General features: G+C 36.2%; 3 protein-coding genes across 3 annotated transcripts; 1 reads left to right on the top strand and 2 right to left on the bottom strand.

Moving 5' to 3' along the window:
• Positions 1–29,499: 29,499 nt before the first annotated feature.
• Positions 29,500–30,272, bottom strand: LOC132273433 (embryogenesis-like protein). Its single transcript, XM_059774388.1, has one exon. The coding sequence runs from the start codon at positions 30,183–30,185 to the stop codon at positions 29,697–29,699; it is 489 nt and encodes a 162-aa protein (XP_059630371.1). The 5' UTR covers positions 30,186–30,272; the 3' UTR covers positions 29,500–29,696.
• A 1,141-nt stretch (positions 30,273–31,413) lies between these two features.
• Positions 31,414–32,098, top strand: LOC132273434 (uncharacterized). Its single transcript, XM_059774389.1, has one exon. It carries the CDS (start codon positions 31,588–31,590, stop codon positions 31,975–31,977), a length of 390 nt encoding a protein of 129 aa, XP_059630372.1. The 5' UTR covers positions 31,414–31,587; the 3' UTR covers positions 31,978–32,098.
• A 252-nt stretch (positions 32,099–32,350) lies between these two features.
• LOC132273432 (DEAD-box ATP-dependent RNA helicase 39) lies at positions 32,351–56,029 on the bottom strand. The gene is made up of 9 exons (XM_059774387.1): positions 55,383–56,029; positions 54,209–54,304; positions 53,935–54,123; positions 53,645–53,785; positions 35,475–35,615; positions 34,090–34,232; positions 33,434–33,563; positions 33,274–33,322; positions 32,351–32,914 (listed from the first exon to the last, which is right to left on the bottom strand). The coding sequence occupies exons 1-9, from the start codon at positions 55,938–55,940 to the stop codon at positions 32,439–32,441; spliced, it is 1,923 nt and encodes a 640-aa protein (XP_059630370.1). The 5' UTR covers positions 55,941–56,029; the 3' UTR covers positions 32,351–32,438.
• Between the last annotated feature and the right edge of the window lie 16,060 nt (positions 56,030–72,089).

The following is a 72,089-nucleotide window of genomic DNA, read 5'->3' as shown; positions in this document are numbered from 1 at the left end:
TTATATTTAGAGTTTTATAGAAACTCTTTAAATATATCTTTGTCTGGTATGATATAGTTTTATTGAAATTAAAATAGGTAATTTGGGATAGATTTTTATAGAAATTATTTTATTTTCTCTAAATATATCCTTATCTAATTAGATTTAATTTTATTAATAAACTCATAATAAAAGCTAATTTGTGGAAGAGTTTTAGTAAAATTATTTCATTTTATATACCAATTAATAAATATTTTTAATTTTAATAAATTTTTTATTTATTAAAAAACTCATAATAAATAGATAAATAAATTTCCTTTTATTAAAAAACTCATAATAAATAGATAAATAGGTAATTTGTGTTAGAGTTTTATAGAAACTCTTTTATAACCTCTTTTTATATCAATTAATAAATAATTTTTTATATGAATAATACTTGTCAAATTAGATTTTTTTTTATTTATTGAAAAGCTCATAATAAATAGATAAATAGGTAATTTGTGTTACACTTTTATAGAAACTCTTTAAATATATCTCTGTCTAGTGTGATAGAGTTTTATTAAAAATAAAATAGGTAATTTGTGATAAAGTTTTATAGAAATTATTTTATTTTCACTAAATATATCCTTCTCTAATTAGATTTAATTTTATTAAGAAAATCATAATAAAAGCTAATTTGTGGGAGAGTTTTAGAAAAATTACTTTATTTTTTATATCAATCAATAAATATTTTTTATTTTAATAATTCTTGTCTAATTAGATTTTCATTTTTTAAAAAATTCATAATAATAAATAGATAAATAGGTTAATTTAAATTTTATTAGTTAGATTTTAGTTTTATAGAGTTTTTTATTTTTATTTTTTATAAAAATTATTTTCATATCATCAATTAATAAATATTTTTTTTATATAAATAAATAAATATTTTAATACTGAAATTCTTTTAATAATTGTATAGATAAAAAAAAAATTTATATCTCAATTAATAAATATATTTTTATATAAATAAATAAATACTAAAACTATTTGGCAGAGTTTCTGTATTTTACTCTGAAATTCTGGATTTCTAAAATTCTCAATTTCTGTACCCCTTCCTCCTTTTTCCATGCCTCTATTTATAGGCTTCTTGGATTAATAGGATGGTGGCATGTGTCCTCTCCTTATAATGACATAATCATAACTGGGCCGAATCGGTTATATTATAATAATTATCCATAAAAAATAATTATTCTTTTTATATCAATTAATAAATAATAAATAAATATTAAAATACTGAAACACTGAAACACTTTGTACATTTAATAATAATATAGATATATATAAGTGTATTTAATGAAAATATTACCAATGAATACTTGGGTACTTACACATGTCAATTATTTATCTTTCCTATGCTACTCCTTAATTAGTATATTATTTTATAATATTCGCGTTTTTTTTTTTTTATTTGTCTTTTGCTTTGAACAATCTATATTTACTAATTTTTTTATTATTATTTGAACAGGTAAAATGTGCCCTGTAAATTGAAATTTTGACTCTGTATGTAGAAAAGGAAAATAGAGGAATAATACTGCCGCATATAATTTTGAAGAACCATTAGAAGCCATGAAGTACTCATAAGAATCTTACTATCGCATTTTATTTCTCTTATATACAAATTGATAGCTAATGTAAAATATAAATTTGTAATTTAGCAAATTTCGTTGTGAAAAGGAGTGCGATCGAGTTGTTATATTTTCATTTGATTTGTCAAGATTCAAGATTGGAAGCGAAATTGAAGAAGTGATTGTGTTTATACTTCAATTCACTCTGTGATAATGAGAACAACGCATTAAGAAGGTAAGTGAGTTTGTGAGGACACTTGCATAATTTCAAAATTAGGCTTTTATGGAATTTTTTTTTTTTTTAAGTATCAGTGCTATGCGTGTTTTCCATTTTACCTAACTTGAACCGGTTCAACTTTCTCTAAACCGGTTCAACTTTTAAAGGCTTCTTAATGAAGTTCAAGTCTGGCCAACTTGAACCGATTCAAACTTTCTCTGAATCGGTTCAACTTTCAAAGTTATTTTTCAAGATTCACTTCTGGCCAACTTGAATTGGTTTAAGAATCTTTGAACTGGTACAACTTCCGCAGACCGTTTTGGTAACTCTGTTTCTTAATATGTTTTGGCTTTCTATTTTGGATAGACTTTTACTATAATGATCATGCACGAAATTGGCTTGTTTTTCAAGTTCAATTAGGTTTTTAAAAGTCTATAAAAATATATTTTCTCACTTAGGGTTTCACGGTTTTTTTGCATATAAAATTCTATTTTAATTTAGAGCCATTTTGTGAGATTTTTCAGCATTTTTCATTGAGTGCATACACACTATACATTCGAGTGATTTAGGGTGTTAATCTTATTCTTATTGGAGTACAAGTTTAAAAATATCATCAATATCGATCAAAGAAAGCGTAATTCATTCCTGCTACATCATTTTCTGATTTGAAGGGCGATTTGAATGGGTCAAGGCATTCGCAAAGTATTGTTAATCTACCAACAATCCTTCTACAAGATTTAAGGAGTAAGTCTAAAGTCGAGAGCTGTTGGACGGGAGAGTCGCAAAGCTAAGGGCGTTCAGCGAGTTGGGTCTTAGTAGAATAAAGGGGTGTGAGCATGGGTCAAAGTTCGGTATATTTTGTTTCAAACATAGTAGATCGTTTACACTCAAGACAACGCAAAAATCCGAGATTTTCTAATTGGTTTCCTCGCTAAAATCCGGTGTCACTCTAACTTTACTTGCATTTATTTTTGCTTTATATGTTTGATTAATTTACTTTTATTTCGATAAATTTAGTTTAAGCAAAAATCGGATAAAAGAACAAGTTGAACTTATTTACCCCCTCTAGGTTGCTTATTTATATTATATTCCACAACCATTCCGCATTGTGCAACTCACAATTGGTATCAGAGCCAACCTCTACACATTGAGTTGTTCTTTGTGGAATTTTCTTTTTATTTTAAAAAAACTATTATTATTTTTTTTTTTCAAAAATTTGATATGGATAGCGTTATTAAGGAAGGTGGATTTATTCAACGTATTCATTTGTTTGATGGTGACAACTATGCTTTTTGGAAACCTAATATGATAGCTTTTATTACTACTCAAGTAAATATGTTTGGGGTGCAGTTGAAAAAGGCTATAAAAAACCTACGGTCACAAAGGAAGGTGTTACCACTGAAAATGAAGAGTCTGAGTGGACTCAAGCTGAGAATAATGCTTACAGGGGAAACACTAAAGTCTTCTTTCTTTATTCAAAGCTGTTGTCCAATCTAAGTTAGCTCGTATTGTTCACTATAAAACTACAAAGGAAGCATGAGACATACTTCAACTTACCTATGAGGGTACAGATTAAGTCAAATCTTCAAAGATTGAGATGTTTGTGTTTCAATTTGAAAATTTTAAGATGGAAAAAGATGAAACATTTTCTGAGTTTTACATGAAACTCAACCATATTGTGTTTGGCCTTCGAAACCTAAGAAAGGAAGTGACAAATAAGAAAATTAACAAGAAAATCCTTAGGTCTTTGCCTGAAAGGTTCAAAATTAAAATTAAAACACTGCAAGCAACTCAAAACATCGGTACCATGCAAGTTGATAAGGTTATATATCATATTAAGAATTATGAGATGAAGTAATATGGAAATTCCCCAAAACCTAAAGAATTAGCCCTAAAAGCTTTAAAGTCTGAATCTTCCAAGTCTGAGATTAAGTATGATAGCGAGTCTGATAAAGTGATTGCTTTCATCACTAGGAGGTTTAGACATTTTATCGAGTCTGAAAAGATGAATGCACTTAAGAAAGTGGGAGCGACAAGGTTTAGAAATAGAGAGTCTTTATCTAGGGCAAGTAAGAGACAAGATAAAAGGAGAGAAGAAATGTCTAAAGAAACTGAAATTACATGTTGGATATGTGGGGGTATAGGTCATACATCAATAGTTTGTCCAAGCCCTAAAAATATCTTTGTTGCTAGGAAAGAGTCCAAAGATAAAAAAAGGGAAAATCAATGAAAGTTTCAGTTTTTGGGGATAATGATGCTTCTTTTTCTAATAATGATTCTTATTATGATAATGATAATTCTCTTACTTTTGTTGCTGGTACGAAATATTGATTGGGATAGAAATGAATACTACCTGGCAATCGATGAGATTTGGATAGACAATGAAAATTATTCAATAAGGATAATTAATGATCTCCCTATACATGTTGAAGAAGTAAAAGGGAGTTAGTACTTGATTCCAACACTACTACCAATATGTCTTCTATAAATAAGATGCCCGAGAAGTCAAAAGGTATGATAAAAAAAGATCCAACACTCCTTAATTTCTTCTTCTACCATTCTACGATCTAGTACTAACTTGATCGTCGGAGACTCTCCAACCGGTACAACACCGATGCCGTTACTTTTTATTTTCTTGCAGATATGATGTCGTTCCTGATTGTAGTTAGAAATTGTATCATCAGTTGGCGCCGTCTGTGGGAACCTCGACAATGGTTATTCAATTGCAATTTAGAACTCAAGTGGGAGGTCATCATCTCCAGCATGACCAGTCAGACGACGATCACCAATCACATCATGATGGCAATCACCAGTCACACTATGACAGCGGTCACTAATCACTCCAAGATGGTGGTCACCACAACCAATCCCATCGTAGGGGAGACCGGTCATTCGCTACCCAGTCCCATGCTAGGGGAGATTGGTTAGTGCATGTATCCCATCACGAGAACACGCCTAGGCGTGTTCTATATAATGGGGAATGTGTTGTAGCGTTGGAACAACAGGTCTATAACTGTAGTTAGGGTATGAATCAATTGGTCCAACAAAATGTGACAATTATGCAACACCTAGCTATCCCTATTGCACGTGTTGAGGGCAATGATGAAGGTGATCGACCAGAACATAGCCAAGCGGGAGATCGACAGAGGGAGTTGCGTACACCTGCGCATCGTTCCTGATATCAGAAGGATGTGTCTTATGTTGGGGAGTGCACCGAGGCCACCTATATAGACCAACAAATTCAAGACTTGAAGCTGAAAGTAAAAGGCATGGCCCAAGCTCTACAAGCAAAAGGTTCCGCTATAGTCGCTGATCTCGTGTACAAGACTAACTTACCTTTTAGTTCTCAGATCATAGCCTTCCCATTGCCTAAAAAGTTCAAAATCCTACACCTCGAGAGTTTTGATGGGACTCGAGATCCTTTGGATTATTTAAAGACTTTCAAGTCACTCATGAATCTCCAAGCAGTACCATAGGAAATCATGTGCAGGGCTTTCCCCACTACACTCAAAAGGCCAGCCCAAGTTTGGTTCAATAAGTTGAAGCCATGGCCTATCCACAATTTTGATAAGGTTGGTAAGCTATTCATTGGGCACTTTATTACAGGACGAAGGCACAAGAAACCACCCACCTATTTGCTGAATGTCAAACAGGACAAAGGGGAATCGTTGCGAGATTTCATCAGCCGGTTCAATATAGAGATGTTAAAGGTTGATGAAGTAGACGACAAAGTAGCCCTTACGGCCTTTATGGGAGGACTATAATCCTCTAAATTCTTATTGTCTTTGTCGAAAGATCCGTTGGGCAGTATGGCCAAATTGTTAGTTAAGGCATAAAAACATATGAATGCAGAAGATGATTTAAATGCTCATAAGGGCAAAGGAAGCGATGACAAAAAGAGTATGGCCACCACTTTAAAAGATGAAAGGGAGACAAAGTTTAAGAAGGCTCTCTATAAACTACCTAGACAATCTAGGGGTCAAGACAACTACGCCAACTTCACTCTGCTGAATGCTCCTATCAGTCAAATCCTTCTGTAAATTCAAGACGATCCCAACGTAAGATACCCCAAAAAGTTAAAGTCAGATCTAGCAAAGAAGCCGAGGGACAAGTATTGAAGGTTCTACAGAGATAGTGATATCACGAATAAGTTCTTTGACCTGAAGAATCAGATTGAAAGTCTGATTCGTCGAGGGCATTTACGCAGATACATGGCCGATCGTAAGAAGAGTCGAGCTCGGCCCGGAGAGGCTATGCTAGAAAAAGGTAGGAGATCTATAGCAGTAAACGAGGCCGGGATTCATGAATCCCCGACCAAATTCCCTCGGGTGGAAGAATAAGTCATCACATTTTTTTAGGAAGACGCCAGGGTAATCCAACGACCCCATGACGATCCCCTGGTTGGGATGGTGGTGGTAACTAATTACATAATCCATCGTGTGCTAATTAACAATGGTAGTTTCGCTGGTCTGTTATTTCTTAATGCTTTTAACGAGATGAATATTGGCAGGGAAAGATTGAGGTCAACAAAGTCACCACTTGTCGGCTTTTCTAGTGAAAAGGTTTTCCTTTTGGGGTAGTCATGCTCCTATTAATATTAGGGTACAGTCTGAGATAAGTTACTGTAATGATAGTCTTTTTGGTGGTAGATTGCCCGTCCACGTATAACATCATCCTTGGGAAAACAACCATGAATGCCATGAAAGCTATCATTTCCACTTCTCATCTAATTATGCGCTTTCCTACCAAACACAACATTGGAGAATTAAGGGGCAATCAAGCGATATCAAGGGAATGTTATGTTGCTGCCCTGAAAACAAAAAGGATACTGGAGGCATTGACCATAGAAGGTCTGGAAGACATGGCTGAAGAGGAGTCCACCCAGCATGCAGAGCTGGTAGAAGATCTTATTGAGGTTAATCTAAAGGCCGGGAAAAAAGTAAGTGTAAGATTGTTCCTCGACCCACCTGTCAGGGACGCACTTATTTAGTTTCTTACAAGAAACTATGAAGTCTTTGCATGGACGCATGAGGACATGCTTGGCATTGACCCAACTATTGTGCAATATCAGCTCAACACGGATCCATTATTTATACCCAACCGACAGAAGAGATGAATGTTTGCTCTTGAAAAGAACTTAGCCATATCGGAGGAAATAGAGAAACTCCTAAAGGCCGATTTCATTCGAGAAGTGCACTATCCCGATTGGCTCTTAAATATGGTCTTGGTGAAAAAAACAAATGGAAAGTGAAGATTATTTATTGATTTTACGGATCTAAACAAGGCATGCACAAAGGATAATTTCCCATTATCGAGGATCGACATGTTGGTAGAAGGAATTGCAAGGCATGAGCTGTTAAGTTTCATGGATGCTTACTCTGGATATAACCAGATCCCCATGTTTACCCTGGACAGTGAGAAAACCTCTTTCATCACCGACAGAGCCTTATACCACTATAAGGTGATGCCATTCGGGTTGAAGAACGTCGGGGCAACCTACCAAAGACTAGTTAATACAATGTTTAAGAAATAGTTAGGGAAAAATTTGGAGGTGTATATAGATGATATGTTGGAGAAAAGTTTGAGAGCAAATGATCATTTGGCTGACATACATGAGGCTTTTGACATTCTTAGGGAACACAAGATGCGTTTGAATCCCAGCAAGTGTGCTTTCGAGGTATCCTCAAGGAAATTCTTGGGGTATATGGTGAATAAAAGAGGGATTGAGGCAAATCCAGAGAAAATTCAGGCAATCCTAGATATGATGTCTGCAAGATCTACCAAAAAAGTCTAGAGACTTGTAAGGAAAGTGGTGGCCTTGAATAGGTTAATCTCTCGCTCCATTCCCTTATTTTGAATACTCAGAAAGGAATTTGAGTGGACACCAGAGTGTGAGCAGACATTTATGGGGCTGAAACAATACCTTAGTTCACCACCATTGTTATCTCGGGCAGTCCTAGGAGAAGAATTGTTCATTTACCTGGCGGTCTCATCTGCAGTGGTAAGCTTGGCTCTAATCTGAGAGGAAAGCGGAGTTCAAAGACTGGTATACTATATAAGTCGTGTACTTCGGGGAGTCGAAAAAAGATACCCAATGATAGAGAAATTGGCATTCGCCTTGGTCATGTCGGCTAGAAAGCTCAGACCTTATTTTTAGGTGTACACTATAGTCGTACTTACGGACCAACCATTCAGGTAGGTACTATACAAACCATGTCGGCTAGAAAGCCCAGACCTTATTTTCAGGCGCACATTATAGTCGTACTCATGGACCAACCACTTAGGCAGGTACTATACAAACCATAGACGTTCTGACGACTTATGAAGTGGTTGGTGGAGCTTGGAGAGTTTGACATCCAATACTAGCCAAGAATAACAATAAAAGGTGAAGCACTAATAGACTTTGTAGTCGAGTTTTCCTCTCATTTTGAAGAAAATGAGACCCCAGCTTTAGCCACCCAGACTAATGTCGGGGAGCAGGTGCGTCCAGAGAATACATAGGTACTTTACACTGACGGATCATCCAACGCCTAAGCTTGTGGTGCAGGATTAATGATTATCTCGCCCGAGGGAGAAAACTTAAAGTACACACTTCAATTTGGGTTCAGAGCCACCAGTAATGAAGTAGAGTACGAAGCGCTAATAACTAAGTTGAAAATTGCGCAAGCCTTCAGAGCTCAGCAATTGAAGGTGTACATGGATTCCCGACTGGTTGTAGGACAAGCTCGGGACGAGTACGAAGCTAAGGGGGGTAAGATGAAATCTTACCTGCAAAATGTAAAAGGATTTAATTAGATACTTTGAGAAGTTTGTAATCCAACACATACCACGGAGCAAGAATGAAAATGTAGATGCCTTATAATGATATGCTACTTCGATAGACCTGGAAAACACCAAGGCTATCCCATTGGAATATTTGGAAGAGCCCAGCATATCCCAAGACCGTAAAAAAGTAAACCAGCTGGCACCAGGATTAGAATGGGTAGATTTAATTGTTAGGTAAATCAAGGATGAAGAGTTACCACCAGACTAGATGGAGGCCTGGAAAGTGAGAATTTGGGCACCCAGGTACACAATCATTGATGGAGTTCTCTATAAAAAAAGGTTTCTCTTTACCTTTCTTGCGTTGCGTCTCGATGGATGAAGCTTCCTACATCATAAAGGAGATACACGAGGGCACCTGCAGAAAACACGTAGGGGGCATATCACTAGCCTATTAAGCCATCTGACATGGCTATTATTAGCCGACGATGCAGAGGATGCTATGGACTTCGTACGAAAGTATGATAAATGTCAACGATTTGCCAACATCTCTAGACATCCCCCAAAGGAGCTTGTCCCGATGTCAAGTCCATGGCCTTTTGCCCAATAGGGAATGGACTTAGATCGGTCTTTTACCGACAGCAAAATGGCAAACTAAATATGCTGTTGTGGCAGTTGACTACTTCACCAAATGGGAGGAAGCCCAACTACTGAAAATTAATAACGTCTAACAATATCAAGGATTTTACTTGGAAATTAATAGTATGCAGGATTGGAGTCCCTTATGTCATTATGTCCGACAATGGGAAATAGTTCAACAGTGTTGTATTTAAGGATTTTTGCTTTGGGTTAGGGATAAAAAATCATTTTTCCTCACCCAGACATCCACAGGCAAATGGATAAGCCGAAGTCGTGAACAGGATAATACTCATCTTGATTAAGAAACGCCTTGAGAAGTTGAAAGGGTTGTGTCTAGAGGAATTGCCAAGTGTATTATGGGCTTATAAGACCATCGCAAATACCCCAATAGGCGAAACACCTTTTCTCCTAACCTTTGGGAGTGAGGCTGTGGTCCCGGTGGAGACCAAGGTAGCAAGTTATAAAGTAAACAACTATAACCTAGCCCAGAATGAAAGAGAATTGGCAGCGAATTTGGACTTAATCGAATAAAGAAGGGAACAAGCCCAAGTCAGGGTAACAGCGTACCAAAAAGTAATGTCATGATACTATAATTCTTGTGCCAAAATGAGGGAGTTCTAGTCAGGAGACCTTGACCTACGGAGAATCACCTTAGGTACTAAAAAACTCAATGAATTGAAACTCACCCCTAATTAGGAAGGACCTTATAGAGTGATACGAGTGAAAAGACAAGAAACCTATTAGCTGGAGACCTTGGGTAAAAAACAATTTGATCACCTATGGAACGCTGAGCATCTCAGAAAGTACTACCAGTAGTATTATGAAGGCTTAATGGTAGCAATCATTAGCTTTAGAAGGTCATTACAAAGTTTCGTGGTAATGCATAGTTTCGTGTTGTTGCTTGGTTTCGTAGTAATGCATAATTTCGTGTTTAGTGATAGTCATTAGCCTCGACATTGTTTAGCTTCTATTTTGGTTAAGATTTATTGTCAACTCATGGTTGATTTTCTCAATAAAGTTTTTTCAGTCTCACCATCTTCTAATATCAATTATTCGTGATTTTATTATTTATAATAAGAAAAAGTGCCCTATATTATAAGTGTCTGGGCTGAATGACCCTGTAAAAATCATCATGCACTATAAGGGATTGACAAAAAAGTGCCTCGTATTATAAGGGTCCGGGCTGAATGAAGCCCGTAAAAATTATCCTCGGGATCGATAAAAAGTGTCTTGTATTATAAGGGTCTGGGTTGAATGAAGTTCGTAATAATTATTAAATTGCCCCGTATTATAAGGGTCCGACTGAGCGAAGTCATAGCCATCGTCCCCGTATTACAAGGGATTGATATCTAAAGAGCCATGTGTTACAAGGGCCACAATGAAATAAAATCTCTTTTCATTAAAGGATATAGTACATAACGGAAACAACACAGTTTGACACACATACGAAAAAGGAAGGCATAGCCCTTAAAAAGAATAAAGCAACATGAAAATAAAACAGATAGAGTCCCACATTGTTTACTGGGATGCTCCAGGATCTGTGCGGCCTTTGGGCTCTTCCTAAGTCCAAATATGATATTGCTTTAGATCCATTTCAGGGTGAGTAGCGAAAAGTTGACACCGAAACTCTTCGAAGCCGTCAATGTACCACCCATGAGTAATCTCTTCAAAATCAGCAGAGGACTTAAACTCTTCTACAACCTTCGACCTTTCCATTTTCACCTTGCTAGACATTTCTCTCATTAACTTTTCCATCTCTGACGTGAAGTTGAACCGTGCGTCATGCCAAGCAGATTCATCATCTTGATGACTATTCTTTGCGCCTTCAAATTGAATGGAAAGACATCCATTTTCTTCCTCAAGAATAACGGCTCAAGAGATTAAGTCCATAATGTGCACTGCACTCTGATAAAGTTGCAATGTTAAATGTAAAAAGGATAAAAGGAGGGGAAAGCTGTGACAATAGCTAGCAAAAGATGAAAACAAAAATTTCCTCACTCGTCTGATGTCATGCACCAGTAACCCAGAGACGTCATTAACAGATGAGTGCGCTCGGAGCCTTTGTGAGTCTAAGGATGTCCGCAAGGCTCCAGTCATCATAGTGAGTGCATATCCGGGGTTGTCTAAAGCAGACACCTCAAGATGATAATGAATTACCAATTTTGACACTACAGGAGGGACCCCTTCCTGGTTCATATCGGTCGAATCTTCCTGTCCATTGGAGATGAAGAAGAGGCCCGAGGAGTAGAGTTCTCTCAGAGTGGGAAAATTTGGTTCTTCTTTGGCATCCTTGGAGGGGTAGAGTCTTGGCTTCGCTCCTCTCGAAGATGCGAAATGACGACTTTTTTCAACTTCTTTGGTGACATGTCAGATTCACCTGCTAAAGGAACTAGAATGTTGGATTGAAATGCAAAAAAGGGGATAAATCGTAAACTACAAAAAATAATGTACCTCTTTTACGTGATTATTGTAGGGTTGAAGACTCAATTGCTGATACCAGGATCCCTCGACTAAGGTCATAATTGAATATAAAGAGTGGGGAAACTAAAAAAGTGAATTACCTTACTTCGTGGTCAAGCGCGTTCCTTCTCCTTATGCGTATTTCTTCTGGCAAGCATGACACTCATGTAAAAACTGCCCAAAGAAATAGAATGTCAATACTTTGATACAAAATGAAAAAATGTAAATGAACTCATCTTTAGGGTTTAGTTTGCACCATTCCCGAGGGATAAAAATCCCTCGTTCGATAATATCATCCAGGGCTAAAATTTCCTAGTCACCAGAGACAAAGAAAAAACATTCTTTCCAATGCTTAATCAAAACCCTAATGTCGCGCTTGGTTAGACAATACCATTCACCCACTTTCTTGGGGCGATAACAATGAAAAAACTCATTGTTAGTCAAAGGAGGACGACCACAAGATCACCACAACACCAAACACCCAATTAAGATTTTCCAAGTATTCAGGGTAAATTGAATAGGCACAGGATTGAGGACATTGAACAGCTCCCTTATAAAAAGATGGAAAGGGAGTCTCAGACCAGCAACAAAGGCACACTCGGTGAGACAAATTTCGTCACCAATGATCGAGCAAGCCCTTTTATGGGGCAATGGGGCTTGAAGGATGATAGAATGAGGGATTGAGTATGAAGATCAGATAATAGCTATATTCTCGTCTCTGATCGCCGAAGGGGTAGCATTGCATAGTTGAATAGGGATTCTCGATGATGAGGTGCATGAATCATCATTGCACGCATAAGTATCTCGTTACCACACTTACAAGGATCATCACCTTTACACTCAGGAGGGTCATCATCCCCGTATTTAGAGGAATGATTATTCTCACCACCTACGAAACCCTCATAGTGACACTCAAAAGGATAGTTATTATATGTGTGGCCATGGTTATATTTAGGTGAACAATATGAGATTCTCAAACTAATGTAAAAAGATGGCTTGAATACGAAGTGAGCAAGAAAGGAAGATAATGTATCGTCTTAAGATGTTGGGGACATGAAAGATAGTCTATTTTCCTTCTTTCAATTACGACCTTTATAAAGAAGAAAAAAAGTACTTATGTACAGCAAATGCACTTTCACTTTGAATTTTGATTTGAAATTCAAGATTCAATATTTAGGTACACACGCAAGGTTCATTCACGTCAATGTCAGAAGTGCTCACTCACACCAGTAATATGCATCAACAACTGAGGTCAGTATTGTAGTTTCAAGGTAATGCAAATCCTAACTTACAATTTACTTTCCACTTTTTGGGCAGTGCGCCAAACAAGTAAGTTCCCATTTTACTTTTTGTGTTAATACTGAATCAGTGCTATTCTTTCATTAAAATATAGTACATACATACATCAGTATATGTATAAATATATACATATATCTGCCAAAACAACGTCATAAAGAGACCGATGTTGAAATATGGCTTCAGCAAAAAATAGAAGTCCCCGTTTGCCTTGTTCTCTTGTGGGGCATCCTTCCAATAGGTGGGTCCCCCAAACAAAACACAAATGAAATAAAAAATGAGTTTTTATTTTTATGTCATAGAACCGACGTCGGTAATGTTCAACTGCTGGGCGCAAAGCCCAACAAGTAAAAAAAAGAGGAAAAAGAACCGACGTCAACCATGAATGTCGGACTAACTTGACTACTGGGTACAAAGCCCAACAAGTGATTGATATATAAACAAGAAAAGGGAGTGCATATGTAGATATATATATATATATATATATATATACGTATTGCAAGTATATATATGTACACCCGAACCCACAGGTCTTGTTAGTGTTTTTGCTAGGAACAATTCCCAATAGGTGTTATCATCACAACCAACTCTAGGTTCAGTCCCAGGCCTAGGAATTGATGGCTACTAAAGTAGTGCCTTTAGTATTATCAATTATATGATGCATTCAATTTATTGAGTTATTGGATTTGATTAGGGCACATAAAAAAAGGATTTTTGATTGTTAATCTTGGCAAGTCCATTTATAAGATTTGTAAAAGATCTTCTATTTTTGATAGGTGACTGCCAGTACAATTTGATGCAGTACTGTGTTGCTTAAGTTCAATTTGGCATTTCGATTAATTCCACCGCTTTAAAGAAATAATAATAAATAAATAAAAATTAGATGTGAAACTTGTGTTCTAGAAACAACATGATATTATTATTTTGTACATTAGTTAACTTTACTAGAAATTTGATAACAATGGTATCATATATTCCCGCGCGTGATTAACAAGCTTGGGAATGGAGGGCAATTGATACAGAATATTGATTGAGATAAAAGGGAATCCTACATGGCAACCGAAGAGATTTAGATAGACAATGGAAATTAGTCGATAGGGATAATCAATGATCTCCCTCTACATGTTGAAGAAGTAAAGGGGAGTCAGTCCTTGATTCCAATACGACTACCAATGTTTCCTCTATAAATAAGAGGTCTGAGAAGTCAAAAGGTACAACAAAAAAAGATTAGAGCACTCCTTATTCTCTTCTTCTTTCATTATACCATCTAGTATTAACTTGATCGTCGGAGACTCTCCGGCCGGTACGATATCAGTGTTGTTACTCTTCCTTTTCTTGTAGATACGATGCCATTCCCGATCGTAATTAGAAATTGCATCATCAGTAGTTATTGTGAATAATGATGCTTTTAAAAGATCTTCTTTGTCTAATACAGATGACTCGAATTTTGAGGACATAACAAAACCAAATGATGAAGATTATTTCAAGAAAGCAACAAATGAGAACTATGATAAAACCTTCAATTAGTTGTATGTTACATATGTTCAAACAAAGAAATGCTTCAATAAGCAAGGTAAAGAATCGGAAGAAGTTGAGAAGCAAAGAAATGCTCTAAAGAAGGAAAGTGAACATAAACAGAATGAGATTGAAGAATGGAAAAAGAACATCAATGATCTTCAAGGAAATGTAAGGTTCCTCGAAGGTGAGGTAAGTCAAGTTAATTCTGTGAAAGAATTTCTTGTTTCTAAATTAGGATTTCTCGAAATTGAATTGAAAAAGTCACAAGAGAAATTGATTGCATTTACTTCTGGGTAAATTAAACTTGATGAGATGGTTAATGTTGGCAAGTATGTGCATGATAAAATTGACTTAGGTTTTAATGAGGCTTCATCTAGTAATAAGGGTAAAACTGTTTTTGTGAAACCCAATAACTTGAATGTGGCTAAAAATAAATCTAAAATTGTTGATTCATCACATGCTAATATGTCTTATGTGCCAACTATTTTGCATTGTACTTATTGTGGTAGAAATGGACTATAATGACCCGGTCATTTTCCTTCCTTTCCTTTTTATAAAATTTTACGGATAAATTTTTTCCTTTGAAATTTTTTTCCTGAGTTCGGTTACTCTTCACTTAGTGTCGTCTTGAGTGCTCAGAAATAGTTTCTGAGACTCTTCCCTTTGGATTGACAACTTCCTTTAAGGACCGAGTCATTTCCACATTTTCATTTTTTGACACTATTCACTTTTCGTCCTTTTCTCGTTTGTCACTTTGTTGGCACAACCTCACTTTCTGTATTCAGAGTTGAGTTTTGACTTCACGAGTTTTCACTCCAGTTGATTTCCTCGAAACGCGTAGCTTTACTTTTGGAGAAAAGCTTGCCGGTTGTTTTTTTCTCCCGTAGGGGCGTGTATGAAAGGATTCTTCAGAAACATTGATGTTTCTTGGGGTATTTTTCATAAATATCTTTTGGAGATATTTTGATTAGGGGTTTTAAAGAAAATATCTTCATTCTGGGCAGTTTTGCAGTTTTTTCTTTTTGTAGGGGCCATTGTGCAATTAACAAAAGTTATTGCAAAATGCATCGTCTTGAGCCTGGATCCTCATACGGGATTCATTTTTACTTTTCTTCGAGTCGCGTACTCTTAGAATTTCTTTCCGGTCGTTTTTCCCAGTTTTAGGGTTTTCGACCCTAATTACTGCAGAACTTGTTCGGGGCATATCTTCCTGCACGGGACTCAATTTTTGACCCTGTTTCTTCCGTTATTCATTTTTTTTCATTTTGGTTGTTTTTTGTTCATGGTATTTTACCGTTTGAGCGCGTTTGCGCGAATTCCACTTTTCCGGACTTGGTAGCCCTTTCGGGGCACTTTAAGGGTTTTACTATAAATAGAATGACTTAAAATGAAAAATCAGATTTTCGCCATCTTCTTTCCCTCTTTGGCCGGCAGCCATGGTAGCCCCTTGGGCTGCTACCTTCTTTCTTCTTCTTCACCCACTTTCCTTTGTTTTTTGCCTCGGGCCTTAGCATTTATCGAAGGCCTTGGCGAGGCGCACCTTTCCCCCTTATTAGAAACCATTTCCGACAATTTTTGAGTTTGGGTTTCGAGTTTGGGATTAGATTTTGGTGGAGCGTTAAAGGTTAAAGTTGCTTCCCTTGTTGTCCTCGACATAACCTAAGAGTATCGTCGGATTCGGAGCACTTTTCTTTTTGTGGGGATTTGAGATTACATCTCAAATAGAGGTAGAGGATGCTATTGGTTTATATCTTTGATGTATTGCATGCTATTGATGCTTATACGACTTATTTACATGTCTTTGTATCAAATTTAGAAACTTTAATTAAATATTCTTTTTGTACAAGATTTAATTCTCATGGTTGATTATAGCTTGGAATGAAATTGTGACATGACATTAAATTAGACATTGATATGATCATTGACATATATTAAATTAGGAGCATTTGAATAAGTATTTAAACTTTTATTTAATTATTTTCTTAAATGAAAATTTAAATTGTGACATGATATTAAATTAGACCTTGATATGATCATTGACATATATTAAATTGGGAGCATTTGAATAAGTATTGAAACTTTTATTTAATTATTTTCTTAAATGAAAATTTAAATCATATGGTTGTATCTAGTATGGAATCAACATGTAATGTGATATTAAATTAGGCCTTAGCATACTCTTTAACATATGTGAATTTGAGAATATTCGAATATGTTTTAAATTCTATTAATAATTAATTAATTTAATTAATTAATTTCTTTTTAAGTGTACTATTTACTTCATCAGATTCTTTTTAAGTGTACTATGTGCTTTCATATATATTAAATTGAGAATTTTTTTATTAGATTTTGAAACATTTCATTAAATTATTTTCTTGTATGGATGTTTAATTCTCATGGTCGTATTTTGCATGGAAGTAACTTGTGTTATGCTACTAAATTAAGTCTTAGCATGTTTAGTAACATACTTTAATTTGAGAGCATTTAGATGAGTTTAAAAATCTAAAGATTTTAATTAAATGAATTAATTAAAATCTATTCAATGGTTACATGGATTTGATTAAACTTTTAACTGGATGCTTGTTATAACTAGGACTTGATTACTAGTATGTATTCATATCGGAGCCATTCGGAGTTGTTTTAGAATCTAGGGACTTGATTATCATGATTTAATTAAATTCTACTTTATTACTCCAATGACTTGTTTAAGTTTCTAACTTGATATCGTTGATTATCTTGGTAAGTTCTTTCTCATTTATTAAATAGAGAATAATCGGATAAGTTTTGAGATTTTTATTTATTTATTTTCTTTGTATGAAATTTAATTCACATGGTTGTACCTAACTTGGAATAAACTTACAATGTGATATTAAAGTAAGCCTTGATATATTCATTAACATGCCTTGAATTGAGAATATTTAAATGAGCCTTGAATACGTTATTTAATTATTTCCTTGTATGGAATTTAATTTACCTAGTGATGCTTAGTGTAGAATTAACTTGTATCATGAAATTAAAATAGGCCTTGATATGACCTTTGACATGTATGATTTATAGAATTTTTGAAGTTATTTTGTAATCTTGAGAATTTAATTATTTAAGTTAATTAAATTTCCTTTTATGCTTCCATTAAGATAATTAGGCATTGATGTTGTATAATTACTTAATTTGTAGTTTGGAATTTGTTATGTGATTACATGATAGTATTCCATGAGTTGAACTTATGATTTAACTTGTAAGTATTCACATTTTACTTATATGACATTTAATATGTCATTGTAGCTTGAATGCCTAGGGCATGGCTTGTGTGTATTTCATGACTTGGTTCTGCATGGTAATTGATTTTGTGCATTGTATATATGTGATATACTTGTTGCACAACTTGATAATATTTGGAAAGCTTGTATGGATATTGAAATTTGTTGCGGCTAGGGCATGGTTCTAGTACGGGGGATGAGAGCTCCCTCTATTTTATATAGTGCGCACTGGGTGGTACCTTGAGGGTTAGTAATCCAAAAACACCAATATAATGGTTTTATTCCGGGTTTAGTGCGTACTAGGTAGTACCTTGCGGGCTAGTAACCCGGAATCACTTGTTTGGTTATTGAGACCTTATGTTCTTTGTCTTTCCGCCATTGACCGATTTCACATTCAATTCCTAGTTGTAATTCTGGATTACTTTTAACTTGTACTTAGGTGCATGATACTTCATTTCTTGCTTAGTATACTTGGATTTGTATACTTGTACGCCTTATATATAAAAAATGCTTAGTATACTTGGATTTGTACAGTTGTATGCTATGTATGTCAACATTGCTTAGTTTACTTAGAAATGTATACTTGAATATATATATATATGTTGCATTCCATTTCAATATCGCTTAGTGTGTACACTTGTATATGTTGATGATTTACTTTTGAGATAACCTAGTATACTTGTGTCTTGTATACTTATCTTAAATGCATTTCAATATTGATTGTATACTTGTGTACGTATACTTGTATATTGATTACCTTGTTGCGTTGTACCGCATGTTCCTATGTTGTTTAAATTGCATGAATGATGTGGTTTATGCTAGGAATACTCTAGGTAGCTTAGGATGCTCCCTGAGTCTCACCTTGGACATAGACGCTAGGTGGCATGAACCGTTTATATTGATTCATATCAATTTAATGAACAGTGAAACGTTAGGACTATGCATGCTTATCTCCAACGAGTAGCTTTATGTTATTCACCCACGTAGTGGGAACATTTTTTAGGTACATGAATCAAGATTCAAGATTCACATTATGCTTAAGATGATTTGTAAATTTGAAGTTTACATTTCATGCAAATGTTAGCATGAAATGTCCTTTTATAGCTTTATATGTCAAAACTTGTATATTTGATTTTAAACATGTAATGTGTACATAAGCACACTTTTTGGAATGTATTTGACATGTACGAGATGAGGCCGGAGGCCAATGACAATTATTTTGTATCCTATGTAACTTTTGACTTCATGAAATATTATGAAAATATTAAAAAATGACAAGTCATTGTTTCACCATAGTTGCATCAGGTGTGATAATTCCATTTTTATTTTTCCACAGGGTCTCATTAATCATGTATGAAGTGTGGCAAAGGGCCAAATGGTAATTTGAAAACATTTCATAATTTTGGATTTCAAAATTTTCATTTCATGTGCATTTTCGCCTTTTTTGCCCTTCGGGGGGTTGGATTTTGCATCGGGTCTTCTCGGGAGCCATGGACCATTCCCGCGTGCTTGAAATCATTTATTACACTTGCGTGCATATTCGTTTCAGCCTAGAAATGCATTTAGGGTCAAATGCATACTTCGTGTAAAGTTACATTTTTTTTAAGTTTTTGCCTTTTTCTGATCTAGGGGCATTCTGGGTATTTCATAGTGTGTTTTTTTCGTTTTCTTCTGCGTAGCCAGATAGAAAACTCGATTTCGGGGGGGGGGGGGGGGTTTCTTCTTCGTATTTTTCCAGAAAATGTCGTTAAGGGCCCCGTTTTTACCTTCTGTTCTGGCAGATTTCAAAAAAGTCCCTGTAGCAGCTTTAGGCACCCTTGACCTGATTTTTCTTGGGGGCATTTTGGCATTTCACAGTATGTTTTTTTGTTTTCTTTCACGTAGCATGGTAGAAAACTCGAAGTTCCGGGGAGGGGGGGGTTTCTTCTTCGTGTTTTTCAAGAAAAATTCGTTTCGGCCTCCGTTTCAAGCCTCAGTTATGGAAAACTTGTTTTTTTTTTTCTTTTTTTTTTTTTCCTAGCTTTCAGCCGTGCCATGCCATGGGTGACGGTTGGGGGTGCGCGCGCGCATGTGGCTTCCGTGGCTCCTTCGTCGGACCGCCGCGACGTCACAATTTCAAACCTTCGTTTCTCCCTCGTCCGGACTCCAAATCAAGTGAATTTTTTTTTTTATTTTTAAACTTGACTATTTTTTCGTCATCTATCCAACGGTGTGCTCGGTTTCACCTGGATATTCTTGGATAATTACCAGTTTACCCTTTTAGCTTTATTTGCTTGCTTTTCGTCATTAGACCATATCTCATTCGTTTGGATTCCGAATCAGGCAATTCTTGAGTCCATCGTGATTAGTTTTTCACAGTCTTTCCAGTGGTGTACTCGGTAGCACCAGATTTTATATTTTAAAAAATGACTATTTTGCCATTGGGGCTAAATTTGTCCGGTTTTCTTTTAATTCGTTTCAGCTACTTTCTTTTGAGTTCCGTGACTTCAAGGGAAGTCACGGATGTGTCTTGGGAATGATGTACATTTCCAGAGACGTTGCTTTTTGTAAAAAGACAATTTTTGCCCTTGGGGGCTTGTTCGGTCTTTTTTCTAATCTTTCGCTTCTACATTGTTCTCGTTGAGTTCCGTGGCCTCATGGAAAGTCATTTTGACTTCTTAGAGTCTAATTTTTTTGTTTCCGCTTCCGCATTCGGATCCGTTATCGGGTCAATTTTCGGTTCATCACAAGACGCACTAGCTTGAAAAACAAGGGTCGTCACATGGACATAGCCAATATTATTGCTATAGGAAGAGAAGAGAAACCTTTTATGAATTTCATGTTTATAGTTCTTATTTGAATCAACACAAGAAATCTCATGCTAAGAATTTTTTAAATAAGAAAAAGGTTGGAACTTAAAAATCTCTTCAAAGATTGAATGTGAAAACTATTTGGGTGAAGAAAGAGGATTTGAAGTTATATATGTCTGTTGGTGCTATAAAATTTGTTTCCAATAGGTCATTGGGTGCAAAACCCCCTGTGTAAATCGTACAGAGATTTTATGATCATGAACTATGCTTTGATGAATATCTTGTTCATCAGACCATATCTTGTAGTTTAGGATTTAGGTTGTTTTACTTTTTTGCTTTTCATGAGAAAGTGATTATATTAATTTTCTTGTCAATACATGAGTGATAATTATTTATCGTGAATTTATTATTTATTTTTAAATGCAAATTGGGATACATGATTATTTGATAAAAATGAATCTTGATGTGTAATCAAAGACAATTTGCTTTGCTTATTTATTTTTAGAGACTCTTGAGTTCATATTACTTTTATGCACTAGTCCAACTCTGAGAGAATTGATTGAAAATATTGTGAAGTTGATTAAGTAATATTGCTCATAAAAGGTATAAAGGTTATTATTATTATTATTATTATTATTTTTAAAAAGAATAGAGCATGTATTTGAAAAAAAAAAAAAATTCAGCATGGAAAGAAAAGAAAAATAAAAATTTGAAGAATATCTTTACTAAGGAAAAAACTACCTATTGAGATTAGTTTGAAAGATCCTATAAGACTTTGAAGTGAAGTAATTTGAGTAAAAAGAAAGGTGGAGACGAGTCAAAATAAGGAATTGTTGTCTACTATTTAGAGTGAAAGCCGCATTGCTTAGAAAAATTTGCTCAAAATAATTTTATCTTGATGTTTTTCAATCAATATGGTTTAGATTGTGATTTGATTGAAATTTGATGAGGTTGGATTGCACACACACATGTAGGAACTTGTTAGACAAATTTCTAAATCTTTATAAAAATTGCAATTTGAATTTCATATTGTGATTGCATGCTTGAGAATTGATTTGATTGAATAATTTGTGATGTCTAAAAATTTTGTATTTTTAATTTCTCTTAAATTCTTTAGAAATTTTTTGATTTTATGTATGCTTGAAATTTATAAAAATTGCAATCTCATTATTTTTGTTCGGATATCAGAAAAATGAAAAATGAAAAATGAAAAATTCAAAAAGATTTTCTTTTTAATTTTTATTAGGATTTTTTTTTTTTTTTTAATGTTCATTTATTACTAGCTCTTGCAATGGCTCCAAGAAGATTAAGGTTGTACTCCATGATTTAAGGGTTCGATACCATGTGTGATTTTGAGGAGAGATATCTTGTGTGATTTTGAGCATACTTTTGGTACCATGATTATTTGTGTCATCTTTTGATGTCTCTAGATATTCTTGTTTCTTTTTAATGATTTATCATCATGTTTTTGTGCTTATTGCTATATCTTATACATGGACGATAGTTTTGATATATCTTCTTCTTAATTCTCTCTTATTATTTATTTTCCTTCTTAATTCTCTCTTATTATTTCTTTTCCTTCCTTGTTAAGCTTTATTTGTCAATTTGTAACAAAAAGGGAGAAAAATGTGTATATTTGAGAGGGAAAGTTTATAGAATTGAGAGGGAGACATATATATTGATATTCATATATTGATATATGTTAATTATATTTCTTGATTAAGCAGGGTAGTTTTATTGAGCCGATGTGCAGATTACATGTTTTAAAAACTACAAGTGATGAAGTTTCATATGGTTCAAGAAAGTTCCGCTTTTTGTTTATTTTGGACAATCATTGTAATTTGCATTTCCTGCTTTGGTAAATTACATGTTGTCTTAGAGGTTTTGTTACGAAATTGCCAAAAGGGGAGATTGTGAAATATAAATTTGTAATTTGGCAAATTTTATTATCAAAATGAGTCCGATCGAGTTGTAAATTTTTATTCGATTTGTTAAGATTCACGATCGGAAGCAGAATTGAAAAAGTGATCGTGTATTTCGATACACTACATGATGATGACAACAATGCATTAGGAAGGTAAGTGAATGTGTGAGGACACTTGCATAGTTTCAAAATTAGGCTTTTAAGAAAAAATTACCAAGTATGAGTGTTGTTTTCCATTCTGCCTAACTTGAACCGATTCAACTTCCATTAAACCAGTTTAACTTTTAAATGCTTCCTAACGAAGTTCAATTCTGGCTAACTTGAACTGGTTTAACTTTCTCTGAACCGGCTCAACTTTCAAAGTTGTTTTTCAAGATTCACTTATGGCTAACTTGAACCGGTTCAAGAATCTCTGAATCTGTTCACAAATCATTTTGGTAACCCTATTTCTTTGTCTGATTTGACTTTCTATTTTGAATAGACTTTTACTATAATAATCATGCACGAAATTGACTTATTTTTCAAGTTTAATTAGGTTTTTAAAAGTTTATAAAAATATATTTTCTCATCATTTAGTGTTTCATTGTTTTTTTGCATACAAAATTCTTTTTTAATTGAGAGCCATCTTTGTGAAATTTTTCAGTATTTTTCATTGATAGCGTACACACTGTCAGTGAAAATATTTTCCTTTCCAAAAATTAACACACCGATTTCAAGAATTTTTGTGTCTCGGTGCCGCAAAATCTCAAAGGAACTTGCATAGAGTTTGAAGAGCAAGCGAGATGTATCAAATCAACGGTGAAGAAGTGGAAAAATAGTAGTATAATAAATAAGATATATATTGTGAGTGTATATATAGAGATAGAGATGGAGGTACTCTGTAGTGATATAAGAACAATGTGATTATTCCTGGGAAAGAAAGGAAAGAACATACCTGATACCAAGAATGTAATTCCTTCAATTTAATGAAACTCTAACACAGTAAAGCTTCTTCAGAATTTTGAATTGAGCAGTATATATATATATATAGAGAGAGAGAGAAAGAGAGAGAACCAAGTATAAAGAAATCTCCGTAACTCTGTTGGGCTCTTTCGGATCGAGCAGAGTGGAATCGGCAATAAGTGACGACGTATCGGTAGAGAAGTGGCATGAACCGAGGAGTGATTGGGATCCGACAATTGAGAATTCGGAGATGGGTTTCGACAGTGTAATGGTTGGAGAGAGAGAGAGAGAACCGGGTGGAGGAGCCGATGGTGGGTGGTGGTTTTGAGGTGGAGGTTGCAGTGGTGAGTGGAGAGAGAAAAAAAGAAGGGGCGGAGGTGGTGGCGGTGGTAGAGTTGGGTTGTGGTGGCCAAGGGCGAATCCAGGAATTGTTAATGGGGGGCTAATATTAAACAAGGGAGAATTGGAGATCGAAAGATTAAAGAGTTGGAAAATTTTAGAGGAAATATGATTAGACTTAGAGGGAGAGAAGGAGTGAGATTTGTGCAAGATTAGGAATTTAGGAGTTCTTTGTATTTCGGCTTAGTGATTGTTTAGGGCTTGTTTGGCTTGAGCCTATTTGGTTGGGCCTTTGTTTTAAAATTGTAACTTAGATATTGGGCTTATTTGGATGGGTTAAAATTGGGGGATTAATATTACTACTAATTTTTTCTTTTTTAGAAATATTGGGCTAAATATACCTAAACTTTTTTTTTTTTTTTTTTTTGGGAAGGGGGGGGGGGGGGGGGGGGGGGGGGGGGGGCTCAAGCCCCCTTGGATGCGCCACTGGTGGTGGCAATGGTGTGGGGTTGGTAACTCTCTCTCATCATGTCTGTAATTAGGTTTATTTTGGGTTAAACTTGTGGGGATGGCTAGTTTGGTCATTTCATAGGGCTGATATTTTTATAATAAAATCGAATTAAAATTTCAAGGGCATTTATCACATTTTAAATAATAAGGGGTGTCAATGTAAAAGAAATCGTTGACACTCCGCTAAGTGACGTTGATAAAAATATCAGGAGTGTTAGTACAAATTACCCTTAATGAAAATATTACCATTGAATATTTGGATTCTTATATATGTCAATTATTTATCTTTCTTATACTATTCTTTGATTAGCATATTATTTTTCAATATTCTCTTTTTCTTATTTTTGAATTGAACAATTTATATTTGTCTTTTTTTATATGTTTTATTTTATCAGGTAATGTGCCCCTAAAATGAAATCCTCACACACTATGTAAAAGAGGAAAATAGAGGAATAATACTACTAATATAATTTTGAAGAAGAATCTTATACTATACCATTTTATTTCTCTTTTCTTATATACCAATTGATAGACAAATCTCATTGTTAACCTAAAAATTGTGCATAGGACGCCATTGGGCCACGAAGAGGCGTGGCTGGCAAGGTGGTGGGGCTTAGAATGATGACTACCCCCAAAAGGCTGGTGACCAAGAGAAAGTAAAAGTCTCAGTTGGGGCTTCCAAACAGTGGCCCAACTTACGCAAAAATGAAGAGATGAGAGGTCGACAAAGTTGACTGTAGTTTGACAGTAGAGCAAGAACCAAGGTTTGGGGCTTTGCTTAGTGAATTCTTTCATCGGATCTTCACTGCGAACGTAAATTTTACCAAACTACATAAATTTGTGTTATGTGCATGTAGCGAGTTTACTTTTCTGTCTTCATTTGTGATTTGTTCTTGGTTCGTGATTGTTTGACTGCCTAGGAAAGAATTAGTTAGAGGACTGCCTAAGATTAAGTTTGTTTAGTCCCAGTGGCAAATTGTATGCCTTTGTGATGGTAGCTCTAGATACAAATCTGGCACACTATTTGTTTACTATCTCTCTCTACCCTTTCTGCCATCGTCTCCCCCGTCTGTTGTTCTCCCCACTCCCTTCAATGGGAGTGGGAAGGTGCCGTTTCTTGCCTTCCACAGACTAAATAAACTCGACATGTAATAATAAGTTCGCTCTATGGATGGTTTTCACGCTGTTTTTACTTTTGTTTTGTTAGATCTACTCCTGTTTGGCTTGTTTCCAGTTCGATTGGGTGGATTGGATCTATTGTTTTATCTCCGACTAGATCTCTGACCTATGTCTGTTTGGCTTGTTTCCAGTTCGATTGGGTGGATTGGATCTATTGTTTTATCTCCGACTAGATCTCTGACCTATGTCGCCTTTAGGTCGCTCCTGTTGCTACTTTTCTCCCTTCGTGGTGTATGTTGTTGAGCGGTGGCTCGTATCTCAAAAAATCTGAAGCCTGTTTTTCATTTTTTTTTTTTTTTTTGCTTCATGATTTGTTTGCCTTTTTTCTGGCTGAGCTTTGTTGCCTCTGTACGGCCATTTATGGATGTGTTTGAGATGCCCATATGGCTGTTTTCCTGATTGCCAGTTTTTTTTTTTTTTTTTTTTTTAAAAAAAAAAACCATTTGTTTACTAAGTTTTGTAGGAGAGTACAGAAAGAGAGAGAGTGTTGACTTATGTTAGAAGTGATTGAGGTGGAGAGTTCCATGGAGAAATTTTGTACCCTCGATCACAATTCCTCTGTATCTTCGACCCGTCAATACAATGGAATTGTTACGAGGAAGAACGGATCCATACAAGAAGAGATGGGTAGAACCGTAGAACCCTGCTCAACCAACATAAGCTACCAATACACTGCTTGTTATGTAATCAACAGAGTGATCATAAGAGAAAAATTAGGGAAGACACCCTATGAGGATGAGCAACGGAATGGGAAGACACCCAACATTGGGTACTACATGGTGTTCGGGTGTAATGCTTTGTGATTGACGATAGAGAGAATTTTGAAATTTTTGATGTTAAGTCTGATGAAGGAATATCATCATTGGCTATCCATTAAATAGCAAAGCATGGAGCGATCAAAATATCGAAAGTTCTATAAAACAACTATTTTAGACCAGCCATTCTTTACGAGACATAATGTGGCAGCTAAGAAACAAAATATGCAAAAAGTGAGCATTGCAAAAGTACGAATTGAGATAGATATACAGCAAGACATTAAATTACAGAATTAAAAATGAACACATTCATACTTATTAAAAATAATAAATAAAAAAATAAAAAAAAAAAACACATTCGTGAGAAGGTTGAAATATAAACCGTTCACGACAAAATGATAAAAATATGATTAAGGTGGTTTGGACATCTGCAAAGGAGATCAAGTGCAGTAGTAAAAGGAAGAGTGACAAGCATCACATTTGTTGTTTTGCTTTGTAATGGTTGGTGGGCTTTGGCCTTTAGTTTAGCTTTGGCCTTTGTTGCTCTTGTTTCTAGGGGGGCTGTCTCCCTTCTCCTATAAATACATACATGCTCATCTGATAAAGTTATCTTGCTTAGAAAAAAAATGGTCCACATTAAAGGATAATGCTAGAAGAAGGGAAAGAACAGAAGAATCAACATATGTAGTAAATTTAGAAAGAAAATATATGATAACATATGGTTGAATGCCCTTAGATAGAGTAGAATGAAAATATAAAATTCATGTATCTGCTTCGTTCATTGTTATATGCCAAATGATTCCCTCCCCCAACCCTAGTGTTGCAATAAGTCTAAGACCTTCCAACGCTCAAATTTGTCAAAGCATGTCAACGCCAATGGAGGAGTGGCATAACGGAAAGATGCGAATATAGTACTTTCCATATATGCATCAAATATGCAAAATGGCACAATAAGAAACCACAGCATCCTGTTTCACTGTAAAAATAAACTTCTCAGGTTCATCAAATTATTATAGTTAATTACCAGATTCGGTTGCTATGACACATCCATTTCTTTTCAAAAAATATTTTACAAATTTAATTTAAACCTCAGAACATGGCAGAGATCCAGGCATGTTCTCTGTCATGGTCACTTGGAGGCACCCTGAGGTATTGCATCTTTCATATATATAGTTTTCAGTTTCATGACAATAGAGTATGCCAAGTAGTTCAACTTCTGAAAATCGACTCCAATCCAAGAAGTAACAGCATCTAAAATTTGTACGTTAGACACCACATGACAACTGTATCTTCTTCACAAGTGATTTTAGAGTGTTGTAATTCAGCTTTAGAGGATTGAGATTTTTGAGAGCACCGCACTAATTGAATGGCGGATTTCTATGATTCAGCTTTAGAGGATTGAGATTTTTGAGAGCACCGCACTAATTGAGGAATGAATGTCTTATTGAGATGGTAGAAACTTGCCGTAGAGAAGAGCTATAGGCCAATTTGAAGAACAAACCTGAAAATGAATGAAGAGGTCATTCATTCATAGCAGAAAAGGGGCTCTGCGGATAATTGCTGAGAGGGTGGATGTCACGGGAGCTTTGCGAATATGCCATTCCCAGTGAAGGTGATCACTGATGAGAAGGTGATGGCCACTTTATTATAATATATAATTTCAGTGTAATATAACTACATGTAAAGAAACGTCTCTCATTTCAAACATTTTTTTACTACAAATTATAAGCAATATTGTAGGACCAAGTGTGCAGCCCAATTCCATTGGGAGGTCTGGGTATTAGGAGATTGGCCCTTTTCAACAGGGCTCTTTTGGGAAGGTGGTTGTGGAGATTTGGTAGTGAGTGCCATTGTCTTTGGAGGAAGGTTGTTGTGTGTCGCTACGGGGAGGGGAGAGGCGGTTGGTCCTCAGATCCGGTCAGATTCGTTGGAGGCGTGGGTGCTTGGAAATTCATTCGTAAGGGATGGGATGAATTTTCTAAGCATATTAGATTCAGAGATGGCAGGGGAGTTCGGTTCTGGGAGGATTTATGGTGTGGTGATCACCCATTGGCTTGTTCCTTTCCCAGACTTTTCCGGATTGCCGTCGATAGACATGCTTTGGTGGCCAACTGTTATCGGCTTGATAACGGTAGGTTTGCGTTTTCGGCGTTCCTTTCATATTATTAGCTCTCTTTTTAGTTGGGTTTTGGGGAAAATTTGTACATCCATTGATGAGTTTATTGATCTTTTGGGTTCGGTGGGTCCTAAGGACCTTGTCTCTGGCTTCGGCCTCTGTATAGCTCTTGGGATGCGTTCCCCGTTTGAATGCTTTCTAATACATTTTACTTATCAAATATATATATATATATATATATATATATATATTGTAGGACCAAGTTAAGGGGAAGCCAATAGACAACATGGTAAAATATTGAGCATAGCTGGAACAAGAATGTTGAAAAGAACGAGTGGAAAAACTACAGAGAGATGAATGATGAAAAGACAGAGGTCATGCCAATTAAGTAAAAGATTAATTCCTCCAAAAATCTGAGCACAAGCACGATAAAATAATAATAATAATAATTAAGAAAAAAAACAGCTTAAGCTATGGGAGATGTTGAGTATCTTCACCAAAAAGCACATTGAAATGCAAAGATAGTGACACGGGAACATATTAGAACTATGGCATAAACTAAAAGGTCGTGATTTAAAGTCATCAAATAAGATAACCTAAAAGTAATAAAAATAATTCTAAAAATATATAACACAATTTGAGAGAATATTCAAAAAGCCTTGACAATTCAGCAAGGAACCACTAAGATAATTACCTAAACCTGCAATTATCAATATCTAGTTTCACTGCATTGAGTGCACTCTCAAACCAACTTAAGTAGCCCAACATAGACATTTCTTTGAAAATCAACAATTCACCAGCAAAACCCACTAATGATTTATTTTAGGAGGCTGCTGTATCATAAGGTTTCACATCTCACTATTTGCAGCTAGAATTAACTCTTACAAATATCTAAAAGATGCTGCCTCTGAATTACACACCCAGTACAAACCCCAGCAAGTTATGCTATGTTTTCAACTCGGAAAGAAATATAAGCAACATTTCAAGGAGACTGATTAACTATAATTTTGTACGTTCGTAGATGAGTTTAAGGGGCCAAAGAAACCTAAATTCAACACATGAACATTCAAGAACTTTCATGTAATGTGTATTGTACTTCTTAAGTGGGTAAGTCAACTAGGAAAAAAAAATCATGAATTCAATTAAAATTGATAATCAGTGTACCAAGTATTTGCATTCCATTGAACACAATTGCAATTAGATTGTACAACAATTTCCAAAAGAAAAGAGACAGAAAATTTTCATATATTTAAAACCCAATACGAAACCATTATTGGATTTTATGTCTATTGCACTACCATAAATTGATAGTTAATCGTCAACCATGACAGTTACATCATTAAGATAAAAAGGGAAAGGAAAGGAAAACCCAAATCAATTATGACTCAAAACCCAAAAGAACAAACCTCATTAGTCGTTCAATTGTTCAACTTCAGCCTTCAACTGCTCAATCTTGAGACCCATAGACCTCTGTATAGGGGCCCTTTCGGTCTCCGGCAACTTAGATAGCAGTCCCTCAAACATGTCCACAACGTCTTTGACAGCGGTCCGAGCGCATTCAGCTTCTTCGTCGAAGTACACGGTTTCTTTGGATTCCATGGCCATGTCTATCTCCTCCCTTGCCTCTGCAAACTTGAGATTGATCTCGTCGACCACTTTATTCGTATCAACACTGTAATTTCTCCTATTTGAGAAGAACAGGGTCGTTGGACTTGAGATGTTTGGATGAAGAAAATGGCAGATTTTCATAGGTTTTGGATGTGGAACGGAGTCTGAAACACAATGGTTTGAGATTGCCTCGAGTGATTGGAGAGAAATTGAAGATCCGGGTATTGCAGATCTCTGAAAAGGGTATCTAGAAAGCAGTTTACAGAGAGAGATTGGTGAACGCTGATGCATTTTCGGAGCAACAACGCGAGAGAACGACAATGAACAAAAAAAATTGAAAACCCTCGATAGTTTAATGTGGCTAAACGGTAATCAAGTGACCTTAATGTAAAAGATGAGTTTGAAACGTGTACAACTATAATAGTTGGTGGTCCAACAATTTAGTCCAGTGGTCAGTGTTTGGGCCCAAATACAACCAATTGGGTCTGGAGAGTAATTTAAGTATTCGACTTAGCTGGGAAAAAAAAATAAATGAAAAGAAAAGAAGAATAAAGATAACAACAATCTATATTCATATTTGGATAAATTATGACCGAAAAGAAAAAAACAAAGATAATATTCTGTTTGGAAAAGCTAGAGGGAGCGAAAATAAAACAAAGCATAACAATCAAATTATTGTCCTATTCTTTTATAAGATGGGACTCAAGTGTCATAACAAGTTTCTTCTTTTAATTGTTGGAATAGTTTTGGAATTATAAAAGTATTACTTAACTATTATTATTTATCTATAAATTTTTCTATTTTTGGGAGGATAACATATAAACAAATTATCCCTCCAAATCTCAACCAATCATTTCTTTTCTTTCTATTTAAGACAACCCAAACACACTTCACGTTATATTAAATCCCTCCAAATCATTCCATTCAAACGGAGTGGTTGATTTATTATTATTTTATTTATTATTAATTTTCTTTATTTCTTGACAAAAAAAAAACTTGTACAGCCATTTAGTCCTATGATCAGTGACAGACCCAGATAATTTCACAAGGGAGCGACCTTTTAATTTGTTGGGGCAAATTTATATAGTGGGTCAATTTTTGTAATTTCAATAGGGTTTTCTTCATAGATTTTCAAAATTTTAAAATATAAAATGCAAAAAGAAAAATTTAGTGGGGGCAAATTGTAATTTTAATGGGGGCATCTTCATAAATTCTCAAAAAAGTAATGTACAAAATAAAATAAAAAAGAATTCAATGGGTGTGATTTGAAATTTTAGTGGGGGCATCTTCATAAATTCTAAAACATTTGAGGTATAAAATAAAAATATTAAAAATTTAGTGAGGGTGGATGCCCCCACTAGTCCTATGTTGGGCCCTACCTATGATAGACTTAGAACCCTCACCATCCACTCCTAATGCACGAGATATTGAGATACATTAGGCTACAATAGCAATGGTATAGAAAGTGTAATGCAACATGGGTAAATTAATTTTACCCAACTAAAAGGAGGTTCAAGTTGAGGCTTGAAGGTCACCAAAACCATTAATAGATTTAACTACTAGTATAAAGGACCAAGTCAAATCACAATCCAAACCTTAACAAATCCTCCAACTCCAACAACCCCATTTATAGAATCCATTATGAGATTTTATAAATACTTTCCTATACAGATGAAGCTTCAACAGATATCTGATGGCCCGCCCACTTCTCTTGATACACCACCACCTAAGGAACACAACCACAACTCAAGCAGGATTTGCTGCAGTGGCCTTTCTCTTGTATGCCTTTGCACTGTTCATGTGCGCTTCTCATTCGCGTAAATGGCATCGATGGAAGGCTTACTATGGCTACCACAACCACGATCCTGTCATACAACTCAACTCCGAAGGAATGATTCACGGAATCCAATTCAACAACGGTGAAGGGAGCGCTTATAATGGCGGTGAAGTCTCAGTTTGGCAGAAGAACATACTGATGGGCGGGAAGTGCCAGCTTCCGGATTTTTCTGGTGTCATTATCTATGACTCCACCGGTAATGTCGCTGCCCCTGCCAAAACTTCTCGTGCTCTCCCATGGAAATGATCACCATCAGAGGGTTCTGAAATCAAAATTCTGTTGCTTTATTATGTCTGTAAGCTCTTGGTCCTTGTAAATTTGGCTTGAAACCCTTTTCAGGATAATAATCATGTGACATTCCTCTCAAGATCACTTTGCCAAGCTCATTGATACGAATAGGTTGTATTCTGAACCTATGGCTCAGTGTTTATGGATTATGTAGTTCTGCCTGGAGTATGTTGTACTAATAATTGGATGAAATCAACCTCCAAAAATAAAGAGAGATGAAATCAACCGAACGCTGCGAGAACTTTTATCCCTAATTTACTTGTGTAGCCATATATTTTCACCAGCAATGGGGTCAAGAAATTGCATAATTTAACAGCCAGACAAAAGCCAATGGTCCACAAAAAATGAATTTAACAATACATTTAAGTGCATACTTTAAAAGGTATTTAATTCATATATGATTCACACACTAATTGCATTTAACTGACCCTCAATGACTCTTTGGACGAAGAATTCCGTCCTCTAAACCCAACAACATTAAGTTTTGAAGATGTAGATTTCGCGCCATATTTTCTGCTATCTGGCTGTTTTTGCACATGAGACGTTGCTCTTTTTGAGCTACTCGCACCTGAAGATTTTAATGGCTTGGACATCTTAACTGCTTTCTTCATGGGTTTGGATGGAACAGACACTTTTCCATACTTCGATCCTGATACCTTTTTGGCTGATGAAACCTTTCCATGCACACTTGAAGATTTCACTGATGCAGCTTTAGTCTTGTTTTTCTGATTTGAATCTTTTACCTGCCCCTTCTGCCCGTTTATTCGGGACCTGGCAATATCCCTCCTGACGTTATCTGCAGTTACAGATTCCAAGCTCTCATTCTTCATTATGGCCTCCTCAATTCGGGAGGCTAAAATCGCGTCCCTCTTCGTGACCAAACTTGTCACTTTACCTATTAAGAAAAACGATTTCTTGATTGAGCAACTCAAAAACATAAAAAAGTTAAAAAGAACTGACAATCTCAAATGATGGATTTCTTTAATTTGAAATCATACAAAGAGTTGTTATTTACAATTCATCCTGACATGTAAATGCTCAGGAATGAATGCAATAGAATTTATTACATACAAAATATTTACATGCTTCCATCAAATTTAGGCGACATATTTCATTCCCTTTGAGCTCAAACTATCAAGTTATCCAATCCACAGTCCAAATAAACAGGCAGAGGAATCCCATTGTGTTTACATGAGCCCTATACGCACTTCTATTTATTCTTAATATTGGAAAACTAGAGAATTAGATCCATACCTTTTGCACCCATGCGAGCAGTTCTTCCAGTTCGATGGAGGTAGTCAATCTAAAAAGTTGAAAAAAGAAAGGAATTTTAAACTTCAAATGTAGAAAAAATAAATTGAAACACAAGATGATAAGAAAGCTAAACAAAAAAGCAGTAACCGAAGGAGCTTACGGAGTTCATGGGAAAATCAAACATAATAACATGATCTACATCCATATCCAGTCCCCGAGCAGCCAAGTCCGTGCAGACCAATGTGGGACAATCACCATCTTCACTCTTAAACTTATTGAGGTTTTCAACCCTAGTTGAAGATAAAATAGTAATATTGAAGACAGGAGAAAACAACGCTAGTAATTTCAAATACCTTACAAGTCTACTTGATATATAGCATCAACATTTTTTGTTGTTATCACCATTTAGAGAAAGAAAGAGGGGAAGCCCATTAGGGTTTTCTTACTTCAAAATATAAAAAAACTTGCCTTTTGTTATAGTTGAGCTTTACACACACAACAATTGAAAATTTAATAGGCATGTAGATCAAGAGGACATCTAATAAGTTCCAAATCTTACAAGATTCACTCTTTTGATGTGTGTATATATATACATTTTTGTTATGGTATTTCTTCTTGTTCTGTAGGGAGCTAGAGAGGGCTTTGTTAATGTTGTTTGGTAGTATATATGCTCGTATTTTGACTCGCAATGATGCATGGTGATTCATTTTTCATCTAAAACAATAAAATCTACCAGGTTTATAGATGCACTTCCAATTTCCATGCAAGCACACAGGCACAGAGACATATTGCTAATAATACCTTGCCTTGTCTCACCTTTGTTCCGCTGGCACCTCTCCATGGTAATTTACAGTAGATATTTGATTTTCACTAAGAAAGTGATCCACAGCACGACTAGAATTCAATGTGTTACAGAACACCATCACTCTGTTTCCCTTTGCTAAACTAGGCTCGAGAACCTGCATTGACATCATCATATCACCCACTGTGATTTTTACCCTTTTGGCAGAATATCTTACTTCAAAACTAACACCAACTCAATTGTATCACATAATTCAGTGTTTGATTTTGCAGATAAACTCGAATGGTTCTACTTAAAATGTTTAACTAAACTCAATGGGGGAAGGGAATCATTTGGATAAAAAAAAGTACCATGAATTTTACTTAAAATGTTTAACTAAACTCGAATAGTTCTACTTAAAATGTTTAACTGTCGCCTCCAAGCCAACAGATTAGACAACAGAAGGTACCATGAATTTTAAACATGAATCAATTTGTGAGTAAGGACAGGTGAAGCTGATGGAGAAAAATGTGGGTCAAGGTGGATAAAGAAGATACTATCACCAATTTAGATATTGCCAAACTTGAACAAAATGGTGACTGATGAGAAAGGATTTATATACCAACACAAGTAGTTGGAACTAAGCTATTTGGTGTCAAGTTGATGCCACTTATTTAGGAAAAAGAAAAAGTTGATGCCACTTGAACAGCTGTTGTACAAATTGTACGGATTGACAGGAAGATTTCTTTTTTCTTTTCATAAATTATGACATGGCAAGATCACCCAACATAATGCACGTCTAGTAGTTAGCATCAATGAGGAATGAGCATACGAACTCAATCGACACCAATCACCCACAATTACATCAAAGTCTTAATGTCCGTTTGAAACTACGTGAAGATGTTAGTTTTCCATTTATTTCCAATGGTTTGAACAAAGAAATTCATAGTGTCACATGCATTAAGAAAACAATAATTGCAATAAAGGAAATTCCTTGAATCTTCAAACTTGGCCAACATATTGCTAGGATGCAGTTATTTTAGTTCCACTTCCAAAACAATTTAGGTCCTTTGTGCACTAACATCAAATGTTTTCCAATTTAGTTCCACGGTTATTGAGTTTAGACATCAAAGTATCAAAACTTAGGTTCCACAATATTATGAAAAAACTAAATAAGTATCAATCCAGATAACCCGAATTTGGAGAGAGATGATAGCCCAAATTCATCAAAAGTATAATAGCAACATGAAATATATTTTAGATCCTTCATACTGCACTCTAAGCACATGTCTGTGTTTAGCAAGCTATATAGAAACATGATTCATTAGTACTACTTCTGTCAAAATCACTACAACCACCACCATCAACAACCACTATAAAAGTTGGTAACTGATATAGACTAAGGTCCAAAGAAACAGACCTGTAGCAATGACTCCATCTTGTTCTCAGAACCCGAAAGTTTGATAAAATCATGATGAGCAGAAACAATCTTCTTATGCAGTGTTGAAGTGCACAGATGTTCAATTCCTTGAAACTCCTCATCAACCAACTTTTGAACTGCCTGCATAATTTCGCATTGGTTAGCTATCCAACATCCTTGAATACTAAAATCTGTAGAGAAGCATATCCATTTGATAACAAGATAACTATTAAAGGATATTGAATTGCCAAAATTCACCAAATAAAATTCAAACACCATGATATGGCTCCAAAATAAGGGCCTGTTTGGCAACCACTTTGTTTTGTTTTTTTCTGCTGCGGAATGAAAAAAAAAGTAGATACAGTTGAAAACATGTTTGGTAATGTTGTTGTAGTTTTTGTATAAGTTGGTAACAATTCCAAAAGGAGGCAGAAAATGTAAGAAATAAAATCTCACTTCCAAGTCTTTCCGAAGCAAGGCACTGTGACACATGTCTATAGATACATCTATGTACATGCATTCACCAAATAAAATTCAAACACCATGATATGGCTCCAAAATTAGGGCCTGTTTGGCAACCTCTTTGTTTTGTGTTTTTTGCAGTGGAATGAAAAAAAAGTAGGTACAGTTGAAAGCATGTTTGGTAATGTTGTTGTAGTTTTGTATAAATTGGTAACACTTCCAAAAGGAGTAAGAAAATGGAAGAAATAAAATCTCGCTTCCAAGTCTTTCCGAAGCAAGGCACTGTAACACACATATATAGATTTACATGCATAGCATAAACACATATCTACACGTATATATACGTATATAAATATATACACACATACATATATTTGTGCATTATATACACACCACATATTGATAGTTTCTATTAAAAAAAAAAAAAATTTGATATTTAGGATAGGAAGTCGAGGCTCTGATAGCCGATTCTTCAACATCAGTCAGTTCGGACCTCCACTTAGATTCACCCACGCTTCATCCTGGTCATGGATAGACCACCCAGGTTTGGGTCAATAAGTAGTGACAATAGCCCTATGAAGACTTGCTTTCACTATGGCTCCGGTGGATTCCCTTAACCAAGCCACTGCCTATGAGTTGCCGGCTCATTCTTCAACAGGCACGCGATTAGAGCCCCGGGCTCCTCCCATTGCTTGGGAGCTTACGGTTTCAAGTTCTATTTCACTCCCTGATGGGGGTTCTTTTCACCCTTCCCTCATGGTACTACTTCGCTATCGGTCACCCAGGACTATTTAGCCTTACAAGATGGTCCTTGCTGATTCACACGGGATTCCACGTGCCCCATGCTACTAAGGGTCAATAACCTAGAGGGGGGTTAATAGATCTTCTAGAATGGAATACCGAATTTAACTAGCTTTTGAATTTATACTAAATTAATATTAATTTAAATTCAATTCATAGCAGAAAAGTAAAAATCATTCAGTCCATAGCAAGAAAAAAATAAATAAAGCAATAGACATAAAGGTTTTTACATAGAATACCCCAAAGGGGAAAAACCACAGGACCTAGTTTAAGCAAACCAAATCCACTATGAGAAAAAGGGTTTAATAACTATATTACAGTTCCCAAATCCCCAGAAATTCCTAGTTACCTCCTTGACACAAATTGATGCCAAATTTTCCCCTAAAAATCTCCAGGCCACCAGTTATTTGGTCTCAGCCACTAGTCTTCCAGTTCAATATCACTTTAATAGATTGAGGTTAGTTTTCAACTCATCAATCAAAATATGCTGCAGTATATGTCAACACACAAATGAGGAACACTCACCAAAACTAAGTATGATGAGATAAATAATGATACAACACCCCTAGCATGATATATTTATACACAAAATAGAAGTATGAGGATATGGTTTGTAGTGTTTTAAACTAGAATAGAAACCGCTTTTCCGCATGGCTCGATCTAAAGAAAAACATGTCGATTGATTGACATGATTCCAGTGACCCTCGATCGATCGCAATTCTATACTTTGAAAAAAATCATATCAAGAAATATATGGAAACACTTTTGTGCATATTCTAAAGATTTTAAAAAATGAAATAGGATCAAAATCATGTAGATTTATGAAACCCTAATCATGAATGCATAAACCCTAGATTGGTGAGTGCATTAATGTGTTATTTTGCCTTCTTACCCTTGTAGAAGAAGATTACTAGTATACCCTTAAATGTAGGGGTGGCAAAATTTGTCACAACACATTATCATAACACAGGATAAGCGGGTTTGGGTTTGGGTCATAAACAGGTCGTTACGATTAGACACGCAAACTAACCATGCCATGTTCGAGCCTGACATGCGTAACCCGCATAACCCATTTAACCCGATTTGTTAAACGTGTCATGTCAACAAAGAATATAACCCATCCCACTTATAACCCAAACAACCCTAGCGTAAAAGGTTAAGTCCAAAGGACCAAAACATTTTGGCCCCAACCTTAATCGCATTACAGGTCGCAAACGGCTACTCTAGCTTGCTATAACCCTAATCGCGAATGCATGGCCAACCCTTTTGTAACCTGTCTTCTCCAGTGAGCACCACCAGTCGACGAGCAACTCTCTATATAATCTAACTTCTCCAACGATGAGCACCACCAGACGAGCATCAAACATCCTCTGCTATCTCCGATGTGTATGAATTTGAGGTTGAATCTTGATATACAAATCCGGCTACTCTCTGTCCTTTTGTAATCTCTCTCTCTTCAAAAAAATTATGCAAAAAAACAATAATGTGACCTAACTAGTCTTTCGTCAAACCCATGAGGCCATGATTGGAAAATATTATATTTTACATTATTTATAACTGTTGGAGAATATTATAAGAGTGCTTTTAGCACAACAGAATATTGATTGGAGTGATTTATGGGATTGATTTTAGGAATCCTCCGTCAATGTATTTTTCATATTATCTGTTGTATTCTTTCACCTATAAATAGAGGTGCTCATTGTAAACAATATTAAGAGAGAATGTAATGAATAAAGAAAGATATGTAGCCCTTTGGGCTCTTTGTGCCGTGGATGCAGGTCCTAGTGGCTAAATCACATAATAGTTGGGTGTTCTACTCATTTAATTTCTCTCTTCACATATATTTTATGCTTTACAACATGGTATTAGAGCACGTTCATCATACCCTACCCTACTCTATGCTCTACTCATCTCGGATCTTCGGATCAATTCGTCTCAGATCTTCTAATCAACTCGTCTCAGACTCTCAACAACTCTGTATTTAGTTTCAAGTCAGACACTTGAGGTAAACCAACTTGAGGGGGGGTGTTGGAGAATATTATAAGAGTGATTTTAAGCTATGATAGAATATTGATTGGAGTGATTTATGGGATTGATTTTAAGAATCCTCCATCAATATATTTTTCATATTTATCTCTTGTATTCTTTCACCTATAAATAGAGGTGTTTATTGGAAACAATATTAATAGAGAATATAATGAAAGAGATGTAGCCCTTTGGGCTTTGTGCGTCGTGGATGTAAGCCCTAGTGGCTGAACCACATCATATTATTGTGTTCTTCATGTTTAATTTCTCTCTTCAATTTTTATATCTCTCAACATGGTATCAAAGCCTAATTTCTCTGCCTAGGTTCATACCCCTATTTTGGGGTATTCACTTAGCATCTGAAATGTTGCTAAGGGTTTCTCGGTGCTATTTGTGACTTGTTTGGGCTATTGGTGTGTCTAATAGCATTGTTCTTTGCCTTTGCCATGTCTCCGGCAGTTTTTGCTGACTTGTTTGGGCTGCCGGTGTTTTCAGTAGCATTGTTCTTCGCCTTTGCCATGTCTCCAACAGTTTTATTGACTTGTTTGGGCTGCCAGTGTGTTCGGTAGCCTTGTTCTTCACCATTGATGTGTCTCCACCTTTGTCTTGTTTGGGCTGCTGGTGTGTTTGATAACATTGTTATTCGCCTTTTTCGTGTCTCTGGTAGTTTTTGTTGACTTGTTTGGGCTGCCAATGTGTTCGGTAGCATTGTTCTTCGCTTTCTCTCTTCACTCTTCATCATTGGCAGTTGTTGCTACCTATCATCTCGATGGCAAGTTGGGCATTCATGCTCCAACTTGAGGGGAAGTATTGAAGATTTAATGGAGGAATCCGTGGACAAAAATCCTCCAGTAATTGATGTTGTTTCATATTATTGAAGATTTACTGTTACTAGAGGAATCAGTGGAGAAAAATCCTCCTTGTTTCCTATTTTCTATCTCTTTCCGTTCTCATCATTTCTTCTTTATAGAGGAGCCTCCACCATTGTATTGTGTTTGAAAAGAGAGATTATAATGAAAGATATGTAGCCCTTTGGGCTCTTTGTGCCGTGGATGTAGGTCCTTGTAGATGAACCATGTAATAGCTGTGTGTCCTACTCGTTTAATTTCTCTCTTAACATATATTTTTTGTTTTACAACAATAACAGTATTTTCATCACATTTCAGTGTATTTTCATTTTTTGTTTGCAGTTCTGACCTTTTTTACCTGCTGATGAGTATTGTAATGGTCAGTTTCTACTAAATCCTCTTACATTTCTTATGTTGCTCCAGATCTAATTTATTTGCTATGCTGTGAGAAACCTTTTTGATGATTTAAGGTTCTTTAAAAGAGGTTACGTATGTGATTTGAACTGTGTTTTTATTTTCTTGCATTTTACCAATTTGATTATGTAATATGTGTCCTTCTCAATTCTTAGTGTGTTGTTTATTTATGTTTATTGCAATTTTGATGCATATTTGTATGATCAGTCCTTCAATCTCCTTACAGAAAAACAAATTAGTTGTATATATAACAGCTTATAAACATTTTGCTAAGATAAGTAGTTTGAGCAGCATTGGAACATTTATATATTTATATTATAATTAAGTCAATAAAAATTAAATAAAGTAAGATTAGTAGACTTTTTTTTTGTTTTTTGATAAGTAACGTATAAAAAGCGCCCAAAAGGGGAGCGTGTCCCAAGGGAACTGCACAAGGCCAAAAAGGCCTCTAAACATTCAAGGAGTCCAAAAAATCTACAATCTCCTCTAAATATCTATAATTTCTCCCTATAACCCAACAAAAAATAGTAGTAATAATAGAGAATTTAAGCATGGAGATAGGAGTCTCCTTTCCTTCAAAGGATCTCTTGTTTCTTTCGAGCCAAAGACACCACAAGACACACAATGGCGTAACCCGCCAAACATCCCGGACTTGGGCCCCCACTATGCAACCTCTCCAAGCGTCAATCAACCCTCTAGAGGATCTTGGCATAACCCATTGAACACCAAACAAACCAAGCATCAAATCCCAGCACTCCCTAGCCATGGTGCAATGCAAGAGAAGGTGATCCACCGTCTCCTCATCTCTACGACACATGTAGCAACAATTGACCACAACCTAATCCCTTTTCCTCAAATTATCCTGAGTCAAAATCTTCCCCAAAACAGATGTCCAAGCAAAGAAAGCCACCTTTAAGGGGCTTTGGAGCGCCAAACAGCCTTCCACGGGAATGGAACCCCGAGTCCCTCCATGAAACATCTATAGAAGGACCGAACATCAAAGTGGCCATAAGAAGCAGATTAGTAGAACTTCTTTTTTTAAAAAAAAAAAAAAAAAAAAAAATTATTTATATAAGATTAGTAGACATAAAATGATGGGAAATCCTGTAATAAGGTTTTGCAATGTTCTAGTCAACGATTAGGTGGTGGCATCGTCAAAGTTTCTTTTTTTTTCCCTAGTTGGTACTCACACACACATCTCTTCTAAGACATGAACCCCTGACCTCCCTTTGGGAAGTAAGAGGCTGATACCGCTAGGCCACTGACCCGTTGGTGTCAAAGTTTCTTTTGATACTTCCATTATAGTGCAAAGAGGTTTAAAACCCGTATTTCTCTAAAATTGTCAAAGTTGATTTTAGAATAAGACTTTCCTTTTACAATATTGTGTAAAGTGAAAGATTTGCTTATTAATTCTTCAATTTGATTATAGGTCCCCTTTGCTTGAGTTTTTTCATGTTCTCTGTTGTCCATTTACAGGATATGGTCCTTGTGTTGTATCTGTGTTCTAAGAAGGTTTTATCCTTCCTTTGATTGTAAGCTTGGTTTTTGTTGATATAAAATGACACTTAGGAAAAGAGAGAGAGAGAGAGAGAGCAGTTCAGGAAACAATGTTGTTCCATTATCCATTTTTCAGATACTGATAGCAGTATTTCTCTCATTTTTCACAATATAAATTAATAGTTTTTGGACAGTTCTTAATATGGTGTAAAGGCAACTGAGGTCCTTGGTTGTCAACAGGTACAGGTTCATTAGTTTTCTTTTCTTCTCTCCCTTCCCCCCACCTCTTGCCCCTCCTGTTCATCACTTATGTCATGCTTTGTTAATTCATATAATGCTATTAGATAGTAGTCCATGTTGTTCATATGGCCCACCAAGTGAGACAAATTAAATAATTTGTTTATATGCTTAATTCTTCAATTTTTTGTTCTACTTGAAGGTTTTGTTAATTTTTTTCTTTTTATATAGGTATTGTCGTGAATACAGCTAATAGTTAGCTATTCCTTAATTAGGGGCATAATTACTGCATGAGCAAATCAGGCTAAGGTTGAGGGGTGAACACCAATCCTGCTACTATTGAGGAACTGCTTCTTATCTCCAAGGCTGAGCATGATTCAATTGTCAAGCGTGCTAATCCTCCATCCATTTCCAAAATTCAGGGAATACTTGTCTTCATTCTTTACTCAGTTCCCTTGGATCATGATTCCAGGGCCTCGTATCATATGACAGGTAACCCCTCTCTTCTGTCTGACATTTCTCGTATGTCTTCTCCCTCATTTGTCATAATAGCTAATGGTACCAGGTCTCTAGTCCAAGAAATCAGTACCGTTAGCACCTCTAGTCCAACCTTCCCTTTAATTTGTTACCAGTTTTTAAACTTACCTCTCCCTTAAATTGCTCAGTAACATTCTATCTTACTCACTGTCTTTCAGGATCTAAAGATGAAGAGACTGATAGGTGGGGGATTTGAGAAGGATGTGCATTAATACTTTCAGCCATCTGTTCGCCTATTTCATCAGCACTCCATTCCTCGAGTCAGTGACACTGTCGGCTTGGGCATCCTTCGTCTAACAAACTTCGGCATTTATTCCTTCCTTACCCAGTTTTTCTAGTTTTAATTGTGAAACATGTGAACTTAGCAAGCACCATAGGACTTCTTTAAAACTTAGGACTGACGGACCTTGTTTGCACCTTTTTTAACTTGTTCACTTTAATGTTTGGGGTCCAGCCTGAACTACTGGATTGGCCGGTGCCCGTTATTTTGTTTTCTTTACTGATGACTATTCTCGTTTGACTTGGTTATGTGTTCTTAAATATTGATCTCAAGTCTTTGATGTGTTTAAAAAAAGTTATGCTCAAACAACTAATCAGTTCAATGTTAAGTTGCATATTCTTCGAACTGATAATGCTCTTGAAAATAAAGAATCTCTCTTTCAACGATTTCTTGAGTTCAGAGGTGTCACCCATCAAACTTCTGTGTTGATACTCCCCAATGGACCCATTATTGCTATTGCCCGGGTTCTAATGATTCAAATGAATGTATCTAAACATTTTTGGGAAGATGAAGTTCTTACTACAGCATATCTATGGAATAGAATGCCAGCTTAGGTCCTTAAATTAAAATCACCTTTTCAGATGATGTTTCCTGATAAAGACCCCTTTTCTCTTCCTCCAAAAGTTTTTGGGTGCATTTGTTTTATGCATAATTTAAATCCAAGATGGGACAAACTTGACCCTTGAGTTCACAAATACCAATTTTTGGGCTATTCTTGCACTAAGAAAGGATATGGGTGCTACAACCCTTCTCTACGAAAACATTTTGTGTTCACTGATGTGACATTGTTTGAGCATGTTTCATATTTTAAGGAGGTAGTCAAGTGAAGGAACTTATTTTTCAAGACACTGTTCTACCATTTCCGATTCTTGATATTCCTCCCGCTCCTATGGTTTATACTCAGCAACGTCGTAAGAATATCTCTCCTACTCCTACCACTCCCCATGACAAATATCTTGTGCCACCTGCCCCCGCGGTTGAACAGGTAGGGCCTTCCTTAGTTCCTTGCATCCTCCATGGTTGTTCATCCTTCATCTTGATCTTCCCATTGCATTTCAAAATAGTAGAAGGGTTTGTATTGATCAACCTATATCTCATTTTGTTTGTTATGGCCATTTGTCACCTTCCTTTCGAGCTTTCTCTTTATCCTTGTCAACTGTTACTATTCCTAAGTCATACAAGGGTTTGTATTGGTTTCAAGTAGTCTCTGGCTTGAAAGCGAATGTGGGGAAAAGTTTTATGCTTCCGGTTGGGGATGTCCCTGATATTTACTCCCTTGCAGACATTCTAGGGTGCAGTGGTAGTTCCTTTCCCATTTCATACCTGGGGTTGCCTTTGGGGGCAGCTTCAAAAGAGAGTGGGTGGATGGGATCCCGTGGTGGAGAGGTTTCAAAGAAGGCTGACAGGGAGCAAGAAGCAATATTCGTCAAAAGGTGGGAGGTTACTTTGATGAAGAGTATGCTGTTGAGTCTTCCTACCCATTTCCACTCTCATTTTCAGATTCCCTTTTCGTGGCTAGACAGATTGAGTGGCTTCAGCGGAACTTCCGTTGGGGTGGTATGGGGGAGGCAAGTACCATTGAGTCAGAGATGGCAGAGCATCCAGTTTTGGGAGGATATCTAGTGTGGGGATGGGTTTGGCTTGCACATATCTCAGACTTTTTAGGATTGCCATGGATAGAGATGCCTTGGTCGCTGACTGTTATTGGCTTGATAGCGGGAGAAAAACATGGGATGGTCGATTTTTGAGGCATTTTCAGGATTGGGAGTTGGAGGATGTTTTTAGGTTCTTGGAGATGCTTTAAAGCCAAGAGGTTGTGGGAGATGGTATTGATTCCCGGGTGTGGGTTCCTTCTATGCAGGGGTGCTTTGTTTTATGCTCTCTCTACAGGTGCCTCGTGGATGTTCTAGGGCCTATTTTCCCATAGAAGGCTATTTGGCGTTCCAAGGCCCCTTCAAGGTGGCTTTTTTTGCATGGACAGTTGTTCTGGGGAATGATCATATTGGTGTTGCTAGCAAACTGTTGGGTGTATCCTTCAATGGTAACCGGAACCACGCATTGGCAATCCTACATGCAACGGTGAAGGGGAGAGAAGGGGAGATGAAGGAGTAGTCTAGGAGGGGGGGTCGAAGGAAGAGGACTGCCCCCTCTTGGAAAGGAGAGAGGGAGTTGAGAAATCTTTTCTCTGATGTGAATTATGAAATTAATGATTGGGTGTGTGTGTGTGTGTTTGGTGGTGTTGGTTGTTGTGGGGGGGGGGGGGGGGGGGGGGGGGGGTCGATACTGTTTCCTCATGAAGCTACAACTCATTTCGTGGAATGTCCGGGGCCTTGTGAAGTTGGCAGTGAGAAAATGGGAAGCTAATGTGGTTTGCTTGCAAGAAACGAAGATTGTTTTGATGACAGATAGGGCGGTTAGGAGCCTTTGGGGCAGAGGTTTGTTGAATGGGAGGTGTTGGATTCTTTAGGGGCTTCTAGAGGTATTCTTATCATGTGGGATAGGAGATGGGTGGCAAGGGTGGAGGTGTGGAGAGGGAGATTCTCCATCTCACACACCTTTGTGATGGAGGAGGATGGTTTTAAATGGGCATTGTCTGGTGTCTATAGGCCGGTAGAGGATAATGAGAGAGTTGTGTTGTGGGAAGAGCTCGATGCTGTGAAAGAGACGTGGTCTCTTCCTTGGTTGTGTAGCCGGGTACTTCAACGTGGTTAGGTTGCCATCTGAGATATCTACAGGTGGTAGATGGTCTTCCGCTATGCTACAGTTTTCAGAGTTCATTGACAACTTATTGATCTTCCTTTAGAGGGAACTGCTTTTACTTGGTCCAACGGTTGGGATTTACCCACTTTTTCCCGCTTGGATAGATTTTTGATCTGGAGAGTGGGAGGAGAAGTTCCCGGATGTGGTTCAGGCTGCTTTGGCTATGGTGAATTCTGATCATATTCCGTTGGTTTTGGATTGTGGAGGTTTGAGACCTCGGTGTACTCCTTTCAGATTTGAGAACATATGGCTGAGAGCGGATGATTTTCAAGGAAAAGTGCGGGGTTGGTGGGAGGAAGCCCTGGTGGTGGGTACTCAGAGCTTCATTTTGGCTGGTAAGCTTCGTTTTCATAAGATGGAGCTTAAAAGATAAAATAAGGAAGTTTTTGGGGGAGTGGAGAAAGAACAGGGCTTTAGCTAAGATGTTTGAGATTGATCGGTTGGAAGAGGGGGTTGTATCATTGACTCCTAGCGGGATAGGAGAGCAGTTTGGCTGGCGGAGATTGTAGAGATTGCTGTTATAGGGGAGATTTCGTGGTGCAAAAAAATCTCAAGCTCTTTGGCTCAAGGAAGGAGACCGTAATACGAAGTTTTTTCATAAACTTGCCAACACCCATAGAAGGGGCAATCACATTGGGTGGATTCAAGTGGACAGAGTGGAGTTGTGTATAGAGGAGGAGGTGCGTAGGGGGATTACTTCTATTTACCAAAGGCTTTACTCTGAGTCGTTACAGTGGAGACCTCGTCTTGATGGCCTTCATTTTGACTCAACATCTACGATTGATAGGGATGGCTTGGAAAATCCTCTTTCGAAGGAGGAGGTGTTGAGGACGCTGAAGAGCTGCAACGGTGATAAGGATCCGAATCCGGACTGATTTACTATGAGATTTTTGTTGGAAAGCTGGGAGGTGGTGAGACATGAGGTTATGGGTACCTTTTATGAGTTTCATTCTAATGGGAGGTTAGAAAAGTCGTTGAATGCATCTTTCATTGCCCTCATTCCTAAGAAAGGAGTTGTGTCTGATGTTAAAGACTTTAAACCAATAAGTCTATTGGGTTGCATTTACATTGCTAAAGTTCTCGCCTTGAGATTGAGGGAGGTTCTGGACGGTGTCATCTCAGAGTCTCAAAATGTATTTATTGCGGGCAGGCAGATTCTGGATTCCGCTCTCATTGCCAACGAATGTGTGGACTTTCGGTTAAGGAGCGATGTTCCTGGAGATCTGTGCAAACTTGATATTGAGAAAGCATATGATTATGTTAGTTGGAATTTCCTGTTATATCTGCCAGGGAGGATGGGTTTTGGGGAGAGAGAGAGGAAGTGGATCGAGACTTGTATTTCTTTTGTTAGATTCTCTGTAATGGTGAATGGGTCTCCATCCGGCTTTTTTGGAAGCTCTCGAGGTTTGAGACAAGGGGATACCCTTTCTCCTTTTCTGTTTAGAATTGTTATGGAGGCCCTTAGCAGATTGACGAGGAGGACAGTGGAGTTGGGCTTTATCAAAGGATTCAAGATGGGCTTGGATTCAGGGCAGCATATACATCTCTCTCATTTACTGTTTGCAGACGATACTTTGGTTTTGTGTGATGCAGACGTGTCCCAACTCAGATATTTAAGGTGTGTGCTGGTCTGTTTTCAGGCAATGTTAGGGTTGAAAGTTAACATGGGTAAAAGTGTGCTTGTCCCTGTGGGGGAGGTTTTGGAGGTGATTTTGCTTGCTGCTGTTCTAGGATGTGGGACGAGTTCCTTTCCTGTTGTTTATCTGGGTTTGCCTTTGGGTGCTTCGTCCAGGAGGGTGGATGTTTGGGATCCAGTAATTCAGCAGTTCGAGAATAGATTGGTTGGAAGGAAGAAGCAATATCTTTCGAGGGGCGGGAAGGTCACTCTTGTTAAGAGCACCTTGTCTAATCTCCCAACATACTTCCTATTCCTCTTTCAGACCTCGTGCACTATTGTTGAAAGTCTCGAGAATCTCCAACGGAATTTTCTCTGGGGTGGTCAGGGTGAGGAGTTCAAGTATCATCTTGTTAGATGGAAGCATGTTTGCAGGCCTCTTTAGATGGGCGGTCTTGGTATTAGGAGGATGATCCTCATTAATAGGGCGCTCCTTAGGAAGTGGTTATAGAGATTTGATAGTGAGAGACATCGTTTATGGAGGAGGGTTATATTGTGTCGTTTTGGGGAGGAGATAAGGGAATGGTCCTCCAAGCTGGTTAGATGTGATGCTAGCGTGGGATGTGCGTTTTCGGCGTTCTTTTCAGGATTGGGAACTTTATGATGTCTTTGTCCTATTGAATCTTTTGTATAGACAGGATGTGAATGGTAGAGGGTCTGATTCTTTGGTTTGGATGCCCTCTCCTCAGGGAAGGTTTAATGTATGTTGGTCTCACCTTTAAATTAGGGTTTGCCCTTTTAAGTGTCAAAAATTCTATAACAGGTTCTATACATCGAGTTCTAAGTGATTCTGGCATGAACAGTGCATATTATTGATCCTCAGGGGTAGCTTGGCCATCCACAGGGTTAAGAAGACTATTCAAATAATCTAAGGAATGTACATTGTCTTGAAGACTCACTCTGTAGGTCATTTAGGGTTATAAGCCCTAGCACAGAAGTTGATATTTGGCTACAAAGCATTTTAGGGGCAATTAGGTCTTTTCACACACGTATTATATAATAATACACTTTTGTATGATGGTACATTGTATTGAATTGCCTATATTCTCAGGTTGATCAAGTGATCACAGTCAGGTAATGTATATTAACAAGTGTCACTACAAGGGCATTTTGGTCAAAGCAAATTGCTGAGAATTCTTGTGACACGTGTTATGTGGTCCTAGTGTGAAAATATGCAAGTTGTCATTCTGTACTTAGTGATTGATCTTATTATATATTCATACACATATACACACACAAGGCTGTCAATGAGCTTGCATGTTAGAAGATATTTTCCGTAAAGGTGGCAGGGGCATTATGGTACATTCACAGAAGGAATTACATATTATTCCGTGACCAATGATTGGATAATGGTAACACATACATTTCCTCTTTGAGATAGGATTTGTATTCAAGGTGTACTATATACATGCTGTTATAACATTTTCTAGGGTTTAAGCCTTCTAGAAAACCGTAAGGCAAGCTGAATTAAGAGAGAAAAAAGAGCTGAATATGAACACACATTTCTGAAATTATTTGTAATGATCAAAGCTTGATTTAAGCTCAGAAATACACTCAGAGAATTCACATAGTAGATGATCAAATGGAGGCCTGTTGTTTATATAGGAGAAGAAATTATGAGAATGGAAAGAACTAGAAAATAGGAAACAAGGGGGATTTTTCTTCACTGAATCCTCTAGTAACACCAAATCTTCAATAATAGGAAATAACATCAATTATTGAAAAATTTTCCTCCACTAATTCCTCTATTAAATATTCAATACTCCCCCTCAAGTTGGAGCATGAATGCCCAAGTTGCCCAACTTGCCATTGAGATGACGAGTAACAACAAGTGTGAATGATGAAGAGAGAAGAGAGAAGACGAAGAACAATGCTACCGAATACACCACCAACCCAAACAAGTCAACAAAAAACTTCCGAAGATACGGCAAAGGCGACGACTATGCTGCCGAACACACCAGCAACCCAAATAAGTCGATAAAAATTGTCGAAGACATGGCAAAGATGACGACAATGCTACCGAACACACCGATAGCCCAAACAAGTCAATATAAACTGCCGGAGACATGGAAAAGGCGAAGAACATTACTGCCGAACAAACCGGTAGCCCAAACAAGTCACAATTAGCACCGAGAAACCCTTAGCAACATTTCAGATGCTAAGGGAATATCCTAAAATAGGGGTCTAAACCTAGGAAGAGAAATTAGGCTCTGATACCATGTTGCAAAGCATAAAACGGAAGCCAATAGATAATAAAACAAGTAAAACACACAAATCTTGCATGGTTCAACCACTAGGCTTACATTCACGACACAGAGCCCAAAGGGCCACATCTTTTATAATACTCTCTCAATACATACACAATACAATGGTGGAGGTTCCTTTATATAGGAGAGGAAATTATGAGAATGGAAAGAATTAGGAAATAGGAAACAAAGAGGATTTTTCTCCACTAAATCCTCTAGTAACACCAAATCTTCAATAATAGGAAACAACATCAATTACTGGAGGAAAATCTTCAATACGCTCTTTCCAAATGCTCCACAAAACACAAAGGGAGGCCACCCTCCAATAGTCACGAGCGTTAGCCCCCATCCTCTGGCTCCTCCAAACGTCAGCTCCCTTGAAGACCGAGGCATAACCCAAGGCTCTGTTTGGTTTGATGGAAATAAGCAAGAAAAGAAAGTGAAAGTGAATGAAAAGAAAAGAGATTTTCTAGCATGCATTTGGTTAGCATGAAAATTTATCCAAAAAAATTGAAGAAAAATATTAGTTTGTTAGTTTGGATAGCATAAAAGTGATTAGCATACCAAAACTACCCTTATGTAGTAAAATGGTGGATTATTTAATTTAAATATATAATTGTTTATATTCATTTCTATTATTTATATTTAGAATAGGCTTCATAATATTTTCTTAAGTAAAACTAATTACTCCCTCCGTCCCATAATAAGTGTCGTGTTTGAGAAACCGTGACTCACAACTTGTCATGTTTGGGAAACCGTGACTCACAAGAGTCACGGTTTCCCAAACACGACATTTATTATGGGACGGAGGGAGTAATTAGTTTAAGATAAACAAATTAAAAAAAATAAAAAATTAGAGATGAAGAGGTAATACTATTGTTTGGGAGAAAAATCAAATATTTCACCATATAAAAATATATATATATATATATGGATTATGAGTGGCTAGAATTGCAATATAGAACAAACAATTAAAAAAAATAAAAAATTCTATTTAGAAGTAGGATCTATTTTGAGCAATTTTACACATTATCATTGATATTTTGTATATATAACTTAATAATTTGAGTTGCGAACTTACCTTAGAATTGAAGTTGTTTTGGAGAGAACTTACCTCAGAATAGAAATTGTTTTGGATAGAACTTTGCATGATTAAGTTACTGGGTAAAATAGGAACTGCAAATAAATAGGCGCTTCTTTCACATGGAAAAAAGAATTTCACGTGTTTTTTGGTGGAAAAATTTTGAGGGAAAATAATCAATTCGGGAAACTAAATTTTCCATTATGTTTCTCTTTCTATCTATCCAAACTCAAAAAAATTTAAAAATTTTCTCTTTTCTTTCTTTTCTAGCTGTTTCCACCTAACCAAACAAAGCCCAATGGATGCCAAAAAGACCAAAAATAAGACTAGCAATCATAAGCCACAGGGCAATGCAAAAGAAGGTGATCCACATATTCTCCATCATTTTTACACATACAACACCAGTAAACTGTAATTTGTCTTCTCTTTCTCAAATTGTTCAGAGTCAGAATCTTACCCCAAGCTGCAATCCAAACAAAAAGGCCACCTTGAGAGGGACCTTCGAATGCCAAACCGTCTTCCACGAGAGATTTGAACCATAAAAACCGGCGAGGCAAAGGAACAAAGAATGGACATTGATGAACCAAAAGGGGGTGTGAATTGGTTCTTGTTTAAACTTTTCTTCTTAGTTTGATCAATACAATGTGATGAAGATGATGATAGATTCAACAAGCTTACACACACTTATAAGTACTTAGTGCATTTACAAGGAAAACCCTCTTAATAGGGAAATACCTTGGTTCTTGGCCTCAACCAATAAAATCTCCACTAGTTGTATGCAAGTAGTTACACACTCAGCTGTCTCACTCTTTGTACACACCCTTGTACAAGATGAAACACTAGCTTTCACAGTCTCTACACACACTAGCACCACTAAGTGCACTCTACACTCCCCCTGTCCTATGCAATCCTGTTTGGACCCTGCAAGCTCTCACAGCTCACCAAACATATAAAAAGATGCATTACAACAATACTCAAGTTATTACACAAGATAAGAGTGAACAAACACCCTGCCTTCATTCTACTAAAACTAGGGTTTGAGGGGCAAAATAGGAATTTTGTGTCCCACAAACTTAGAGATGAAATCCACAGCTTTGTATCTTCATTATAGACATGCTCAGATGATAATCAAGATGAATACAACATGAGTACACAATTACAACTCATATACAGGCTCAGTTCCGCAGAACCTTCAAGAACTAGGGTTTCACAAGGTCAAATTCTGTATTGACCTTATTTCTGTGCGAACCTCAACTTTAACAGCCTTGATTCAACTATAGAAACTTGCTCAGATGATAATAATGCAACTTATAGGCAAGATATAGTGATGTTCGGTTCAGACCAACAAGCTAAACTAGTAAAACAAGCTAATACAGAGGTCTGAGACGTCAAAATCAAATGCAACTAAAAGATGATCACAAACATACTTTCTACAGCTGTAAAATAATAAGTTACACTTGCCTCATCCTTGTCTCAGCACCACAGCAAGCTTAAACCAAACTTAGACCTCCAAACTAACTTCTGCAGCCTCCACCATTGTATTGTATATGAATTGAAAGAGCATTATAAAAGTGATGTAACCCTTTGGGCTCTTTGTGTCGTGAATATAGACCCTAGTGGCTGAACCGCATAATATTTATCTCTTCGCTTCCGTTTTATGCTTTACAATAGAGCGAAATAAAAGATCTTTTGATGGGGAGGAAACCTCCATTGGGGCGCTGAAATTTTCTATTATTAGTTCTCTTTTTAGTTGGGTGATGGGGAGAAATTGTATATCTTTAGATGAGATCGTGGACTTTTTGGGTTCTTTAGGCCCATAGGGCTTTATTTTGGTTTTGTTCCTTATATATCTCTTGGGATGCGTTCCCCTTTTGAACGCTTTCTAATACAATTTTATTTATAAAAAAAAGGGGTCAATCTCTATTGAATAATAATAATTATTTATTTTATTTTATTTTAACATTACTAATGGAACTAATGGACATTTCACGAGTAGAGAGCTTACTGTATTACTAATAGAATCTCTCTGTGGCTTTTGCCTACTAGAGTCTTATTTTTGGTTTGTTTGACCTTCAATGGTTATGCCTCGGTCCTCGAGGGATTTGATTGACGGTTGGAGAGGCTTCAGGGTGGGGACCCCATTCCCGAGAGTTTTGGAGGGTGTCTCCCCTTTGTGTTTGGTGGTGCATTTGGAAGGAGCGGAATAGAAGATCTTTTGATGGGAAAGAATCTTCCATTGGGGTGCTGAAATTCTCTATTATTTGTTTTCTTTTCAATTGGGTTATGGGGAGAGATTGTATATCTTTAGATTAAATCATGGATTTTTTTGGGTTCTTTGGGTCCCCTAGGACCTCTTTTTTGATTATGGCCTCTGTACAACCTTCGGGATGCATTTCCCTTTTGAATGCTCTCTAATATACTTTTATTTATCAAAAAAAATTATCCTTTAGAATATCAACATTTTGATGTCCTCAAATGAGAATTCACGAGAGATTTTTTACTTATTACGTATAATTAGAAGATATTTTGCGATTTTGTCAACAATTTCTACAAAATCGAGGTCACTGACATATGAGGCTCCAGAACTTTTAAGGATACATCTAATGCTAGATGCAGTTCATGCATTTGTGATAAAGCCTGATAGTAAATGAGAGGATAAGGGATCTAAGGGCAATGGGGAAAATCACCAATTTGAGAGAGAACGCTGCAAATAGCTGTGTGAGAATTAGTCCGTCCCATGCAAGTCTGAATAAGAACCTATTAAGTAATAAAATCAACTATGGACAAGATCTGGTCCTTATATGTGATTCTCATTACCCAGTTCACCTCAAACAAGTAAATTAAGGTTACTTATCAAAGTTCCTAAAAGAGCAAATGTCAAGCAAGTTAATACACTAATTGGGTAAATGGATAGGACATGGAAATGAATTTTATAAACCCTAACTTCCATAGCATTTGAACAAACAAGGGAAATTGCATAAAATCAAGTAAACAAAAGAACCAACCAAATGTTTACTGTTCAGAAATTAAACAAAAATACGGATGCTATCATTTTGGATGCAAAATGACCTTAGACTCATTTTAAATGCCATTGATAACAAAATCGGTTCATCTTAAAGTCTATGATATAAGGGGGAAAAAAAAAAGTAATGAGATAAAATGTGCTCTAACACTTTTTTTTTTTTTCTTTTTTTTTTTTCTTTTTTTTGATAAGCGTGCTCTAACCCATTTTCATGAGTAATTAAAACGCTGTAAATGAAGGAACAGCGTCTCATAAATCAAATTAGATGATAGTATGTTAGAATACCTTTGTCATGGTTGCTGCCACCAATACTGTTTGAAATCCTTGACCATTATGTTTTGATGCACGATTTCTTAATGGACTAAGAAACTTGCGAATATCAGGACCAAAGCCATGATCAAACATGGTGTCAGCCTCGTCCAAGACCTAATAAAAAAAAATGCAAACATCATTAAGTGTACCAGAAAACATGTACTCAAACAAGTTTCAAGCATTGACATATATATCCAAGATATTAGGTAACTGAATTCTTCTTTGCATAAATGAAAAAAAAAAAATCATAAGAAGATAATCACCAAGTATCTGACATCACCATAAACAATGTTCCCCTCCTCAATATGCTGAAGCACCCGGCCAGGGGTCCCCACTACCAAGTCAACTGGGGCGTTCAAGGAATCCTCTTGGGGTCTTAGACGGCTACCACCACTTACCATGGTAGACCTGAATCGTGCATGATGGCTGATGGACTTCGCCACGCGAAACACCTGCAAAACCCATCCATTTTTATCTGTTAGGGGAAAGTTACAGGAGATGACAGAGCTCCTAAAGTTAAAGAATGGCTCGAAATACCTGCTCAGAGAGCTCCCTTGTGGGGCATAAAATAACAGCCCTGGGACGCCTGGGCTTCATCAGCATACCGGACAATGCCTCATCACGTCTCAGCAGCTACAAAATCAACAGATCACTTTCTTTGATTGTGAACATTGTTTCAGTGTCAACATAATAGTTCTGCAAAAATGCTTTTCTGATAATAAGTAATATCATAACCAAATAGTGTTGTAAAGTACCTTGAGGCTCAGTATGGTATGCAGATTTAACGAGGGAAGCAAAATGGGAGGAGAAAAAAGGTTACAATTTCACTAAAATAAAACAAAAAATTCCTCAAAAGTAGTCAGGATGGAATCTGAAAAAATAAAATGAGAAATGAAAAGTAATACATATATATATATCCCTTACTTCTCATATATTATTTTCTCCCTGTTTTCCATGGTAAGTAAACAAGAAAATTTAGTTTCCTTAAATTACAATGCATTGTTTTTCCTCTCCCTCATTAAACACTGTACCAAAAAGAGGCTAAATATCTTATTAGCTAACTGGACATAATTCAAAATACAAGTCAAATCCCCTTTTTTTTTTTTTTTTTTTTTTTTTTGATAAATAAAAGAAGCTAAATCCCTGCAATCTCCAGAAAAGTTCTGGGATGGGTTGGTGATAACTAACTAATGCAAGCAGACAACTCAAACCATTGCAATTTCAGAACTGTATCTGGATGGGCTTGTGTAGATGAAATACTTAGTAATAGGATACTTAATTATATGTGGGTTCTGATTAGAAACAAGTGAAAGTACTCCCATCCCTCTCCTCCTTAGTGTGTAGAGTATAGACTAGATTTATCAATAGGAGGCCATTGATGCATTTCTTTCAGGCTGAGTTAACTATGGGTATTGTTACACTTACCTGTCTTGCTTTCAGTCGGAATTTTTTTTTTTTTAATGTAATTATGAATCCATGTGTATGTATAGCACTCCAAAATTCTATTTTAATTCACAAAATGATGAATCCATGTGTATGTATAGCACTCCAAAATTCTATTTTAATTCACAAAATGATGAATCCATGTGTATGTATCCCCAAAATTCAATTTAAATTCACAAGGCTGAAATTGTTAAATACTTTAGTTATAGTTAATTTATCTAACAATCCAAATTGATGGAATAAAAATGAATGCAGTTTAGAACTTTACCTGAACAAGAGGCAGCATGTAAGCAAGAGTCTTGCCCGACCCAGTGTGAGAACGCAAAGCCACACTATTACCTCCAAGCACAGCAGGTATCCCAATACTCTGAATCTCAGTTGGGACAGAAATACCCATCTCCTCCAAAGCCCCCATCACCTCCTCACTCAACCCCAACTCCTCAAAGCTCGAAGCCAATGCCCCATTTTTCTTCTTCTTCTTCTTGGACCCATCATCGCTTTTGCTTTCGCGACCCAACAATTGTAATTGTCGTGGTCTGGCTTGTGGGGTATTTGTAGAGTCCTTGACGTGTCTGATTCTGAGCTTTTCGAGGAGAATTGAGTGCTTTATGGGTTCTAATGCTTCGCCAGTGGAGGTGGTGGTAGTTGCGGCTGAGGTGGTGGAGCATATGGGCCTAAACCCTAGAAAAACCCTCTGTGGTGGTAGTAGTGGTGGTGGGGATGAGAGTTTGGGGAGTGGTAAACGCCTAGCGGCAGAGAGGAGAGAGAAAGAGAAACGGTGCGAGGAGGAGAGAGAGAGGCTTAGAAGTGTTCCTCCACCTCCCATTTTTGAGCCTCCTTGCTTGCAGTTTCCTGCAGCGCCGACTACGAGCGAGGTGTGTACGTTTAGATAAATATTGGTTGAGCTTTTGACAAAAACCCCGGAGAGGGCTGGTTTTAGGAAAGCAATAATCTTTTAAATCTATTAATTAATTATATTATTATTATATACATACACATTTTTACCACATTATACTTAAAAAAGAAAATCTTAAAGTTGAAATTCAAAATATTTTAAAGGAAAAGGGTTAATTACAACGGCAGACTCTAAGAAGGTTTGACATATTGACAACCATATATAACTTAATGACACTCCTTGTGAGAAAAAATATCAGAACTTATGAAAAGTCAATTTTGCCCTTATATATATACACTATTACATCAGCACCATCATATATATATATATATATATATATATATATATATATATATATAAGCATCGCAGCACCGTCGCCAACCACAGCCGATCTTCACCTCCCTCGCCAGATTCTGTCTCACCGGTCCACAGCTCGACAACTTCAGACCACATTAAACCCATTGAATTAGCCGATCTTACAAGATCGATCGGGCGGGAGTATGACACGGCTGGAAGAACTAAACTGCCATCTAGTTTTGAGGCCTTCGCTACTTAGCTCAACAACTATCACCCTCAGCTAAGGGCAAAGAAAAGGTCATGCGTATCAGACGACTAAGAATACAAGCACGCCCAGAAGGATGCAAGTTCCATTTGACGAATCAGAGAGGTTTAAGCACGCTCCTCTTTTTTTTTTTTTTTTTTTCTATTGGTACGTGAGAGATTGTTGTTCGATATGAAAACGAGTCAGCAATGGATGTTTCCGGGGAAATCGGCGAGGTCTGAAAAGAGCTTTTCTCCTTTCCGGATTCAAGTTCTACCTCCACAAACAGGGAAGGGACTACAACAAGTGTTGACGGCAGACCCACCGGCCGAGCTCGGCGTCGTTCTCATTGCCAGTCGCAGATCACAGCCGAGTTCTCCTTGCCCACCGGTGGAAATCATCAAAGCCGAGAGTCCCTGCCGGTGGACATTCGGATCTGTCTCACCGATCCACTGCCACTGGCCGAGCTCGCCGTCGCTCTCATCGCCGGTCGCAGATATCCACAACCGAGTTCTCCTTGCCCGCCGGTGGACGTCATCAAAGCCGACAGTCCCTCCTTGTTCACTGCTGCAGTTAACTAGCCCATCTCTATTGGCTCCATTAAGCCGTCACAGCTAGTCCATCACCGCTTTGCCACAGTTCATCCACAGCTGCCTCCACTCTCTCTACCACTATAGCCCCTGTTCATTCTTTTAAGAAATATATATATTTTTTTTTTGCCCGCAAAATTGAAGAAACACGTTGGATAGGCACAGAGAAAACATTGATTATTACTTATAAAAATAAAAATAAAAATAATTTAATAGTATGCAATAATTCTCACTAAACCCATTTAAAATTTCTCTGTTTCGTTTTTTGGTGGAGGTGGCAGTGATGGGTGGCAATGGTGGAAATGGTGGTGGTGGTGGTTTTAGGGCAAAATTTCTAGGTTTTTCAGTGAGAGAGGATGGAGAGATAAAATTGGGATTAATAAGGGTAATTATGTCATTTGAAGATTTGGATATTTTAAATAAAAAATTAGTATTTTATTGAAGGGCAATCTAGTCTTTTCTCACCTTTTAAGGGTCTGTTTGGATCAAAAATTTTAACAGAGGGTGTCTTTGTTAACTTTATCAAATCTAAAGGGGTGTCATTGTTCAAAAATGGTCTAACTTGTATATACCAGTCATTATAATAAACCTCAAGAGGTGTCATTGTAATTAACCCTCATTTATACAATGTACTTGCATTCCACATACTTTTCATTTTTTTTTTTTTTTTAAATCATTACAATAATTAGTTTTAACAAACATCCTCATACTTATGTAATTTTACAATATTTGAAATGAATTCAAAAAGATTCTGATTTACAAAAATAGTGAACCAAGGGCCCGTTTACTAACGCTTTCACGTTCTTATTTTTGCTTTCTTCAAAAGTAAAATCATGCTTTTCATTTCTGAAGCTAAAATATAAAGTAGAATTATGTTTACTAATTTTTTATGCTTTTAATATTTTCAAAGCAAGAAATTAAAAACAAGTCTACTAATTATAATTTTGATTTTGTTTTCTAAATTGATAATCAATGTTATATACTCTCTCTGTGTGTGTGTACATATATATATAAATATAGGTAAGAGGCAGAGCTCTTCCATTCATTGAATTGGTGGAATCGCACTACCAAAACTTTGAATTGAGCTTAGTCAAGAATTCGTTTTTGTTAAGACACCTACATGAGACCTTTTCATTTCCAGTTGAAATATGTTACTTTTAGAGTATATATATATATATATATATATATATATATATATATATATATATATATATCATCACTATGACGTTTTTTCGTGGCATTTCAATTACCAATCATGAAGAATCCGACAGACGATCCTGATTCGGTTGATCAAAATCTGGAAAACTAAGCTCCGGCACCAGATCGGTAGCGGTAGAGCTTGCCGGAGATGTGGAGGGCGATGATGAAGCCGATGAAGCAGAGGCTCATGACGAGGACGACAGTGGGCGCGATCTTGAGTCCGCCACGGAGGTGCCATGCCAACGGGACCGGGTCTGGTGGTTGACGAGGATGATGATTGGGATTGAGATGAGCCTCTCACCATTGTTACAGTGCGAAGAATTCGAGAAGCGAAGAGGAAGAGTGAGATGTTTTTTTCTTTTTATTTATTTATTTATTTATTATAAATAATGCTACAGTACAGAAAGTAATTTCTATGAACAGTGTAGAAAATAGAGAAAGTGAGGATTTCTCACTTTCTCTTCCCTTCACAAATTTTGAAAGTACTTTCTTAAAACAAAAAAGTAAAAGTATTTTATTAAACATGATTTTTACTTTTGATTCTCAATTTTAGAAATTGACAATAAAAATCAGGAATCATTCCTGTTAGTAAACAGGCCCCAAATGCACTACTTTTTTTTTGTTTCAAATACATTCTGATTCACAAAAATAGTAAACCAAATCCATTATTTTTCTTATCTTTTTCTTGAGGTAAATAACAAACATATCCCTGCTACTTGTTTTCTTCTTAGTGAGACGGAATTCAAAAATTATCATGTTCAAGAAATAATCACAATCAAACAACAGAAGAAAAAAAATCACAAAAACACAAGATATAAGTGGTTGACTCAATATTTAGGGTTACGTCAACAGATCGCATTGAAAAAATTTCACTATAAAAGTATGAAGGATTAGAATGGAAAATCACAAAAACACAAGATATACATGGTTGACCCGATACTTGGGGTTACGTCAACGGATCGCATCGAAAAAATTTCACAATAAAAGTATGAAGGATTAAAATAGAGTTCCCCTTCTCAAGCTCTCAACTTGCTATTTCTTTTGTGTAGGACAATTTCACTCAATAATTAAGGCACTCACAATTCTCAAACAATTGTCCCTCAATTGTCTATCACAAAATCTTCACTTATTTTTGCACACAAAAAAACTTGTGTGTCACACACCAAAGTCTGATTAGGGTTGGTATAAATAGTCTCATACAAAGGTGTTGGTCTTAGCTTTTATCTAGGTTTACTCTTTAAATGTCAAAAATGTGATTACAGATTCATTACTGTATCATATCATGTATTCTGCTGAGCTCAAATTGATTTAGTGACTCACATGGTAGTATGGTCATTTACTAAATGTGAGAGCTCAATTTAAATTGAGTGAGGAAGGTACATTGTGTCACAGATCAGGTTTACAGGCATACATTGGCAATTTTCTGGTGTAACACATGTATTCTTGGTCACAGACACATTTAGGGGCATTTCAGTCTTTTCACACATGTGTTTGATCATTTTATATTTGCCTTGAATGCTACATTGCTTCATAGAGCTCAGAACTCATTTATGCTATATATTGACAAGTGTCCTTCAGAGGGGCATTTTGGTCTTTTCATCTGTGAAATGTGTGAGTTACGCGATGCAGAAGCTATCAGTTCATTAATTTGTGATTAATTCTTTAAATGACCTAGAGGTGGTGATCAGGTCAACTTGCCCAATTTTGTGATTGATTAATTTATCCACATATATGATCAATTAAACATTCACAACCACAAAAATAAATTTTGTAAAGTAAAGCAAGAACAATAAATATTGAGAGATGACGCTAGAATTTTAGCGAGGAAACCAATTGGAAAACCTTAAGGTTTTTTGCGCTATCCGTAGCGTAAACGACCCACTATCTATGCAGCAAAGTATACTAAACTTTGACTCAGGCTCACACCCATTCACTCTACCAAGACCCAACTCATTGAACGCCCTTGGCTTTGCGACCACCCGTTCTGCAACTCTCGACTTCAGACTTACTCCTTGAACCTTATAATTGGATTGCTGGTAGATTAACAACACTCTGCAAGTGCCTTGACCTTTTCAAACTGTGATCTTCTTCAAATCTATATTTTAAGTGAAGAAATATAAGATCCTGCTATTCGAAAATTCAGAATCTTCAATTATTCTCCAATTCTGGTCAAATAGAGAACAACACCCCTAAATCACTCTTGTGTTTATGTGTGTGATCTCAAAAATAAAATCAAAAAAATCAAATTGATTTTCTGAAAAATATCTCTCAAAAAACTTTATTAAAAATAGTTGAAAAATAACATTCCCAAAAGCCTTAAAAATTTGCAAGTAAAAGAGAGATTATATAGAATTTTGGAAGACCTAAAAATGCTTGGAAACAAGTCAATTTCATGCATTATCATTATAGAAGAAGTCTACTGTAATGACCCAAATCCAGGGATCTGGATCGCTAATCGGGTCGTTACCCGAACCCGAGGTCACACAAGGGTACTATAGTTATTTCACGTTATTATAATGGTTCTAGAGTTCATAAGGGTATAACGGTCATTTTTCGTGGTCAAATAATGGTTTAAATCCCAAAGGACAAAATAGTCATTTACCACATTCATTACAGCTTTTACACTCATTAGGGGTAAGATAGTCATTTCACTTTAATATAATACATTCAGGCCCAACAACGGCAAAGTGGTTATTTAGTACAATTATAAAGGTTTTAGGGTTCTAGAGGGCATTTCGCTCATTTAGCATTGCTAATTATGGCTGGAGACCCAAAAAGGGTAAAATAGTCTTTTACTAAGGTCATTCAATGATTAGGGTGAAGTCCAGGGGTAATTAGGAATTATATTAAAGTTTGGGTCAAAGTACAAATACTAGTTCAACTAACTGGTTACATAAAATCATCTAACCGGTTAGATGATCTAGTCCAGTGAACATGCCTACTGCCAAGACCAACTAACCGGTTACATGAAATCATCTAACCGGTTACTTGCTTGGTGTAATACCCCTAATTTTAAAAGGATAGTTTCGGTATTTATTTAATTGTTTTAAATGCAATTTATTTAATTAATTGTATATATGGCTAATTGTTTAATTATTTAAATGATTTAATTGCTTAAGTGTTTATTTGAAATGAATTGTTTAATTAATTTTTGTGTGCTAAATGTTGAGTATTGAATTGTTTGAATGTTAGGTGCTTACTTATAATTATTTGTTCGGAATTAAATGAGTTAAATGGTCGTTTTATTTTGTTCTATTTTATTTTAATGGTTTTGGATAATAGGAATGAACCATCCAATTGAGTCATATGGATTACTTGGATAGGAAACTTAATGGGTACGGATATTACCCATGGAAAGTTATGCATATATATATATGGGTATATATGTATATAAGGAGATTATATTTTATATTTTATCAATTTATATATATATATAGTTATAATGAACTTTATATATATATATATATATATATCACGTAGCAGATAAATTTAAATGTATTTATGTTTTATGTTTATTTTTCTTTTCTTTTTCATTAAGTTAGCATAATTGGATTACAAAAAGGATTAAGGTTAGTTCATGTAGTATATATATATAACTATATGTCTGCCAAAGGGTTTCAAAAAAAAAAAAAAAAAAAACCATTCACGTAATAAGGAGACAGAGAGTTGTGAGAGAGCTGAGAGAGGAGGAAAGAAAGGATTGGCCAAGAACCAAGGTCGACCCAAGAAGAGGAAGAAGGGGTGTTGTTCGTGGGTTGAATCAGGATCAGCAGAGGAGTTCGAAGGTAGCCCAAAGGTCGCCGGAATTAAGGAAGAAGTAGTTTAGATTTCAATACGAAATCTTAAGGCAAGTTTTACTTCTATCTCTCTCTCTTTGATCTGTGTTCTATATGATAAGCGTTGAGAAGTGCGCATTTAAACCCCTTAATCTTAAATGTTCTAGGACCTTATTTTATCTTATTTTTCCGTTTTAGTCTAATTTCATGTTATTTCCCTTTTCAGGCACTTATCCCCAAAATAAGTCAATTTAGCTGAATTAGAGCATTAAAAGAAGCAATCTCAAGTCTAGTGGAAGAAATGAGCAAAGTGGAAGCATAATGGTGAAAATTTCCTCTACGATCGATCGGACCAAGCTATGATCGATCACACTGTGATCGTTCCAATCCTGCTATGATGGATCGAGCCCTTTGTCCTTATCCTCAGGAAAATTTTCTATTCGATCGATCCAACCTTTTATTCAATCGATCGAACCTTTTGACCTTATCCTCACTAACCACTTTTGTCATTTTCCTAAAAATATCTCAACCTTATCCTTATCCAAAAAGTGCGCCGCCATACTTTGATCGATCAGAGTAACCATGTGAAACTGCCTCAAATTGCATCAAAAATAGATTTCAAGCCGAATTGAAGGGGTGCTCGTGGTGCAATCATTTGGAGGTCTTAGTGCACGAGGTCTGACCATTGAGTGTGACATTTGAGCTACCTATGTAAGGAATTTGGCCATTTTTAGTAGGAGGTTGGGTAGTTAGAGAGGGAATTGGCTAGAGATTAGAGAGAGAAAGGAAAGTTCTTCCACTCATTTAGGGTTTCCACCACGAACACCAAGGGAGGAGGACGAATTCTACCATGGAGATATCCCTTGAAGGTTGGATGACAATATCAATGAGTGGCTAAACCATTCTCATGGGGCTAGAGATAGCCCTAAGCATGCCTCCTAGACTTTGATGTTTTGTAATTAATGGGGATTTGTGTTGTAATTCTTGTTTTGACCTCTTATATATATAAATCTTGTTTCTACATGATTTGTGTAGTTTAATGCTTCCAATTGATCTTTTAATTCTATTCATATGTCTATATATGCTAGGATGAATGTTTATGTGTTTTTCTCTAGATTTTGTGACATTGATGCATGTCTATGTGTGTTGATATTATGAATTTAGTGATGGTCAAGGCATGGTGCTTAAATGAATTATTCTTGTGATTTATTTGATGGTTCATACTCATTTCTTGATGAATTATGCCACCTCCTTAGTTTAATTAGTTTACTTTTCATGTCATTAACATAGTTGTAGTGTAATTCCTTTAATTTCCTAGATAGATGGACAATCCATTCTTATTGTTTGATGTTCCATGATTATGAGTGCAAGTTGTATATTTCTCTAATTTATTGAGTATGTATTAATTGTGGGCTTATGGAAGGATTAAAGGCTTAATTTGATATGTTGTGCTATTCACTAGATTGATTAGACAATGTATGCTTACTTGGCCATCCATGTTTAATATTTCAATTAATGGCACACATTTTCTTCACAACATATAATCCCCCTAATCTATCAAATATTGAATGTCTACGAAGCCAATGCTTAGTGGTGAACTCTATGTCCCAATAATCTTCTCTCATTCTCTACACTTCATTTGTTTTAGTTATTGTGACGACTCAAGTTTTTATAAACCCGGTGCGTCAGTGATGACCAAAAGATGACCCAATAATGGATTCGAAATGCGGAAGCGAAAGATGTAAAATGGCTCCAAGAGATGTACGTCATCCTTAAGGCATCAAAATGACTCCCCATGAAGTCAAGGAACTCAAATGATACAAGTACTAGAGTAAGGATTTCAAACTTGAAAAGAAATAAACCAAGGGTAAAATGATCATTTCAAACTGAAATGGATGCCACCATGCATACCATTGGAAAGACAATGAAAAATGAATGAAGTTAGACTTAAAAATCACCTGATTCGGAATCCGGACGAAAAATATATGAAAATAGAACAAAGTGGCATTCTCTGTTTAAGAGATACCACGAACCTATCTCACTAAAATTGTAATAACTCTCACTATGGTTGGATTTTTGGTGTATGGTTGGTACCATTGGAAAGCTAACTTCAAGATCTTGAAATTAGACTTAAGAACGACCCAATTTGGATTAAAAACAAGTGAGATATAGCCCTTTGAAGTTGGTGCAACAAAGCTGTCCAAGAAAAACTAAAATGGAAAGGTTTCAGGGAGGATCAGCCGACCGACGGCAAGGACCAGCCGGCCGAAACTCCTTCATCAGCCGACCGAACCCTAATCATCAGCCGGCTGAAATGACATTTTTTCATAAAAGGCTACTGAAATTGGTTTCGAGCATGTGTCAGCCAACTGATGGTTCTTACCAGCTAATCGACGTAGCAGGCAGCAGCAAAAATTGTTGCTGCAATACATGGAAATGGTGTTCGGTCTAACCTCAAAGCTACGCATGCATTCTAAATGATCCGAAACAAGTTTAAACACATTTCCTAACCTCATTCAAGTATAAACAACATGCTAAACCAAAGGGAAACTTGAAACTTACTCCCATGCATGAATTTTACATAAAAATCCATATATCATCCAAAAATAGTTCAAAATTTGGAACTTAAGATTTTTATGAGATGTGAACATGCCCGCAAACGTAAAATGATATTGTAGACATGCTACAATGGCCTACGACCTCATTACAATCCATTTGCAAATTTTGATATACCAAACCTCCAATTTCCACAAAATAGGCTATTATGGCTAAACTTGAGTTTTAAAAACATACTTGAGAACTTTAAATTTAATGGCCCTTGGCCTCATGTTATATATACAAATTATACATCAAAAAGTATACTTAGATACACATTACACATCAAGGAAGCCATCTTAGTTTCTAAAATACCATACATCCATGGTATACAAAATATATCATCAAAAAGTAAAGCATGCTAAACAAGTGCATGTCAATATACAAAAATATTTCAAATTACTCATAAGCCACTAAGAATGATGAGCATCCAAGAACATAGCCTCCTTACCTATAAAATAACCCAAATAACTAGGGTGAATAATCAAGTTACTCGTAGGAAGAAGCATATGCGTTTACCCTAAAGTTTCAACATCATTGCAAGATTAATATAGACGAATATAAGGGATCATTCCACTTAACGTCTATGTTCAAGGTGTTCTAAGGGATCATCTTAAGCTAACTTAAATGATTCTTTAACAACACAATATCAACATCAATGTACTTAACAATATCAATTCGCCAATAACAAAAATTACAAGTTACAATTAAACATTGGTTGTCAACTTAGAATTAAATGCGAAATCAATTAGTGGAAAACTTGGACATCAAATCTCGGATAAAGCCAAGACCTAAACGGTTATTCCGGGCACTAACCCGCTTGGAATACCACCCTAGTGTGCACTTTAAATGGGGAGAACTCACACCTCCCGCACTAGAGCCAAACTCTAGCTATGTCACTTGTAACAATGTCTCAAGAGAATCCAAAATCATCATCAAGTTCAAACTTATACACTATAATTAAGGCATATAAACCATTTCCATGCACAAGTATTTTGAAACCACACAAATCATGTCTGAGGGTTTCAAGTCTAAAATGGCATAAATAATGACAAGTCCTCATCATGATATAATGTACAATACAATACCACCAACTTATCAATTTAAATCATGCATCAATAATGAGTTTTATATACTAAATCTTAACATTATGGCAATAAGCTTCTAAAATGATTACAAATAGTAGTTAATAAGAATATAGAATTATCATCACAATAAATATAGCAATTCAAGTCAATAAGAATTATATATACCATTAATAATTCTACACAAGAAAAATATACATTATACATGCTTTAATCAACAAACCCTAAGTCAAATGTGAGGAATTCTTATAATATGCAAGACTATAATATTAAAAGCATATACACAATATATATTAAACCCCAAAGGATCATAAAACACTTAAAGTATAAGCATACTACCACCCCTACCTCAATAGAGAATTGAATCTCTATAATCCAAAGCAACCAAGTATGAAATGGGAAACAAACTAGGGTTTTGTAGAGGAGAGTGAGAAAAAACTTTTACTTTCAAAGGTTAAAGGTCTAAGGTGAGTGGAAGGAGGCCAAAATGAAACAATAAGCTCTAAACCAAGCTTTTCTTCAATGGTGGTTAGGTTAGGGTTTTGAGAACAAAGGAAATGAAAGTGATAAAGTGAAATGTGGTGAGTGGAGGATCTAGTATTCTTCCACTCACTCCGTGCTCTTACACTACCTCTCACACACACATAATGCAAGACTTAATTTGGTGCCTACACTTGTCACCAATCCATGACTCCTTCCTAGGCTTAATCCTAAGCCTACATGTAATACCCCTATATTTTCAAGACTTTTATTTAGTTATTTTATTTCATTTATATTTGGCTACGTGGTTATTTGATTTGTTTGTGCATTTGTTTTAGGATTTTATTTGGTTGTCATTTCAATATTAATTATTTAATGTTTATTTTATTTTTATTTTTAGCTACTTGGCTATTTGATTTATTTGTGAAGTGTTTATTTATTTGAGATTTAAATGTTAATTATTTAGTAGGATTTCTTTAGTTAATTATAAATTTTTATTGTTGCTATTGTATTTTATTTTATACATATATATTTTTTAGTTAGTTATATGGATGGGTAAATATATAAATTTATATAAGTATATATATCTATACTTAAGTGTGATATATATATATATGTGTGTGTGTGTGTGTGTGTGTGTGTATGTTTAGTATATTATAAATATACTAAAATAATTTTAATTTATTATATATACGTATATGTACATTTACATATATATGTATATAAAGGGTTATATACAAAGTTGCACAGGTGTGTAACTTTAGTTGTTTTATTTAAAGTTAGTTTTGTTATTACTTTATAGGTTTATTAGTTTTCAATGGGCTGTGGCGTTTTGGATGGTTTTGATTAAGTTGTGGGCCTAATACATTTAGGTTAGAAATTGCTTAGTTAATGGCATTATATATATATAGTTATTGTTCGGCAGTATGGGTATTGGAAGGAAAGCCACGGAACAGAGAGCGGCGCAAGAGAAGAAAGAAAGAAAAGAAAGAGAGAAGGAGAGGAAAAAAAGGAAGAAAGAGGGAGAAAGAAAGAGAGGAAGGAGGAGAGCGGTGCTGTTATGGGCGGTATTCGGACCGCAGAGGTAGACAACGGCGACTCAAAAGCCGCCGACGTTAAAGGGAAATCGGAGAAGAACGGTGTAGAGTTTTGACCCGAAACTCTAAAAGGCAAGTCTTCGTTCTACTCATTCTCGTTGATTTCGTGTTCGATCCATCTGTAGAATGGCTTTACGGGAGTTAATTACAGATTAAAGTAATTTTGTTTTATGTTCAAAACGGATCATAGCAGGAAAATAATAATAATAAAAATAATGAGAATTAAAATTAAAATTAAGTATATATATAATCAAATCTTAGTGGTTGTTGTTGATTGTACCCGCATCTAGGAATGTGAACAACAGAGGTTGGGTTTACAAAGTATAGTAGCTACATGGGTGTGGGTTGGTTGGTTTTGGCAAAAATCAAGTGCTCACATGGTTGTCTATACCTCTGTTTTGGCTAGGTAGTGGTTTAAAGATAAGGCCTATTGTGTTGTTGTATTAGGTTTTAATTATAAGGTCTGCTATATATATATATGATTTGCTATATTTAAGATTTGTTAGACCATTGCTATTGTATCTAGCTATGCTTGACTTTTCAATTGGTTCTAATTTATGAAATTTAAATCTGAAGCTTTAGCTAAAATAGTCCTTCTGCGTTTTTTTCTCCTTGAGACAGTGCACAGATTCTATATATATAGCAGGTGGACAACTTTATGTTAACATGCTATGATAATATGAAATATTTATAATTTAGATTTTTATTCATTTACATGGGTACTGTTAAAGTTTAAATGACTTAGTCATATTCTAATGTCAATAAGAAGAATAATGAAACTTTTGGATGACAAGTTATCGATTAAATGTCTATTAATATTTACCTTGTCAGAACAATTATCGTAGAGGAGGATAGTATGTTAATTGATCATATAACGGTAAATGACTTTATTTGGCTTTTAAATTACTCCGATGATACTTATGCTATCTTGCATTGTTACATAAATTGCTCCAGATTATAGACTATTAATGGTTATGCATGTGACTATATATGTATATGCACTTATACATACTTGTTTAGAAGTGTATGATGGATGACCATTGTCAGGATATGGTCTTAAAAGCACCATTGTTAGGATATGGCTTGCTGATATTTATGTGAACTGGAAAATAAGCCTAGACTCGTACGTTTTGTCATACTATTGTTAGGATATAGTTATGGCTTTAAATTGTGCCATTGTCAGGATATGGCTATAATTACTTACATAAATATATTTTAATTGGGTATCATGATACGAGCTTGAGATCTCGGGATTGATGGTTAGGGTTGGCGTATATTGCCTGGTGAGATGATTAATTGGATATAGGGATATGTGTGCCCTGGTAGAAGAGGTACTGATGACCACCTTGTGTGCGTTTGCATGAGACCTACTATCTGGTTGAGGCTGTCTTATGGTCCAGTGAAAGTCTATAATGTGTATACTTATGTACATTGACCTACATAGCTATTGCATGAGTCGGACTAGGATGGATTGTTTTCGGGTCTCTGTTTGGGATGTAGTAGAAAGGGCTTTTTCGTGGGTTTTGACCCACCTTTATTGTTATCTTTTCAGGTCCTCGACAGTTCCAGACGTAGAGATAGTTGGTGCAGAGCAAAGGCCAGACTTCATCACTCTTCCAGTGTCATAGACGTAGGACCCCCACTATGTTTTCGTTATTATTTATTAGTTCTGAGTTAGACATTTATATATTTCGTCTTTAGTTGGGATTTTTATTAGGGGTTGTAATATCCCTAATTTTACAAAGGATAGTCCTGGTATTTTAATAAATTATTTGAGTGTATTTTTTGTTTGTTAATTGTTTATTTGTGTTTATTATTTACTTTTAATTGCTTTAGTTGATTTATTTGAGATTATTTGCATTTTGTGACTTATTTGATTTAATTGCAGTTAATTTTGTCATTTAATTAATTATTGTTGTTACATTGAACTACTTGATAAATTGTTTGTTTTAAAATTGAATTATTTGGTAATTGTTAAATTTGAATAGGTTAATTACGTATATACGTTAACTAAGGTTTTAATTATGTTTTCAGTTAGGGTTTTTCTTGGACCCGTCATACAAGTATCTAACGTGTATGTGACTTATGTTTATGGGCTGACTCTAGTTTAATTAGGGTTTTTGCCTTAGCTCTAGTTTAATTAGGGTTTTCTAAAGGCCTATATATATACGTGTATGAGTTTCACTAAGGGTTTGGAGAACCCTATTCACGGCACAGTGAAAATAGAACGTAACAGAGAGAGAGTTGAGAGAACAGAGGCAATCGTAAGAGCTACCAAGGACAAGAATAGAGAGTATCAAAGGAGGGTTGTGGTGGATTAAATCACACCTATAGGAGGCTTGAAAGAAGTTAGTAGTTGCTGGAAACTTAGAGACGACATCGGGATTTCATAACTGAAATCACAGACAAGTTCTTTTCTTCCTCATTCCCGTTGGCTCGTGTTCTGTGCACCTAAATAGTCTCTAGGGTTGAAGTAATTATTAATTGAAACTTACATGCTTACTATATGTTATATGGATGATCTTTATGAGTTGAATTTGATTCTGTGAAAATACATGCAAGTCTAGTTTCAGTTTTCTGTTCTATAAGCATGTTGTTTCTGTTGTAACTTTAGTCTGTGGAATTGTTTTTAACCTCTGTAAATGAACCATGGGGATGTTATTGGGATTGATATAAGATCCTTAGGTTCAGTGATGAAGAGGAACAGAGGGGTTGGAAGAGAACTGAAATTTTTTAAATTAGTTTTCAGTGTTGTTCTTCAAGCATACTAGTTTAATGGCTTTGTTTAATCTCTGTAATTGGTTTCAAATTATTGTAATCAAATCTTGGGGATGATACTAGGCTTACATAAGACTCTTAGATTAGTTTTAAAACCAAACAGAAAGGTTGCAACTGGCCGGAGTTGGAACAGAGGTTAGAACGAAGCTGAAACGGAGAGAAAGCTCATAGGTGGAAAGAAAGCCGGCTCTAGAATGCCAAGAGCCGGCTCCCACCTGTTTAGAGTCGGCTCCAAGGTGGTGTTAGAGCCGGCTCTATGCTGAATTGAGCCTGCTCTATTTTTCCAAGAGCAGGCTCTTTCATTTTTGATGCGTACTGTGACAGCCCTGGTTTTTAGGCCAGCGTGTCCTGTGATGAACCGAAGATTGACCCAATAACGGATCTGATATGCGGAAGCGAAAACAGAAAACAAGACTCTAAGAAGTCAAAGTGACCTTCCATGAGGTCGTGGAACTCAATGAGAACTGATGCAGAAGCAAAAGATCAAAAATATGACAAATAAGCCCCTAGGGGCAAAATAGTCATTTTTAAAAGTATGGATTCCGGTGCCGAGCACACCACTGGAAAGACAACGAAAAACTAACCAAGATGGACTCAAGATTCACATGATTCGGGGTCCGGTTGAAGAAGATATGAAACTCCAAAGTTTCATAAAATCAAACTTTTGGGTTTTTAAAACAAGTGCGGCAATGGTACTTTACAATGGGTAAACTGGTCTTTTTAGATAAAACCAGATGCAACTGAGAATACCATTAGATAGAAAAGGAAAAATTAATAAATCTAGACTCAAGAATCACTTGATTCGGAGTCCGGGCAAAGAAGATATGAAGCCTTAAAGTTTCAAAAAAATAGACTTCTGGGTTCAAATCAATGTGGCAAGGGTACTTTGCAAGGGGTAAAATGGTCTTTTCAGATAGAATTGGATGCAACCATTCATACCGTTGGATAGACAAGCAAAAGTTAATAAACTTAGACTCAAAAATCACTTGATTTGGAGTCGGGACGAAGGAGATATGAAGCCTCAAAGTTTAAAAAAAAAACCAACTTTTCTGGGTACGAAAATCTGGGCAGGAATGGTGTTTTGACAGAAAGCAACTTTTCAATTTTTTTTTCCAGAACTGAGGCTAGAAACGGATCCTTAAACGAATTTTTCTACAAAAGCACGAAGAAGAAACCCCCCTTAAAATCACGTTTCCTACCCGGTTATGTAGAAGAAATGAAAAAAAACACGCTGTAAAATCCCTAAAATGCCCCTAGAATAGAGTAGGTTAAGAGGGACCCAAAAAGCTGTTACAAGCATTTTTTTTTCCAGAAACAGCCAGAACAGAGAGTAAAAATGGGCTAGTAGATGAATTTTTCTGGAAAAACACAAAGAAGAAACCCCCCTCAAAATTGAGTTTTCTACATGAATTGCTAGAAAATTAAAAAAAAACTCACTGTAAAATGCCCAAAATGCCCCTAGCTCAGTAAGGGGTCAAAAACTCAAAAAAATGCAACTTTGCACCAAGTATGCATTTGGCCCTAAATGCATTTCTAGGTTGAAACGAATGTGCACGCAAGTGTATTTAGTATTTTTAAGTGCGCGGGAATGGTCCGCAGCTCCCGAGAAGACCCGATGTAAAATCCGACCCTCTAACGGCCAAAAAGGTGAAAATGCACAAGAATTAGGAAATTTGAAAACCAAAATTAACAAATGATTTCAAATTACCATTTGGCCCTTGGCTACACTTCATACATGATTAATGGGACCCTACAAAAGGATAAAAATGAAATTCCCACACCCGATGCAAAAGTTATGACACAATGTCTAAGCATTTTTCAGCATTTTCATATTAAGCCTTGAAAACGAAAGTGTATAGAAAGCAAGATACATGTCATTGGCCTCCGGCCTCATCTCATGCATGTTAAATACATTGAAAAGAGTGAACTTAGGTACAC

Source organism: Cornus florida, unplaced genomic scaffold (genome assembly GCF_030987335.1).
Source record: "Cornus florida cultivar Cherokee Brave unplaced genomic scaffold, ASM3098733v1 CherokeeBrave_3.0.0_Hap2_Chr09, whole genome shotgun sequence".
In the NCBI taxonomy this organism is placed as follows: domain Eukaryota; kingdom Viridiplantae; phylum Streptophyta; class Magnoliopsida; order Cornales; family Cornaceae; genus Cornus; species Cornus florida.
The sequence above is the reverse complement of the archived record's forward strand: the minus strand, read 5'-3'. Positions and strand labels throughout refer to the sequence as shown.

Bases quoted from the DNA above. Each gene is read 5' to 3' on its own strand.
- LOC132273432 (XM_059774387.1), bottom strand. From the start codon at position 55,940: ATGGGAGGTGGAGGAACACTTCTAAGCCTCTCTCTCTCCTCCTCGCAC. The intron at 54,124-54,208 runs GTATTTCGAGCC...TGGGTTTTGCAG, and splicing joins CAAGGGAGCTCTCTGAGCAG to GTGTTTCGCGTGGCGAAGTC. The intron at 33,323-33,433 runs GTAAGCTCCTTC...TCAACTTTTTAG, and splicing joins TTGATTTTCCCATGAACTCC to ATTGACTACCTCCATCGAAC.
- LOC132273433 (XM_059774388.1), bottom strand. From the start codon at position 30,185: ATGCATCAGCGTTCACCAATCTCTCTCTGTAAACTGCTTTCTAGATAC.
- LOC132273434 (XM_059774389.1), top strand. From the start codon at position 31,588: ATGGCCCGCCCACTTCTCTTGATACACCACCACCTAAGGAACACAACC.